The sequence below is a fragment of the Saccopteryx leptura genome, chromosome 5 (genome assembly GCF_036850995.1).
Source record: "Saccopteryx leptura isolate mSacLep1 chromosome 5, mSacLep1_pri_phased_curated, whole genome shotgun sequence".
NCBI classification, from domain to species: domain Eukaryota; kingdom Metazoa; phylum Chordata; class Mammalia; order Chiroptera; family Emballonuridae; genus Saccopteryx; species Saccopteryx leptura.
In genome coordinates, this window is record NC_089507.1 from 210,449 (window position 1) to 279,772 (window position 69,324).

The 69,324-nt window shown below is 58.6% G+C and overlaps 2 protein-coding genes across 4 annotated transcripts in view; both read right to left on the reverse strand.

The window, feature by feature from the left end:
• Window positions 1-1,227: 1,227 nt before the first annotated feature.
• Window positions 1,228-29,263, reverse strand: CPLX1 (complexin 1). The gene is made up of 4 exons (XM_066385254.1): window positions 29,126-29,263; window positions 27,694-27,796; window positions 8,876-9,051; window positions 1,228-3,124 (listed from the first exon to the last, which is right to left on the reverse strand). The coding sequence occupies exons 2-4, from the start codon at window positions 27,722-27,724 to the stop codon at window positions 2,927-2,929; spliced, it is 405 nt and encodes a 134-aa protein (XP_066241351.1). The 5' UTR covers window positions 27,725-27,796; window positions 29,126-29,263; the 3' UTR covers window positions 1,228-2,926.
• A 9,310-nt stretch (window positions 29,264-38,573) lies between these two features.
• Window positions 38,574-69,324, reverse strand: part of GAK (cyclin G associated kinase) — a 59,929-nt gene continuing 29,178 nt past the window's right edge. For all 3 annotated transcript variants that reach the window (XM_066385340.1, XM_066385339.1, XM_066385341.1), the window contains 17 exons: window positions 64,394-64,443; window positions 63,688-63,836; window positions 62,787-62,909; window positions 61,766-61,899; window positions 58,668-58,862; window positions 58,191-58,308; window positions 57,798-57,877; window positions 51,683-51,876; window positions 50,842-50,988; window positions 50,207-50,656; window positions 49,652-49,825; window positions 49,133-49,243; window positions 47,683-47,799; window positions 41,833-42,057; window positions 41,018-41,166; window positions 40,011-40,187; window positions 38,574-39,071 (listed from right to left, as the gene is read on the reverse strand). In XM_066385340.1, coding sequence (XP_066241437.1) covers window positions 38,970-39,071; window positions 40,011-40,187; window positions 41,018-41,166; window positions 41,833-42,057; window positions 47,683-47,799; window positions 49,133-49,243; window positions 49,652-49,825; window positions 50,207-50,656; window positions 50,842-50,988; window positions 51,683-51,876; window positions 57,798-57,877; window positions 58,191-58,308; window positions 58,668-58,862; window positions 61,766-61,899; window positions 62,787-62,909; window positions 63,688-63,836; window positions 64,394-64,443 — 2,695 coding nt within the window. In that variant the 3' untranslated portion in view covers window positions 38,574-38,969. The remainder of the gene's footprint in view (window positions 39,072-40,010; window positions 40,188-41,017; window positions 41,167-41,832; window positions 42,058-47,682; window positions 47,800-49,132; window positions 49,244-49,651; window positions 49,826-50,206; window positions 50,657-50,841; window positions 50,989-51,682; window positions 51,877-57,797; window positions 57,878-58,190; window positions 58,309-58,667; window positions 58,863-61,765; window positions 61,900-62,786; window positions 62,910-63,687; window positions 63,837-64,393; window positions 64,444-69,324) is intronic.

The window sequence follows — 69,324 nt, forward strand, 5'->3', positions numbered from 1 at the left end:
CACAGGGCCGGGCTCAGTGAACATGGAGTGAGTGGGTGCTTTTCTCTGGAGCCCTTGGGACCCAGCACCTGAGGGATCTGCCCACCAGTCAGTCACTGAGGAGGACTGGCCAAGGATGAGGGAAGGTGCTCCAGGTCACCTGACACATCCAAGTCGCTACTCAGGATCAAGACGGGTCCAGGCTGAGCTTGGGTGGAGGGGAGGTAGAATGGTGGTTGCCCTTCTAAAAACAGCCATTCTGGGGGCAGCCTGCCGAGCCCCAAGCACAGAGTTGGCTGTGAAGACTCAGAGTTTTAGATCCAGGGAAGGAGGGTGGACAGCTGCTTCCTCAGCAGGTGCAGGGTGCACTGGACTGCTCAGTGCTAGTTGGGGCCTTGGGGCCGGGAGCCAACTGCCCACAACCTCCCCCACACCCCAGGCAGCAGGAGGAGGATGGGAAAGGCTCCCCACCAAGGGGTACAGCTAGGTGGGAAGGGGTGCAAGGGGCAAGGGTGGGGACCACTGTGGTCTTTTTACTTGCTGAGACTGGTCAGGCTTTGCCAGCTGCTCCCTGTGCATTCCCAGCTGGCAGATGAGGAAAATCACAGGTGACCCAGATCTGCCACCACCCTAGAGAAAGGTGCCCCCAGGAGTGAAGTCAAACAGGTCTCTCTGGGGATGGGAGTAGATACAGCACCTTGCAGTGAGCTTTGGGCAGAGGAGGGATGTAAGCAGGGTCCTCAAGAGAGACTCTCTGGGCTAGGTTGGGGTGGCCAAGGCCAAGCAGGTCCCATGAGCACCTCAAACAACCTCAGCCCGGATGGACAGAGGATTCTGTGGGATTTGGGAGCCAGAATTGCAGTGGGGCACAGAGGTCTCTGGGTACACAGGACAGACAACAGGCAGGACCCTCAGGGCCACACAATGGGCCCCAGGGCCTGGAGTAGCTGTGGGAAAGGAAAAGATCTACCAAGGGTCAAGCAGGTGGTGGGCAGGGGATGGTGGCAGTGGTGGAGAGTTGAGGGTGGTTGAGGGAGCCAGTCTGCATTTTAGAGGGAGATCTCTCGGGCTGGAACTGCCTTAGCAAAAGGGTCAGAGGGGTGGATCTGAAACAGGGTGTTGTGGTGGGGAGGCTCTGCTGCTGTCCCAGCGAGGGCAAAGTGCTTCCTATGTGGGGGTGAGGGTCCAACCCACCTGCCGTTGCCGCCCAGGAGGAATCAGGACTCTGGAGAGAATGTCCACACGGTATGAAATCACTGTGTTGTTTATTGGCTGTGATTCCATCCGGAGAGAACACACGCGACGCCCCCCACATGCTGGAGGAGGCGCAGGCGGAAGGACAGACAGACGGACAACATCCAAGGTCTACGCTAAGCTCGGCTGCTCCGGGCGCCCCATGCGCTGGGAATGAGATGCGGGGGTTTCTACAAGACAACGCCCTGTCTGCTCGGAGCTGGCTTTTTAAAGTGTGAAAACAGGCATTTTAAAAAAAACGTGGAACCGGGAAGAGCCAGGGGACACAGGGCGTTAGCGCGTCCTTAACAGACGGCTAGTTAGTATTGCAGTCTATTGTTATGGCTTCTCTAAACAGCAATGTAGGGCCACGCCCCTGGCCCGCAACACGTGGACACAATGAATTTCTGACGTGGACATAAAGGATAAAGGGTCCGGGGCCAGACCAAGGGCTTTCTATCCAGATAAACTCCCCAAATACACTAGACCTCATTTACCTGAGATTCAACACATTGTGATGCAAATTAAACAAGGATGGAGGACGAAGGAGAGTTGCAGGAGGCCCAGACGTCAGTATTTCTGTCAAACCCGCCAGGCTATGTGCTAGGACACCCGGCCGCACCCCCACCCCACCCAGCGGAGAGGCCTGCCCCAGGCGAGGCCACCGCCATCCTGCGGAAGGGATGGGTGAGGGCAGAGACACACACCTCCAGTTGCACAGCACTGTAGAAGGGGCTCGGGGTCTCCTCCCCAGCTCTGCTGGAAGGTGGCTGTTACAGGGTGAGTGTAAGGCCCACCCCAGAACAACCCCTGAAAAGAAGAGGTGACACCAGGAAGGGGGATGGGAGGGAGGCCTCGGCTGTGCCCAGACTCGGAGGGTGCGCGAGTTATTAGGGTCTGTGAGGGACTCTGCCACTCTCGGGTGTAAGAATTTCCCTCACAATCGTATTGCTTTGTTTCCCTTAGTTTAGAAAAGGGCCATGGCATTTCATAAGCAGAAGAGCCTTCTAGAGGAGCGGGCCAAGGGAGAGGGAGGGACAGACAGATGGACAGACAGACAGACGGGCTCAGACGAGGAAGGTTGGCAGCCAGCGGACAAATGTCAATGCGGGAGGAAGGGCTTGAAAGTCCAGGCTGATCCAGACGGGGAGGGGCTTCCCACCCCTGACCCAGGGAGGGGCCCCAGGCACCAGCTGCTACCTCTCCCTGTTCCCTCCACCCTCCCCTCTATGGCTGTGCTCCTGAGTTTGGGCCCAGACAAGCGCGCAACACGCAGGGATCACGTAAGGAGGGGTGGTCGGGGGACTCCCCTTTCGGTGGCCAGGCCACAGGCGCTGCTGGGTGGGCGGGGAAGGAAGGGAGCAGTAAGGGGGTTCCAGGCTCTGGGGGAGGGCCCAACCCACCCGCGGCCAGAGGAGCCCAGGAGCTGGTCCCGAGCCTCCAGCACAGACCGCAGGGGCCCTGGGGGTCGGCGCCCCTCCCACGTGGCAGCAGTGATGGCAGTGCGGGGGAGGGGTGGGAAGTGGGCGGAGGCTCCCGAGGTGTGAGGGGCGTGGGGCAGAGAATCTTGGGACTATGGCTTATATTGGCGCTGGGGCTGCACTCAGCTCCCGACATCTCTTTGGGGCCTCCGTGGAGGGCATGGGCAGGGGATGGGCGAGGGGTGGCCGGATGGGGGCTACGGACTCGGCGGGCTGCTGTCCGGCGCCAGGCGTTACTTCTTGAACATGTCCTGCAGCGGCCCGGGCAGGTACTTGATGACAGTGTCCAGGATGCTCTCGTCCTCCTCCTCAGGCTCGTCGCCGCAGCCTGGCGGGATGGCCTTCTTGGGTCGCGTCAGGCTGCCCTCGGAGTTGGCCTCCATGGCGGCCTGGGCCTCGGCCTCGCGCTCCTCCTTCTTCTTAATGCCGTACTGTGGGGACAGGGTGGGGTCAACGGTCTCCCACCCAGTTCACAGGGCCTGGAGGGTGGGACCCTCGCTGTGCCACAGAAATTGGGCGAGGCCTTGAGGGACAGGGCCTGTGGCTAAGGGAGGCCCCACCAAAGGCCACCAGGACCCTGGAAGGAAGAAGTCCCTACCCAAGAGGGTGCCTGAAGGGGCAGGGTGACCCCATGAAGGACTCAAGCTAAGCTGGGAGCCATGCCCAGTGGGGAGCTGCAGGAGGTGAGCAGGGGGAGGGGTGTCTATCTATGTGGGGGGCAATGCCTTGACCCCAACCCCTGCCCTTCTCCCTGGAGGTCCCCCCTTGGAGAAGCTGTGCTGTCCTTCACCTTGCCTGGGCTGTGTTACAGGAGCAGTGGGAGGAGCCGGCAGTGGTGGAGATAACCCATTGCTCCTGTCTGGCTGACCCCACACAGCCCAGGTCCTTGATCTGGAGCAGGCAGTCACTCCCACATGCCTGGCTACACTTCCCTGGATGTGGCCATGACCCCAGCCCCTGGCACACCCCTCAGCATACTCCATGAGCAGCTTGTGGAGGAGCATGCCCAGTGGTCACTTCTAGGTGGACAAATGGGACCCCACCTGGGTGTGCCCTCAGGCAACACTGTGGGCACAATGGAGCCCCACACTTCTGGTTTCCTGTGTCTCTGCCTTACCCCCTTACCCGTCTCCCCTTTGTAGTGGGTTGAATGGGGTCCCTCCATGCTACCTGAAACCTCAGAATGTGACCTTAGTGGGAAATAGAGTCTTTGCAGATGCAATTAAGGTAAGGACAGAAACAGAATAACCTTGGACCCTAAATCCAGTAATAGTTCCCCTGCAAGACAAAGACATAGAGGAGAAAGCTATATGAAAACAGAGGGAGATGAGGAGTGAGGCTGCCACAAGCCAGACACCAAGGACGGCCAGAAGCCACCAGAAACCGGCAAAGACAGGGAAGGGTTCTCTCCTACGAGTTCCAGAGGGAGAACAGCCCCACCTTCAGGCCTCCACCACTGACAGGACAGATTTCTAGATGTCTATACCCCCTGCCAGACCCATGAACACCCTCCTCTCCCTCAAAAGCACTGATGCAGGTGAGCCCCTGGTCACATTGAGGCCACAAGACCACAGAAGGACCTCCTGCCTTAGGGCTGGGGTGAACCAGGCAGGTCCAAAGTGGCCTCCTGGCTTTGAGGGGCTAGTCATCCATCCCATGGTCCAAACTCAGGACCCACCCAGGCTGGGGGGAGGGGCACCCCCTGTCACATTCTGAAGTTCACAGGAGCAGAAGCTATAACAGGGTCAAGTGGGGATAATGGGGAGGGCGTGTGGGTGTCAGTGACTGTCAGTTACCGACAGGCTCCGTGGCGCTGCTGAGGGGCACACAGTGGCCTGGGTGAAGAGGGCTTCTGCACAGGTAGAAGTGACCCCCCAACTGCTCACTCATCTCTCCTCATCAGCTCCTCCCCCAAAATCTGGTTCTCCAAGGCTGTTTTCTGCTTCAGATTGGAGGGCTGACTCCCACTCCTGACCTCCCTCAGCACCCCTGACCTCTCCTGAGGCTGCATGCGAGTGGCTTCAAGCATGGAGGAGGCAAGGGTCACCTTCAACAGAGGTCCAAGAAGAAGCAGCCATGCTCTTGACCCAACTGTGACCAGAGCACAGTCAGGGGCACCTGCAGGCCATAAGGAGAGGGACGAAGGTTGTCTACGCTTCTTCAGCAGGGTTCCTGAGCAGCCCAAAGCCTGCTCTGCACCCTGAACCTGAGGGTCTCAACAAGGGACAGTGAGGGCACCCTGAGAAAGCCCAGAGCATCGGGCACACTGCCCAGAGGGCCCTCCCTACTGAGCACCAATGTCAGGTTAGCCTAGGGCAGAGCTCAACAAGCTGGCCAGACAGCAGGCACTCCCCTGGGATAGGAGCAAAGAACATGGGGCCCTTTTTTGGGTCACTGCCCTGGCACAGCCTCACTGCTGACAGCCACGGCCCCTGGTCACAGAAGGGAGGGAGGGACATGCAGTTTGGAGTCCTGTGGGGCAAGAGTATGGGCCAGGGAGAGCGATGCCACCAGAAACTAGGTCAGACCAGAGCACTTCCATCCAGCCAGGGGCAGGGAGCCCAACAACCTCCTTCCCCCGCAGGACGGGCTGTGCACGTGGTGGGAACATGTGTGTGCCAGGGTGGCGCAAGAGCTTCTGCTGCCCAAAGCCGTGACCCACTCACAGCAAAGGTGAAGATGCTCAGGGGAACACGCGGTCCTGGCAGAAAGCCGGGAGTGACACTGGGAACACGTGTATAAAGTGAGAACATGCACATGGCTAAGCAGAGGAACTCCCTGACCAGGGGAACGAGTTTAGGGGTTGGGGAGGTACCCTGTCTGCAAGCAGTGTCAGGTGTCCTCCCCTTTGGGGTCCAAGAAGGATACCCTAGCCCAGTAACTGCAGAATCTCAAAGGCCACTCACGCTGGATTTGACCTGGGTGTCATGATTACTCTGCAGGGATGGGGTTGTTGAGCTGGGGTCCACCTCAGAGCCCGGCTCTACTGTGGTCTGGTTGAGAGCCAGTTTGAGGCTTCCTGCCTTAGAGCCCAGGCGTCCATCAACCCCTGTTGGCCAGAGACACTGACCACTGAGGCGCTTGGAGCCCTGACCCACACTGTGGCTGGGAGGGAGCTCAAGGTGCCCAGTGCCCCCAGGCAAGGCAACACTGCTCATTAGCAGTGAGAACCTGTAATATGACCAAACAAGTAATAATCGGCAACGCCACCCACACGTGTTATCAGCACAAACCTCAAATGAACCCTGAGTGATTTCAGCGGCCGTTGGGGGCCAGGGTCTGGAACCCTCTAGTTCGGGGCGCACGGAGGGCTGTGGTCTGACTCAAAACTGCGGAATAGATCGTGACCACTGAAAAGCCCAAACCTGCTGGGGCGTATGCAAATCTGGAGGTGGGTATGCTAACCAGAAGGCAGGTATGTAAATCAGGACGGACGGAAACCAGGCGGCCCGTATGCAAATGACGCGCAAGTGGGCCAATCTCCCCTCCCACCTGGGCCCGCTCACGCGTCGGGAGGAGGAGGCGCTGCCCACCCGGCAGCTTCCGCTTCCCTCCTGTGGGGTGGCGTGGGGGGCTGGACGCCCCAGAGGACGGGTGACCCCAGCCCGCCCCTCAGTCCCCATCTGACGGGGGCCCTAGACTGGGCTGCTCAGCACCCGCTTCTCTGACCAGCTCCCACGAGTCCTGGGGGTGCGGAGTCCACGGCACCCAGAGGGGGCTGCGGGAAGTCGGGTCTGGCGCCAGGGGCCAGCGAGGGCCATCAGGGAGAGTCACACCTGGAGAGCAGGGGGGGCTGGGGGCGGCTACCTGACCACACCTAGGTGCAGAAGGGCTCTGAGGAGAAAGGTGCGGACTTGGCGGGGCAGGGCCTGGGAGCTGGGTCGCTGGGTCGCTGGGTCGCTGGGCGAGTACAGGTCCCGAGGGCGGGGCCAGGCACAACCCTCTGGCCACCAGGGGGCGCCCTGCCCTTACCGGTCAAGGGGCAGCCTCTCCTCCCACTCGGAGGGCCTGGGTCTCGGCGGGCACCTCTCTGCTGACCTGAACGCTCCTTGGAGGAGGAGGTGGACCAGATTCTGGAGGCGGCAGTGGTGAGGTGGGGTACACCTGGGGCTCCAGCATCCAGAACCTGTTCGACCGTCCCTCAGCTGCCTATATCCGACCCAGGAGTGGGGTTGGGCTCCGTTTCTGTCTTTTTCTCTATCTCTCTCTCTGTCCTCTGACCACACCCCCACACACCCTGCCCCTCCCCGGGTCCCTGCCAATCCATGGTCATCCCCGGGCACAGCCTCACTGGGGTCTGCCTGATGGCGTACGTTTTCTAGTTCTTCCTCCAACAGCTCCCGACTGTAGCAGAGCCCTCCAGGGGGTTGGGGGACTTGTGAGCTGTTGTCAACAACAAAATGGACTTGAGTTTGTTGCAAGTCCCCAGGAAAGGAATCCAGTGACCCACAGTGGGACATCTGGGTGTGAGGCACCCAGACCCCATCTATGTGGAGCCCTTGTGGGCTGAGAGGCCTGTAGGTGCCCCGTGTACTGCCCTGCTCCTGAGGTCTGGCTCCCGTGTCAGGCGCATGGAGCCGGCCCCTCCCTGGGCACACTGAGGCAGGACGCAGCAGGCTTTCCTGCCTTGCACTCCCGGCATCTCAACTGGTCCACGCACCACACAGATCCCCTAGGGAAGCCTCACCGGCCTCCACCCAGCCCCTACCTGAACGTTTCATCTGCCTCTTTCAGAGCCCAGAGCTGGGGGCATCGGGGTTGGGGGCAGGAAGGAAACAAGCCAGGCAGGGTCCCCATACTGAATCTCCCACCAGAGTGCCTGGACCCAGCAACTCGGCTGAGAGTGCCTTTGGCAGAGGAAGCCCAGCCTGGCGAGGGGCCAGCGGAGGTGGGAAGGCGCCCCAGATGGACTTCGGGAGGCCATGTGGTTCAGGGACAAGTGGGCTCACTTCTCATGCCGTCCAGGCCCCCACAGGAGAGCCGCCTGGCCCACCCTAGAGGAGCCAGGAGCAAGCCCCATGGCCACTGGGTGGAGAAGGAAGGACAGGCAGTGGACTCTCCCCTGGGGCACTGCCCACCAGCCAATGCACTGGGTGTGCACCTCACTGCTGGCTCAGCCTCCACGCCCACCTGCTCTCTCTCTGTGTCTCAGCTCTTCCATGTAACAGCACAATACTCTCACTGCCCCAACGCACAGGGGAGGGTGCCCAGATGATTCCGGAAAAGGCCGTGGCTACCAGCTCGTAGCCAGACCTCACAGACCACAGGCCTGCTGGCCCCACACCCTGTGAACAGCAGAAGGTAGGAGGCCCGGGAGAGGGGTCAAGAGCTTCCCTGTGGGCCTCTTCTGGAGCTGCTGTGGGTGAGCCCTGGGGAACAGCTGCTCTTGCAAAAACAGCCACTGCATTCACAGCGCCTGGGAGCCCCCCGCCCATGAGGACAGGACTGGCCCCACTGTCAGAGCAGGAAGGACTTGGGGCTCCACAGTGCACTGAAATCCCCAGTGAGGCTGTGTGGCAGATGTGGTCATCTGGGGTACAGTGACCTCATTTGTCCTGCACCCCCCACAGGACTACCTCCTAAAGCTTTTTTTTTTTTTTTTTTTTTGTATTTTTCTGAAGCTGGAAACTGGGAGAGACAGTCAGACAGACTCCTGCATGCGCCCGACCGGGATCCACCCGGCACGCCCACCAGGGGGTGATGCTCTGCCCACCAGGGGGCGTCGCTCTGTTGCGACCAGAGCCACTCTAGCACCTGGGGCAGAGGCCAAGGAGCCATCCCCAGCGCCCGGGCCATCTTTGCTCCAATGGAGCCTCGCTGCGGGAGGGGAAGAGAGAGACAGAGAGGAAGGAGAGGGGGAGGGGTGGAGAAGCAGATGGGCGCTTCTCCTGTGTGCCCTGGCCGGGAATCGAACCCGGGTCCCCCGCACGCCAGGCTGACGCTCTACCGCTGAGCCAACCGGCCAGGGCCCTCCTAAAGCTCTTAAGTGAACAATCGAAAGAGGCCCACGGGGCCCACACAGGCAGCCACCCTCTGCCCAGGGCCGGGTCCCCAGCACCCAAGCTGGGCCTGCAACCCCCGTGGGGAAGTTCCTGGGTCAGAGTCTGGGGGCTGTCTTCCCAATGGGGACTCCCCAACCGCGGGGCCCGGCTGTCCCCACGCCGTCCTGGCCCCGCCCTCACCTTGTCTCGGATGCCCTGCCGCATGGCCTCCCGCTCCGCCTCCATCTTGGCGTACTTGGCCTTGCGCTCCTCCTCCTCCTGCCGCAGGGCCTCCTGGCGCTCCTCCTCCTTCTTGGCCGCATCTGGGTCCTTCTCTTCGTCGCCCCCGAGCATCTTCCCCATGTCTTTGGTGGCCCCTGGGGACAGACATGCGAGTGAGTCTGGGCAGCGCCAACCCTGAGACGGCCCCGCCCGGACAGAAGACGTCCCGGCGCTAACACAGGTCCTGGCACCGCCCGTCCCCAGAGGGAAGCGTGGGCTTGGGTGTGAGCGTGGGGGGAGGTGCGGGCGCACGGGCAGTCTGTAAGGGAGCGGGATCACATGTGTGTGCGACTGTGCCGTGCTGGTGTGTGTACGTGTGTGTGTGTGCGACTGTGCCGTGCTGGTGTGTGTGTGTGTGTGTGTGTGTGTGTGTGCGCGACTGTGCCGTGCTGGTGTGTATACGTGTGTGTGTGTGTGCGCGACTGTGCCGTGCTGGTGTGTGTACGTGTGTGTGTGTGCGACTGTGCCGTGCTGGTGTGTGTGTGTGTGTGTTTGTGTGTGTGTGTGTGCGACTGTGCCGTGCTGGTGTGTGTGTGTGCGACTGTGCCGTGCTGGTGTGTGTACGCGTGTGTGTGTGTGTGTACGTGTGTGTGTGTGTGTGTGTGCTGGCACATCCCTGTGAGCCCCTGAAGTGGGTTGGGGTACGTCTTCTCTGGGTCCTGTGTCCAGACGAGGCTCAGCCTCCAGAAGTTGTTGGAGTGGCTGAATAGTGGGCCAGTGGACTGAGGGGCAGGACCGTGAAGGCTCGGTGCGCAGTTTTCTCATGCGCTCCTGATTCACAGGCAACAACCAACACGTCCCCAGACACCCCCTGAGACTGGGCTCACAGGACAGAGCCCTGTAATCACAGCTGTGGGTCGTGCCAGGCGCCACAGGGAGCCCTGGCCCTTTGGTGGCTCCAGGGAGCAGAGTGGCCCAATGCATCACTGCATGGGTGTAGGAGAATGGCTGGGAATTAGACTGTGGTCCTGAGACAAGTCTTTGGTGCAGACTTTGGAACGCCAAGTCCTGCCGGGGGCAGACGCTGCCCCTGGAAGCACTGATAAGATTGTTTAAAGGAAGCGGTTGATCCCTATGGCCTTGTCCCTACATACCTGAAAGACATGAGTTAATGACCCTTCTCTGCACCTGAACCCAGGCTCTGCTAATTTGTCTGATGAGCAAAGAGATCAATAAATACGATGAGGCTGCAGAGATCTGGGCTCTAGAGGCTGGGGGTCCCCTGTGTCCCTCTTTTTTGTACGTTGTGTCTTTTTTTTTTTTTTTTTTTTGCATTTTTCTGAAGCTGGAAACAGGGAGAGACAGTCAGACAGACTCCCGCATGTGCCTGACTGGGATCCACCCGGCATGCCCACCATGGGGCGATGCTCTGCCCACCAGGGGGTGATGCTCTGCCCATCCTGGGCGTCACCATGTTGCGACCAGAGCCACTCTAGCGCCTGAGGCACAGGCCACAGAGCCATCCCCAGCGCCCGGGCCATCTTTGCTCCAGTGGAGCCTTGGCTGCTGGAGGGGAAGAGAGAGACAGAGAGGAAGGCGCGGCGGAGGGGTGGAGAAGCAAATGGGCGCTTCTCCTGTGTGCCCTGGCCGGAATCGAACCCGGGTCCTCCACACGCTAGGCCGACGCTCTACCGCTGAGCCAACCGGCCAGGGCCTGTACGTTGTGTCTTGTGTGTTTTTCTTAAGTCCTGCAGCACCTTCCTCTCGTGCACACCCGTTCTGAGCTGGTCGTGGCACATGGGCATCTGAGGGGTGGCAGAGGGGCAGCAATACAGGTCAGCACTCAGCCTGCAGCCGCCAGTCCCTCGGAGCAACCCCCACACAGAGACACACTGCCTGGAGAGCCCCCCACACAGAGACACACTGCCTGGAGAGCCCCCCACACAGAGACACACTGCCTGGAGAGCCCCCCACACAGAGACACACTGACAGGAGAGCCCCCCACACAGAGACACACTGCCTGGAGAGCCCCCCACACAGAGACACACTGCCTGGAGAGCCCCCCACACAGAGACACACTGCCAGGAGAGCCCCCCACACAGACACACACTGCCAGGAGAGCCCCCCACAGAGACACACTGCCTGGAGAGCCCCCCACACAGAGACACACTGCCAGGAGAGCCCCCCACACAGAGACACACTGCCTGGAGAGCCCCCCACCACACTGCCTGGAGAGCCCCCCACACAGAGACACACTGCCAGGAGAGCCCCCCACACAGAGACACACTGCCTGGAGAGCCCCCCACACAGAGACACACTGCCAGGAGAGCCCCCCACACAGAGACACACTGCCTGGAGAGCCCCCCACACAGACACACTGCCAGGAGAGCCCCCCACAGAGACACACTGCCAGGAGAGCCCCCCACACAGAGATACACTGCCTGGAGAGCCCCCCACAGAGACACACTGCCAGGAGAGCCCCCCACAGAGACACACTGCCTGGAGAGCCCCCCACACAGAGACACACTGCCTGGAGAGCCCCCCACACAGAGACACACTGCCAGGAGAGCCCCCCACACAGAGACACACTGCCTGGAGAGCCCCCCACACAGAGACACACTGCCAGGAGAGCCCCCCACAGAGACACACACTGCCAGGAGAGCCCCCCACCACACTGCCTTGGGACCAGCCGTGTTCCTGAGGGCACCCATATTGCTCCCAGTGACGGCCCTGCCTTTGCACAGGGGTGCCCTCAGTCTCTTCTTCTCCTTCCTCTGATTCCTCATGACCCCTCATGAGCACTGCCCAAGGCTAGCTGAGCACATGCCTCAGGAATAAACCGTGAGGTGGAAATGCACGAGAATCCCCTAACCACGTCTGTGTGGATAGATGCTAACACAACATCTCCAGCCTGACCAGGTGGTGGTGCAGTGGATAGAGCATCAGACTGGGATGCAGAGGACCCAGATTCAAGACCCTGAGGTCGCCAGCTTGAGCACGGGCTCATCTGGTTTGAGCAAAGCTCACCAGCTTGGACCTAAGTTCGCTGGCTCCAGCAAGGGGTTACTTGGTCTGCTGAAGGCCCGCGGTCAAGGCACATATGAGAAATCAATCAATGAACAACTAAGGTGTCGCAATGAAGAACTGATGTTTCTCATCTCTCTCCCTTCCTGTCTGTCCCTACTTGTCCCTCTCTCTGACTCTCTCTGTCTCTGCCACAAAAAATAAAACAAACAAAAAAACATCTCCCGATGTGGCCGTCCCCACCCTGGCTTTGAGGCCCAGCCCTGCCCCCTTCCGTCTGGACTCAGCAGCTCCATGTCCTTGACACTCTTGGGAGTGCTATGCTGCTCTAACTTTGCAGAGGTCTGTGCAGGACTGAACCTGGACGGATTCCCCTTTCCTGCACGTCTGGGTGCCAAATGCTGCCTTTGCCAGTTACTCGGGAGTGACCCCCTGGTGTGGGCGCAGGTAATGCGGGGACCTGGTTTGGAAACAAGCACTTTCTGGCTGAGCTCTGGGCTGACAACGAGGTGCCCAGAGGCTGGGCCATGCTGATCCCACACGGGCTTTCCTGACTGCCGGAAACTTCTGTAGGTCATGAGGTGTGGGGAGGTCCAGGTGGCGTGAGCACAGGGAGAGCCTGCACTAGGTGCTTCCTGACAGCGCAGACCCAGACAGACCGGGAGCCTCGGGGCCAGCGTTCAGCCACATCTGCAAAATTTTGCAAAGCAGATTTGGGGCCAATGACTCAAGGGAAATTGGGTCATAGAGTCTCTTAAACACTCTTCCCACAGTTCCCCTGATAACTAGGCCAGAGCCCGTCTGCCGCCTGGTGCTGCAGTCCTCTCTGGCGGGTGTGTGGGAGAGGCAGGAACACACCCCCACAATCCAGGCAGCCACTGCACCCTTCCCAACCTCCCTGGCCGGTTGGCCACCCCCAGCTGGGGGACTGCTTTTATGTACATTTTTCTCACTGTTAGAAATAAGCTAATTCACACTAAAGTGAGAGTGACCAATTTATTTTACTTCCCCGTTGAAAGCACAGACTCCCTGAAGTGGATGGAGGTGAACTAGTCTCATCCACATCTCTATCCTGAGCGGGAAAGGTAGTGGCTGGGTGGGGGCTGGCGTGCCACCCTAACTTGGTGGGCTGGGTCCCTAGACCTGCCCCTCTAATGTATTAACAAGGGCTGCAGGGCTAGCAATCACAACAGGCATTTATTGAGCACCAACTGTGTGCTGAGCTCTGCTACACCAGGTGCCAGCCTTGGGGACTTGCCAAGGGCCTTCTGGATCTGAGTGCCCGGGTTCCCCGTCCCTACTTGAGCTCTGGACGGTCCACTTGGCCAGAGGGGTCAGGGGAGGTCCACCAGCCCAGCAGATGGCAGCGCAGCTGTGGGAAACTGGGCAACCTCTCCTGGGCCAGGGGTGATAAGAAAACTGAGTAACCTGCAAGTGGTTCTGCCTGGGGCCCCAGACCTGGACACTGCACCCCAAGTGTTTGATTGCAGGAGGTGGTGGAGTCGGCAGGGGTCCTGCGCTGGCCTCCCTCGTGGATGCAGGGAAGGGGTTTAGTTGGAGTGACCACACCCCTGGTTCTCCTGCGACTCAGCTTCCAGGGTGACAGGTGAGAACCGGGGCGCAGTGCCTCCCACCTCTTCCCTCCACAGTTGGATAAACCTCCAGGGTGCAACCCCAGGAGCCTCCGGTCATGCAGAAAAACACCAAGGTCTAGAGAGCCACTCACCAACGTCCGCAGCACCTGCCGCAGCAGATGGGTCCTGCCCGTGGCCCCAGCCTGTCCTGCTCTGGCTGCCACCCACCCCAGGGCCCTCCCTCACTGCCTGGCTAATAGCACATCAGCCCCACCTTTGCAGGAGATGGGACCTGGGCTGGGCGGGGTCAGCGGCTCCGGTGTGTTCCCTGGAGCTGTTCCCCAGGACAGGGGAACAGGTCCTCCTGGGACACCACAGGTACACCAGTCACTCCAGGGCTCAAAACACAGAACTCCGTGCTTGCTACATAATTAAAATGACGTACGTTTAAGTAATACAAAACCACTTTGGATTTTCGGAAGAATCGCACAGGCTGTTTGGGGGCTCCTGCACACTTGATCAGCCCCCCTGTTGTTAACCACAGGCCACTCTGCAGAGCTAAGGTGACAGATGCTGCCACCTCCTACCAGAGGGCAATGCCATGAACCAACCACAGACTAATTGGATGTCACCACTTTCCACTAATGTCCTTTTTCTGTTCCAGGGTCGAGTCCAGGACACAGTCCAGTTGCATTTTGATCAAAGTCAATTTTTCAAGAGAGAAAAATATTTTAAATCTGAAATGAAACTATGGGGGGAAAATGATAAAATGTAATGAAAAACTAAAAAAAAAATACCTAAAACAAATAAAGACCCTTGTTATGCTTGTGGGCAGGGAGACCCCATTAATGGAAGGGTGTGCGTCTCCCCAAACCGAGGGATGGGTAAGTGCCATCACAAGCTAAATCCCGAGTTAGACACACCAGGAAGGTTGTGAACCCACTAGCTGGTCCAGACCCAGGAGAACACACAGTGTGGCTGGTGTCGTTCAGGGGGGGAAGGCAGGAAGAGGGGTCGGAGTGGAGACACACAGACCAGGACTCGAACATGGGATCAGAGATAGGACTGGGCCTGGAAGACTGGAAAAGGAGCCATGGTCCCCTCAATGGGGCTGGGATAACCAAGCTCCTTGTGGGGACGCAGGAAACTGGACTCCTACGTAGCACAACAAACTCTCCTTGTTACAGATCGGAAAACGAGCCCAGCACAAAAACGTCCCAAGCAAAAACGGCTCGTGTCACCCTCTGTCCCATCGCCCAGCTCCGTGTTCACCCACCCTTCCCCGAGCCAGCGCTGTCTGCTTGCTCTCTTTGTCACGGTCAGTCTCTGCCAAAAGACAGCACACTCAGGACAAGGGACTGGGACCAGGCCTAGACAGTGCCTAGTACGTAGTAGGTGCTCAACAAATATTGGGAGAATAATGAATTGAAACATTTAAGAGACAGGCACCAGGCTCTCAGCCACAAAGGAAACCTTAACCAACCTACAGCGAACACCGTGTAGTCCGTGGGGAAATACTAAACACTCTTCTCGTAGCTCAGTAACAACCCAGCGGCGCCCCGCCCTCGCTGCCTGGGGGGGGGGCGGGGAGGATAGCCGTTGAACTACAGCAGCCAGAGAAGAGGCCGGGAGACTGATGAGGGAGAAGCACAGTGTCTTTACTAACCAACACCATGGTCCTCTGGGCAGAAAATCTGAAGGCATCTGCAAGACTACTAGAACCAGTAAGCGAGTGGAGCAAGGTCACAAGAGACAAGATGAGCGGACACCCAACAAATGGAATATGAAATTCAAAAACAATGTCCACCAACAAGGACAAGACAAAACATCTATAACTATATTCTTAATAGGTGTGCAGGCTTCACCTAAAACTACAGTCATTGAGAGAAACTCATAATATTGACCTTTCTTTGTTTTTTTTTATTTTGTATTTTTTTCTTTCATTTATTCATTTTGGAGAAAGGAGAGAAAGAGAGAGAGAGAGAGAGAAGGGAGAGGGGAGGAGCAGGAAGCATCAACTCCCACATGTGCCCTGACCAGATAAGCCCAGGGTTTCGAACTGGCAATCTCAGCATTCCAGGTTGATGCTTTATCCACTGCGCCACCACAGGTCAAGCAAGGGAAATTAAAGACCTAAACCAGCAGGGAGCTATCCCGTGTTCATAGACTCAGTACTGCTATGACATAAGCTTCCTCTGGCTTGATCTACAGAGCCAATGAAATCCCAACCAAAATGCTAATAGGCTCTTTTGAACAATTTTACCAGCTGATTCTAAAACTTATATGGGAAAAAAAAAAAGAATTCTTGAGAAGGAGGATGACTCTGGAGGACTCTCACTACTCAATGTCCGGACAGTGTGGTGTTGACAAGAGAACAGACATGTGGAACAGAACAGAGCCCAGAGACAGACCCACTCATATAGGGTCCTTTGATTTCTATACCAACCTGCAAAGAGAATTCCTAAGGAACAGCTACTCTTTCCACAAGTGACACTGAGACCTTTAGATATCCCTGTGCAATCAGGTAAGTTTCTGCCCTTCCCTCACACCGTACACAGAGCTCGATCACAGACCACGCAATGGTCATCAGACTGGAGATGTTTGTAACAGGATGATGTGTAGGCTAGGACATCTGGGGAAGAGGTCCTCTCACAGTTATGTGGAAAGGTGAATGGTCACAGCCATTTGGGAAAGTAATTTGAATTTCTTATGGAATCCACCCACCCTTCAAGCCACCACCTGCCCAGAGGTCTGTCCCATTAAAACAAATGTTCCTCGCTTGACCAGGCGGTGGCGCAGTGGATAGAGTGTCGGACTGGGATGCGGAGGACCCAGGTTCGAGACCCCGAGGTCATCAGCTTGAGCGCGGGCTCATCTGGTTTGAGCCAAGCTCACCAGCTTGGACCCAAGGTCGCTGGCTCGAGCAAGGGGTCACTTGGTCTACTGAAGGCCCATGGTCAAGGCACATATGAGAAAGCAATCAATGAACAACAAAGGTGTTGCAACGAAAAACTGATGATTGATGCTTCTCATCTCTCTCTGCTCCTGTCTGTCTGTCCCTATCTATCCCTCTCTGACTCTCTCTCTGACCCTGTAAAAAAAAAACAACAACACACACACACACACAAATGTTCCTCCCTGTAGGCACACGAGTCCACAGACGCTTACCCAACCTGTCTGTTTCGGTTGTGGCCCTAACAAATGACTGGAGATGAGATGACATCTTAGGCACACAGCCACCGTACCCACGTCAGGGACTCCCAGGTGGCCATGAGCGCAAGGGACTGCTGTGCACTGTGGGAGCCAGGTGCAGACACGTGTATTCCACAGATGCCATTTTGGAAAGCAAGGAGAATAAAACCCTCTGTGTGAATATACCTACGTTTCTATGGTTCTCTAAAAATAGAAAAGAGGTTGGCGGGTTACACACCAGGCTCATACCAAACCTACATTTCTTTTTCGAATGCTCCTGGAATGTTTACAAATGTCAGTCCACACCACAGTGACATGCCACTTCACACTCATTAGGGTGGCTATTATAAAACAGTAACAGAGAAACAAAACACAGAAAACAACACATGCGGGGGAGGAGGTGGGTGGGAATGCAAAATCAGGCAGCCCCTGTGGAGAAGTGTGCTGTTCCTCCAAAAATTATACACAGAATTAGCATATGACCCAGCATTGCTGCCCTCGGGCACACACCCAGAGCCATTGAAAGGAGGGGCTTTGGAAGAGTCGGAAGCAGATATATGCACACCCGGGTTCACAGCAGCGAAAAGGTGGGAGCAAGTGCCCACGGATGGATGGATGGATGGATGGATGGATGGATGGATGGACACAATGTGGTCCATCCACACAGCGGGATATCCTTCAGCCTTAAACAGGAAGGGGAGTCTGACACCTGCTACAACATGGCCGAGCCTTGAAAATCCAGCTATAAAAAAAGCAAACAAAGCCTGACCAGGTGGTGGCGCAGTGGATGGAGCGTCGAACTGGGATGCAGAAGGACCCAGGTTCGAGACCCCGAGGTCGCCAGCTTGAGTGTGGGCTCATCTGGCTTGAGCAAAGAGCTCACCAGCTTGGACCCAAGGTCGCTGGCTCCAGCAGGGGGTTACTCGGTCTGCTGAAGGCCCACGGTCAAGGCACATGTGAGAAAGCAATCAATGAACAACTAAGAAGTCGCAACGCGCAACGAGAAACTGATGATTGATGCTTCTCATCTCTCTCCGTTCCTGTCTGTCCCTGTCTATCTCTGCCTCTGTAAAAAAACAAAAAACAAAAAAAAACAACAACAACAAAAAAAAGCAAACAAAGCCTGACCTGTGGTGGCGCAGTGGATAAAGCATCAACCTGGAAATGCTGAGGTCGCTGGTTCGAAACCCTGGGCTTGCCTGGTCAAGGCACATGTGGGAGTTGGTGCATCCAGTTCCTCCCCCCTTCTCTCTCTCTGTCTCTCTCTCTCTCTCTCTCCTCTCTAAAAATGAATAAATAAAATAAAATTAAAAAAAAAAAAAAAAGCAAACACTGTACGATTCCACGTGCATGAGGTCCCTAGCAGAGTCCAACCTACAGAGACAGGAAGTAGACGGTGGTGCCAGGGGGTAGGGGAGGGGGATGAGGAGTGTTTTATGGGGACAGAGTCTCAGTTTGGGAAGATGAGAAAGTTCTGCCCAACTTCTGGAGATGCCTGCACAACAGTGTGAATGTGCCTAATGCCACTGAACTGGACACTTAAGAATGGTTGAGGTGGTAAGTTTTGTGTGTTGTGGGGTTTTTTTTTGTTTGTTTGTTTGTTTGCATTTTTCCGAAGCTGAAAACGAGGAGGCAGTCAGATAGACTCCCGCATGCGCCCGACCGGGATCCACCCGGCATGCCCACCAGGGGGCAATGCTCTGCCCATCTGGGGCGTCGCTCTGTCACAACCAAAGCCATTCTAGTGCCTGAGGCAGAGGCCACAGAGCCATCCTCAGCGCCCGGGCCAACTTTGCTCCAATGGAGCCTCGGCTGCGGGAAGGGAAGAGAGAGACAGAGAGGAAGGAGAGGGGGAGGGGAGGAGAAGCAGATGGGCGCCTCTCCTGTGTGCCCTGGCCGGGAATTGAACCTGGGACTCCTGCACGCCAGGCTGACGCTCTACCGCTGAGCCAACCGGCCAGGGCCTATGTTTTTTTTTTTATCACCATAAAAGAAAGAGAAGCATGAACACCAGGCTGCTGAGACAGCCTCAACACGTTGTCACAGTCGGAACAGAACCACGTCTCTGACGGCAACGGGACAGTGAAGAGCCTGACAAGTGGCAGGACTCCGCCCTGGTCCTTCTGAGTGTGAAACCTCTCCAACGGTAAGTGAGCGAGAACGTGAGGCAAACCACAGTGGTGATGTCTGGGACCCGGAGACCCGCGGCCTCCACGGGCAGAGCCTTGGGGCGGCGCCCGGCAGAGTCCAGTCTCCGAGTCCACGGGACACACGCGTGCTCACCCACGCCGGGAGCGGAGGGAGGTGTGGGCGGCTCGCTGCTCGGGAGGCCACGGGGTCAGGTGCCCGGCTCAATCCTGAGACTGCGGAAAGGGCGGCCGGCTCGGGGCCAGGATGGAAGGACAGCAGAAAACTAGGAAACACGTGTTCAGAAATGGCCACTGGCTGAAAGGACATTACAGTGATCAGGGAATAGATTGACCACACTATCCTAATACATTTGAAAACTGGAATGGAGTGGATTTTTAAAGAATGTCAAAAACTGAGAACGGGCCCTGGCCGCTTAGCTCGGTCGGTTAGGAGCATCACCCCGAAACAACAAGGCTACAGGTTGGGTCCCCGGTGGGGGCACACACAGGAAGCAACCCACAAGTGCACGGCTGAGTGGAACAACAAATGCTTCCCTTCCCCCTCCCCTTTCTCTCCCTTCTTCTCTCTGTCTCTCTACAAATCAATCAATCAATCAAAAAAGTAGTAATTAAGCCCTTGCCAGATAGCCCGGTTGGTTGGTTGGAGCATCGTTCTAGAGCATGGCAGTTGCTGCTGGTTCAATTCCCCAGTCAGGGCACAAACAGGAGCAGCTCAGTGTTCCTGTCTCTCTCTCCCTGCTTCTCTCAAATAAATAAATAAATAAGCAAATAAAGCAATGAGTGATGAAAGCGGGCGAAGTTTAACATAAGGCAGTATCTGCATTTTCTGTATCAGGTTTTGTTTTCAGAGAAAGAGAGAGAGAGAGAGAGCACGCAAGGGACAGACAGGAAGGGAGAGAGATGAGAAGCATCAATTCTTCATTGCGGCTCCTTAGTTGTTCATTGATTGCTTTGACAGGGAGGGCAGGGGCCTCCAGCTGAGCCAGTGACCTTGGACTCAAGCCTGCGACCATGGGGTCATGTCTCTGACCCCACACTCAAGCCTGGAACCTCAGGGTTTTGAACCTGGGTCCTCAGTGTCCCAGGCTGATGTGGCACCCACTGTGCCTCAACTTGGTCCGGCTCTTTATCACTCTTTTATACTTTCTTTAGTATGTCAATTCCTTACAATGAACATTTACTATTTTAATGATGGAGAAATCCACTGTCACGTTTTTAAAAATGTGTATAAATGTCTCTAATAAAACTGAATGCAAAGATAGAAACACTTTTTATGTATGAAGAACGCAGACCACAGCACCAGTCCTCCGGACCTAGGTCACAATGACAGAAGATGGGAGTGACTGTGGGCAGAGCCCCTGGGAAGGCACAGGCCCCGGCTGGGAACGCACAGCGTCGTCCTTGACTGTGACAATTAGAGCTTAAGTAATGTTTTAAAAGGGCATCTCAGTTCCAAAACACTGCGGAAGGTTTTTAAAAAGCAAAGTTCGTCCATATATTAAGAGAAAATACGTGAAACAGCAAGGAAGCATTTTCAAAGCAAAAGCTGGGATGACACAGGTGAGAGCGGATGTGCTCACCGCAGCAGGAACATCCTCGGTGAAGCAGTCCCTTCCCCAGACCCCCACCCCACTGGAGGCTGTGCACTGCCCCCCTCCTGCCCTGTAACGGGGCGGGGGGGGGCTCGGTGGGACTCCCCTCTCCATCCTGGGCCAAAGAACAAACTAGGTCCCAAGGAGAAGTAAAGCCTGCCACACACCACAGGGCACCACCGCCCTGGGGCCCCACCACCCTGGGACCCGGCTTCTGACTTGCTCATCTACTCCTGCACCCTGCTGCTGGCCAAGGTCAGAAAAACAAGCAAGGATGACTTGGTTCAAATAAATTTGCTTTTGCACCATCCTTGCTGCACAGACGAAGGCCTTCCCTCCAGTGTGTGGGAGGCCCCCCAAGGCCCTGCTTCAGGACGCTGAGCAGGGTCGGGCCTCAGGGAAGCCACCACCCCAGCCTGCACTGAATGCGCTCTCCTGGTTTCCCTGCGAAGCCTCTGTTGCTTTTATAACCACTCGGAAGTGCCAGGTACACCTCTTCTCTTCCCACCAATTCCCTTTGTGGTTTTTGCAAAGCTTGATTAGTTGTCTGGGAATTTTCCTCCAGCTGTGAACCAAGTCCCCTCCCCTTGGCCTCTGTGACATCACATGCTCTGTGCCTGCGGGGGTGGGGGACCTGGGGTCCCGGCCTTGGCACCTGGCTGCTGTCCCTGCCTGCGCGCAGAGCATCTGGACTTGGCTTTCGGGAGAGGACAAGCAGAGACAGAGGCGAGATAAAAGCGCCAATTAGTGAACCCAAACAGAGCCAAGCGCAGCGACAGATGGCGCGGCCGCCCTGCTTCCAGGAGAGTTGTAATCCTTGTCATCTGTCCCTCCATTCAGCCTCGCTGCCACTCACTCGGCCATCCTTTCCCGGTTGACAGCCTCGGGCACCTCTCTGCTGAGGGAAACAAGGACCAGCGCTGGGAGGTGGGGCTGGGAGGAGGACCTGACCCTACTGACCCCCGTCCTGCACCTCCTGGCCCCTGGGCAACCTGAGCAGGAGGTGCTGCTGTCCCCCGAGGGTCTGGCAAGCAGAAGCCCCTCCTAAGCCTCCCCCTGCCCTCCTCGCAGACTCCCCCGGGGGCCACAGCTGGACTGGCAGACGGAGCAACTGAGTGGGACAGAGATGCTGGGAGTAGTGGGTGGTGTTACAGGTGAGGGGCGCTCAGTGAGTCACAGGTCTCTTCCGTGTTGTCTCCAGGTGACAGGGAGCCCAGGGGCAGGACACTTGACCGAGGATAGGGTGGCTCTCTCACTTCGTGGACCAGGCCTGTAGCCTGTTTCTAGGGAACGTTTTCCTTCTGAGGTAAAGCAAAGCGTGGGGTGGACCCGGTGACCTAGACTAGAGCACCTTTCTGTTTCCCCGGGTTCCCCTCTGGCCACACGCACACAGCACTGTCCTTACTTTCCCGGGAGACCCGAGCCCTGTGCCTTCCGGCCAGTCCTTAGGCCGCCAGAGGCCTGGGGTGCATGCCGTGAACGGCACCAGCTGACAGCAAGACTCAGCACGCAGGGCTGATGTTTCCACCAGGACCAGGTGTTCCCACAGAAATGACAGGAGCTGCCGTTAGTGCCCGAGGAGCAGACAAGGGCACCACCATTCCCATCAGAGCTGGTCCGGCCCCTGCCTGACCCCACGAGTGCTCAGCTGCCTGGGTCTCAGTCCTCAGTCCGCACCAGCACCCAGAACTCACATCCTGAGCCCTCCACGGGGCCCCGAGCAGAGTCCTGGACACTAGAGTGTCCACTCCATCTGCCTGGACACTGGAGGCGAGCCCATGGGACGAAAGGGGACCTGTGGGGTGAGATGGGGGCTTCTACCTCTGCCAGGATGCTCCCCTCTACGAAGGGGAAGCCTGAGTTCTTGACAGACCTCCACAGGGGTGAGGGGAACCCGTTCTCCCCTGACCAGGAGGTGAGAAAGGAGAGCAGCACTGGAAAAGGGTGGTCTGTGTGAAGCCTGAACACAGGCCAGCCGGGAGGAGGGTGGGGAGAGACCCCAGCCGGAGCGCCCCCCGTGCAGGCAGACTTGGGGTGCTCTGAGTGAGAATCTCAGAAGGGCCTGTGCTCCTCCCCAGCCCTCCTGACCTGATCCGTTCTGCCCTGGGTTTGGCTTCGTGAGGCCAGATCAGGGTTTGCCTACCCTTTCTGCTACCCTTTCTGCTCATTCTGAATGAAGGAAGCTGTCCTTGACACCCTGCTCCGTTTAATGTCCCAGCAGTCAATGAAGGATGTCTCCGGGCCTGGCGAGCGGCCTCTGATGTCAGCAACACAGAGGATGTTAGAATGAATGCTTTAATCCCAGCCAGAATTTCTGGTCAACCCACACGGCATAAATAAATGACCTTATCAGTTGGTGTGTGTTACGTCCACTGTAGCCCCATGCTGGACACTGACGCCCCAGGTGCAGCCTAACTGACCAGGAACACCTGCCCTCGAGCGAGGGGCTGCCCTTCACGGTTTTTTTTTTTTTGGGGGGGGGGATGTCTCTCTAAAGTGTCTTTCTGCTCAGGAAGCTGGGGTTAGGAAATGTCCCCCAAGCCCCATGAAATGAGCTGGGCTTTCTTGACCCCACGTGGTATCTGGGGGCTCATAACGAACCAGTGTTGGTATTTGTCATCAAGTATTTGCCACCACCTGAGGAAGGGTGAGCAGAGGAAGCAGGACGCACCCCAGCCTCCAGGAGCTCATGGTCTGGGGACCTGGCATCCGAAAATCAAGATTTCCCAAGTTGATGGGAGCCACAGACACACTGAGCCCAACACCCGGCCACCCCGTGTTTGGGGGGGTGATGTGGCCCCCTTGGGCTTCACTTTCCCAGACCCGTCTTGCCCAGGGCACATAAATGGAAGCTCTCTGCGAGATCCCACAAACACACCAGCGGAACAGCTAAGGGCTTGTCCCTCCTCCCTCCCCTTCTCCCTGAACGTGGATGAGATGCCGGGACAGCAGCGGCCGCTTTGCCACCGGGAGGAGCAAGCCGGGCGTGAAAGTTCTGCAGCGACGGCAGTGGCACGCAAGCCAAAGGCACAGGCAGTGGCACGCAAGCCAAAGGCACAGGCAGTGGCACGCAAGCCAAAGGCACAGGCAGTGGCACGCAAGCCACAGGCACATCCCTGAGGGCACCGCGGAGCGGCTCGGCCACCGCCCAACACCTCACACAGAAGAGAAACAAAACTCTAGCCAGGCCACTCTGTCTGGTTCTCCACGATTTCAGTCAAAAGCATCGTCCCCAGCGCAGAACTCCAGTGCTTCCCCTCGAGACCCGCTCCTTCTGCAGCCCAGCTCAGTCCTCGCCCCCTCCACTCTCCCAGACGCCAGAGGCCCAGCCTCGCCTGGCCAGTGTCCCCGTGGGGCAGCTCCAGGCCTAGGGGACATGCTTGATAAAGACAGCTAACCCCAGACAGACATGAAGGAGAGCCAGCGGGACCACCCTGCCCTCGAACCTGAGCTTGGGACGGGATGGGACGCCTGGCCTTGCCTTTGTGTAGGGTACCAGGGCGGACTCTGGGACCTCTTGATCTGAGGTCCTAGGGGGGAAGGTGAGGGAAGGTCTGACCTGCAAAGACCTCAGGAGCCCCAGTGCTGAGTCCATGGGCAACTGCAAACACACAGGTCTCCTCCAGGATCACAGAGCCAGCTGAAGAAGGGACCCCCAGGGTGCCCTGTAGGTGGGGGAGGTGCTGGCCCGGAGCGGGCTTCCAGCTCACAGAGGGAAGACTCCCCTACCCCAGCCCCAAAGACCTATGGGATCCCCGAAGTGGCCAGGACACATCTGGGGACCCCAGAGGGATCTGGCTGAGAGTCCACCACCCACAGGGCATAGAGGTTCCCTGGGGCTGTGCCCATGAAACACTTCTCCTCCTTCCATGGAGGGCCTGGGGTCAGTGGTGCTGCCTCCTCCCACACACCGCAGCCTCATCGGTGGGTCCAGCTCAGATGGAGGCTGTTTATACTCTCAAGCCCCAGAAGCCCCAATGCCCTCCTCCTCCCTGAAATAGAACGCCCCCAGCCAAGCCCAGACCAGCCTCTCCACCTCCAGGGTGGCCCCGGGCCAATTCCCCACAGGACACGGTCCACACTGACCAAGCAGCTCCTGGACGTGCCCAGGGGTTCTGTATCCTTCTCCTTCCAACCTCCCGCTGCCTTCTGTGGCCGTCCCAGCCCCCGAGGCCCCTGGCCCTTTGGGTGTGCGATGCCCCAGTCTCGTCTGCTTGTCTGTGGAGCCCAGCTTGGACGTCCCCTCCTCCCCTTCCTCTGCACAGTCCCCAAAGGCCTGGCCATGTTCTGGACACAAAACGTGTCACACGAAGGCAGAAGACAGAACAGCCAGCCACGCACCAGGTCTTTTGAGCCGAAATAGACACGCTGTGCCTGCTTTAGCCTGATGAGCCTCAACCCGGCCACATTAACCTGACAACTGCCCACGCTCTGGCCCAGGGGTAAATATAGCTCCAGGGCCCTGTGCCACTTCCTGGCCTTGAGTGAAAACAGTTTCTTCAGATTATACCCTTGCGGACCCGAGACCCTCAGATCCAGCAGCCTGGCCCCAGCCCCTGGCCCCCGTTCAAGGCCGCCGTGAGCAGACAGGCCTCGGTCCCCCACGCCACCGCGCGGACTCGGCGTCAGCGTGACCTTTTATCCAGGACTGATCCTGGAAAATTTAAACGTGGGCTTGTTCTCTTGGTCAAAAGTTGGCCAACAGCTGGACACTGTCCTTGATGATTTGGCCCCAAGAGGATTCTCCTGCCAGCCTTGTGCCCAAGGTGCCCTGGCCTTGGGGCAGACCCCAGCAGAGCCGTGTCCGGGGTCATGTTTTCTAAGTTGGAAGGAACCAAGGGAGCCCTGACAGCTCACAGAGAACTCGGGCCCCGAGAGCAGATGCTCCCACAGGCCGTGTCTGGTCCCTCTCAGGCTGCGCTGTAGAGACAGCCGTCATGTGAGGCCTCCCATGTCCACTCCAGGGACTCAGAGGCCGGACTGTCTAGGCCTAGCCGGCCGTCTCAGGGAGAGGAGCCCTGGCAGACACCTGTCCCTTCTGCTGAACTGCAGCTGCCCACCAGCTCTTGGTGAAGCAGCCGGGCACCACGCTTCTGAGTGAGGTCACCAGTCAGTGCCACTGGCCTTGCTGGGGTGTGATGGGCCAGGACAGTCGATGGGCTAGCACTTGAGTCCCCTGGTCACCTCCCCCGGCCACGCCAGAGGTGTCAGAGGTGTGAAGACACCACAGACTGAGGGCACACGCCTCGTCCCAAGCCCTGCATATCCGGGACCAGTTCCCTTCCGTTCCAGGGTGCCTGGGTCCCAGAGAGGACAAGGCCCAGCAGGACCAGCTCTGCACGGTCCCCTTTCCTTAGGATCCTGTGGGTCCCCCTCTGTCTGAAGCAGGGTTGCCCACCAGAGAGTCACCCCTGCCGCCTCTGTTCCTGAGACACAGGGTCAGGGCAGCAGAAAGGTGCAGGGAAGTGTACCCCCGGGACAGGACTTGCCCAGGGCAGCTCAGGAAGGCCCTCCCGGGCTCCCTCCTACTGCAAGTCTCCCCAAGTTCCTGATGCATCTGCGTCTGTCTGTCTCTCTCTGTGTCCACATTCTCCCAACTCCTGTCCCGTTTCCTGGAAACCCTCTGCCTGCACACCAGACACCCTGTCTTTTCCATGATGTTGTCCCCGGCCCTCCTGCTCCGAGATGCTACCTGGCCCAGCTACCGTCCCTGCCTGGCTCCCAGAAGCCTCAGTCGTCTGTCTTGTGTCTAGCTCCCTCCCTCTCTGTCTCACACGTCCTGGGGCATTTCTGTCTCTTTTTTTGTTTTTTTTGTTTTTTTCTTCCCTTGGGCGGCATCTTCTCTCACCAACGCCATCCTGTCCTTATTTCTCTGGGTTCACCGCTCTCTAGACAGTTTCCCAGGTCCACCCTGCAGGTTCCTCTGTGTCTGGGACTCCAATCTGTCTCTCTTGGAATACTTCCAGTGTCTGTCTGTCCCTCTGTCTCCCTGCCACCCACGCTCATCCTGGGGAGTGCTGGTGAGGGCGAGGAAGCACTAGACAGAAAGGTCTCACCTGGAGGTCAGGGGCAGGCTCTATCCCCAGGAGCACTGGGGCAGTAAATGTCGGGGGGGCGTAACGCAGCCTGGGACACCCCGGGAGTCACCCCCTTGCAGCTCCTACCTTCTCGAGAAGCCGCCCCACCGCCACTGTGGAAGAAACTTTAGGCTGATGCTAAACGAAGGGAGTGCAGGCTGGCAATTACCCAGCTAATTTCAGCCGTGTAGACAGCCAAATCAGATATTTCAGTTTTCCTACAAGCCCACCTCAGGGCCTAAATTAGCCGCCTAATTAATTATCTGTAACAGCCTGGGGCTGGCTGGGTGGAACATGGATCCCTCCCAGTGCCAGGATGTACTTGTCCCTGAATCATGTCCCGGTGATGTAATTATTATAATTAGATTCAACCTGCAGCCTATCCTTGACCACAGAATCTTAGGGAATGTGGCCCGGGGCCAGGCCCAAATGTCTGTTCACACAGCTTCTCCAGGAGACAAGCCCACACGCGGGGCTCCTGTCCGGGTGCAGGGGCAGCAGTCCCTCTGTGCGGCCCTCCATTCATGGCAGCAGTGCCCACCTGACACAGCAGCCGCACCAAGAGGGTGGCCTTGCCACGTAATGCCTGACAAACACCAGGCTGTCAATGGCACCAGGTCAGGGTGTGGCCAAGGAGGATGCCTGTTCCGGCGGTCAGGCCCTGACTGGCCCTGGCTACCATCACAGGAGCTGCAGGTCCAGGGAGCACAGGGCAGGCCCCATAGCCTGGGCTAATCAATGCTCTGCCCAGTGCACCTGTGCCAGTATGGACCTTGGCCCACTCTCCACCCACCTCCTGGGCCAGGGTCTCTGACCACAAGGATGGTCTTGAGCCAGGTACACACAGGATTCCCTTTTAATAAGAGTCAGCGGGATTGGAAAGAAACATAAGAGGTCCCACTGCCCCCATGGACGGATCGGGCTCACAGCTGCCTGGGGCATGTCTCTTGTCCCTTTGATTAGCCAGTCCTGAGCCCTGTTACCCTGATCTTAGGTCCAACTCCTGTGGCAATGCGGGGCCACTGACTGCCAACAGGACTGTCCTCTGGTGCCCCTGAAACCCACCCTGGGGTGTCTCCACAAGACTGAGTAGGGTGCTGCTCACTCAACCTGTGACCCCCACATCACCCTGGCCACCGAGTGCGCAGCTGGTGACCAGCTGGGCGCATCGTGCCCCCAGCCCCTTACCTCCCAGGGCCTGCTTCATCACGAACTCCATGACGATGGCTTGGATTCCTCAGCAGCTCCTCAGAGGGTATGAACTCACATGCAGTGTGGCCAATTCCTGGGCCTGGAAGAAAGGAGGTGGTCACAGGCCACCCCAATCCCGCATGCGAGGGTTCCTCCTCATCCGGCCCTCCCTCCCCCAAGAGTGCATCTGGGGTCTGAGAGAGCATCGTCCCCTGGACTCTGGCATCAGGAGGGGGCACTTGGGAAGGCTCCTGTGGACGGGGCTTCCACTCCACACTCTGGCCCGGGAAGGTAGATCCCAAGACCCCTGCTGGATCTGCAAAGTGCTATCACCCAGTCCCTGGGGTTTCTGAAGCAGGGATGGGGGTGCTCATAACTTAGGGAGGGGCGCAGCTCAGAGAAGCCAGCCTGCAAGAAGCAGGGGCAGGCCCAGGGGCATTTGAAGGTGACTGGCTCTGTTGCCTCCCTGGTGGGTTCTGGGCCATGGGGTGGGGGTAGGGGGTAGGGCCCACTTAAAAAACAGGGTTAGGGTGGGTGGGGTCTGAGTGGGTGCCCCTTCAGAGAGGTCCTTGTGGTTGCTGATGGAGGAGTGTTGGGAAACCAGACTCCATCCAGGGGAGATTCAGTGCCCACTGCCACCTACCCACTGCAAACACTGAGGTGGGAGAGTCAGTAGAGGGCTCAGCCTTGGGGCCTGACCACCTCTCCACCTGCGTCTGCATGGGTGGGGCGCTCCTGGGTCCCCGCAGGGGGCACTCTGGTAGGGAGGTGCTTCCTGTAAAACCTGTATTTGCCTGAGTAGGGTCTCTCGTGGCAGGGAAACCCGGGTCCCTGCCGCGCCCCTATTTTGTGATGTTTCCCCCTAGCCTTCCTCTGAAGGAGACCCGCGCGTGTGCGGGCTGGGCAGGGGAGGTGGCCCGAATGCCCTCTTCCCGCAAAGCGCTGGCGCGCAGGAGAGCCTTTGCCGCAAAGCAGATTCTCCTTCAAACTTCTCCCCTGGCTCCTGGGGGAGAGGGAACCGCAGGGCCCAGCGGCAGAGAGGTCGGGGTGCCGCTGGAGTTCCCCCAGGGCCACGGCTCGGCGGGCTTCCGTCACCGCACTCCTTTGGCTTTGCGGCGGGCGAATTGCCGGGCTCTGCGGAGCGGCCCTCGGGCGGGAGCGCGCCGGGAGAGGAAAAGAAGGATGCAGAGGACGAGGGAGGACAAGGGGAGACGCGAGAGGCAGGAGACTCGGAGGAGCCAGAAAGACGGGGCGGGGGGTGGGGGGAGGGCTTCAGCACCGCGGCGGCGGACAGCGCCTCCCGGGCCGAGCGCGCCCGGCTGGGCCGGGGATGTGCCGCGCGCGCAGACCGGCAGCGGAGGTCAGAGAGGGGCAGCCGGGGCCGGGCGGCCGGGCCGGGGAGGGGGCTGCACACGGGGGCGCCGGTTACCTTCCCGGGGCCGGGACGCGGGCGGGCAGGCGGGCGTTCAGCGGCGGAGCGCGCTCGGGGCGGCCGGGTCCATGGGGCGCCCCAGGAACTGCGGCGGCGGCTGAAGGGCACAGCGAGGAGGGCGCGTCACATGGAGGCGCTCCCCGCCCCCCGCCCGCGTCCGAGCGTGACGACGAGGGCGGGGCCGCAGCGGCTCCACCGCGCCTGCGGGGGAGGGGGCGGGAGTCGCGGAGCCGCGCCCCCATCTCGCTCCAAAACCCGCACCCTCCCGGCCGGACCCCGGAGTGATCCCGCGGGTCAAGCCCTCCGAGCCAGTGCGCCCGGACTCCCAGATACTGTGCCCTCATCCGAGCCCCTCGGTGTGGCCACCCACTCCCCACGGGCCCCGCACCCCTCTCCTCGGGGTTCTGTGAGCGCGTGCCGGACAGACACGCGCCAACCCCCGTGGAAAAAGTCCTTCTCGGGCCGGAGCGGGAAGGGTCTGGGGTTGGGGGTCGTCGCGCCCTCCCCGAACCGCTCTGCCCGAGAGCGCGCACGGGAAGGAGTGCTCGGGCGCGGGAGGTGACAGTGGCCCCGACCCGGCTGAGTGACCCCGACCCCGCCACTCTTGGGCCTCTTCCCACCGCTGGGCTGGCGACTCCTGAGCCCTCCTCCCCGATCTAGCGGAGAGAGACCCGTAGACCGGCCCGGACCCATTTTTCAGTGACATAGAGTCGTAGACAGAAACCTCAGTCCTCAAGAGGTGGCCGGCCCTCCGCGGGGAGGGAGCGTGAAGGTCACTGTAGACCGGCCGCTCCGCCCCCGCGGTCCCCGTAGCCCAGCCTCCGCCGCCCCCTCCTCTAGGCCTCCCAGATTGCCTCTGCGGAGGAGCTGCACTGCGGGGACACAGGGTCGTCGCAAGGTCGCAGCTTGGCCTCCTGCCCGCCGCCCCTCCTGGGGGTCGGGAGACCCAGGCCCGGCAGTCCGGCGTGCAGGCATTGTGGGGGGCGGTGGTGTGCTGAGGGGAGTGCCTGGCTTGCCGGGTCTGTCTCGGAACCGCCTGGGGCCCGCTGCCTGGTGGGTGGGTAGACACCCCTGCTGGCCGCTGCATGAACTTGTCACGTCCTCCCAGGCTGAGTCATCAAGAGTAGCTGGATTTGGGGTGGAAGGGAGTGGATTCTGGAGCTGCCCCTACCCCTGACCCCCACCCAGGAATGACCACTCCTCACGTCCCTCCCTTCCCTCTGTCCCCGCTGGACCCTCAGCTGGAGCTCAGGACCACGTTGCTTGTTTCTCCCAGTCTGTTTGGCACCTGGGCCCCAGCTCCCACTGCTGCTGACAGACACACCCAGGCCCCACCATGGCCAGCAGTGGACAGACAGGAGGGGAGGAGACAGGTGGAGGGGCACTTCCTGCTAAGTCACCAGTTGGATTAGTGTGGGCCCCAGTGGCCCTGGGGAAGGCCCATGTTCCAGGACAGACAGCTGCAGGCTTCCAGGACCACGGAAGCTGGTCTCAGCACCATCCGCTCTCCTGCTGACCGGTGCAGGGCAGGGGCTGCCCAGACGGGTGGGCCTGCAGACAGGACATAAGGCTCCCGCCAGGGCTGCAGGGAGCCCCTGATGCTGGCCGGCCCCGGCCACCCCCTGAGAACGAGCAGCACATTTCTGTTTCATTTCCTCGTGAGAGGTGGGTTGACTGGCCTTGTGCTGGTCTGCGGACAGGTGCTCGTGCAGTGGTCACCCGTTTCTAGGTGTGTGAGGATCCCCAGCTCAGGGTCTGCTCAGCCTCGTCCTTCTGGTGACCTTACCAGATCACCTGAGGGATGACCCACAGCTGACATCCTGCTGGCAACCCCATGGAGGACCCCAGAGATGACCCCAGGTGAGCTCACAGTGGGCCCCACAACCAATGGCCCCAGCTGCCCTCCCAAGCCACCTGCAGAAGAGATATCTTGCTGACCTCAGAGCATCAGGTTGGGCAGGTGCAGCCTGCAGTGTGTCAGGAAAGGGCAGGCCCATCAGGACAGAGAGGTGGGGGTCAGTGTCTATGGACCGACTGAGTCCACACACACCCCTGAGCCAGGGGCTCACGTGGCAGGGGTAGGCTCATGGGTGCTGCCCCCTCTCCAGGTCTCTACCTCCATCTGTGTCTCTTTCTCCTTCCCTCCTTCTCCCTGTTGGGTCACCCTCAGAGGTCAGCTGTGTGGTCACCATCTCTCACCCCCTGTCTCTCTCTGTTGTGACTCTTACCCTTGTGACACACAGTGGCTTCTCAGTTCACATTTGCCCAGGCCCTGAGCTAGGACCAGGACTCAGACCCTCCAAGGAGGAAATACACCAGGTTGGTGACAGTTGGGTTAGAGTGGCTGGTGCTGTTGGGGGGGGGGAGGGTAGGAAGTCCAGGCAGCTGGGAAGCTGGGAAGGACTGGAGGGTAGGCAGGTAAGCTAGCCCGCTGGGCCACACCTGGTGGGCCCTGGGGCCCTGTGAGTACCTGCAACAGGAGCTGGGTGGGTCCTGGTGAAGTCCTCAGACCTGCAGCAAGCTGAGACCTGTCGGAGCTGAGTGGTAAATTTGTTAAGAAAGGCGGAGCTGAGGGGGGCGTGGTAAGCAGGCAGAGATCCAGGAGGTGGCTCACAAGGCATCTGTGGCCTCTGTTCGGGATGGTACTGGGCTGGAGGAGTCTGACACTGGGGGGATGGGGAGGGAGATGCCAGGAGCTGGATGAGGGGGAGGGGGTCCCGAACAAGAAGTCAGCTCAGCGCCCGGCTTGCTCTGCAAGGCACTGCCCTCCAAAAACCAGCCAGGAAGCCCCGACCCAGACAAGCAGGACTGTGCTGAAGGAGGTGTGGTGCTATGGTCGTGGCCTCCTGCCCTCTGCAAGTCCCCTTGGTGTCCCCCCCACGGTCACTCCAGATGACAGAGAGCAGTGGCTGCCACCCTGCCTCTCTGAAAGCCCCTGCTGGGCACCCCTCTGCTCCTTTGCAGAGGCGTGGCTGGGGCCAGCTGTCCACCTGTCCCTTGGCATTCCCCTGCCTGGCGTGGGGGTGGGCAGGGGGCTGCAGGCTCTGAGGAGGGCCTGGGGAGGGCTCTTGGCACACCCAGGGCTCTCCTGGAAACTTCAGATGCAAATTTAATAATTTAACAAGCTGAGTGACTCAGTGCCCAGCACGGGCTCTACCGCATTGCTGTTTTCTGCTGGAGTTCATTATTACTTAAAAGGCACTAACAGAAGCAAAGTGAGCAGCTGAGAAACCCATCGGAGCTGGGGCAGGACCCCCGAGGGCTTCCCTGAGCCATGGACCCTCCCCTGCCACCATGGGGACAGAGTCCAGCCTCCAGGGGTCAGCACTCAGGAGCTCTCCAGTAACCTAGGAGCTCAGCTGAGGGTGGTGCCCCGAGCCTGTGGTACCCAGCTTGATCCTCAGACCCCTTCTAGCCCTGGGGCACTGAGACGGCTGTTCGGTCATGTACCCTTTTCCCCACTGTCCATTTCTTTTTTTTCTCTCTCTCTCGTTTTTCTGAAGCTGGAAACGGGGAGAGACAGTCAGACAGACTCCTGCATGCGCCCGACTGGGATCCACCTGGCACGCCCACCAGGGGGCGACGCTCTGCCCACCAGGGGGCGATGCTCTGCCCCTCTGGGGCGTCGCTCTGTTGCGACCAGAGCCACTCCAGCGCCCAGGGCAGAGGCCAGGAGCCATCCCCAGTGCCCGGGCCACCCCTGCTCCTTGGCTGCGGGAGAGGAAGAGAGAGACAGAGAGCAAAGCGCGGCGGAGGGGTGGAGAAGCAGATGGGCACTTCTCCTGTGTGCCCTGGCCGGGAATCGAACCTGGGTCCTCCGCACGCTAGGCCGACGCTCTACCGCTGAGCCAACCGGCCAGGGCCCCCACTGTCCATTTCTACAGAGACCCCTGCCTGTCCAGGCTCAGTCTCCAGTCCCAGAGACAAGAGAGACCCCTCAGTCCTTAAACAGAAACTCCGAGGACCCCATCCTGAGAAGCTAATCCAGGCTCTGGGCTCCGGTCACAGTGGTGGCTCCCACTGCTCTGCCCAGCAGCCTCAGGCCCAGAGGCCCAGACCCCTGACAGTGTCACCCTCCTCCACAGAGGGGCCCAACCCCCGTCCTGCTCTCAGCCCACACCTGTCTCCTGGCTCCGGGCCAGCCCACGCCCACACCAGTTTCTCGTCATTCACACAGCTCTGTGGGGCAGGATCCGGTGGGGACCCGGAAAGCACAGATCTCTGAGATGCTCACAGGAGGGGTGCAGGGTCTGATCAGGGTGGTTGTGAGGCTTCCTAGGGGCCTGTGGCTCCCGTGCCACCCCCATCAAACCCCCCTTTGGCGGCTGCCTCTGTGCTCCCAGATAAAGACAGCAGTCCACATGGGCCTGAAAATAGAATTCAGCTTCTCAGGGCTGCCTGCAGCGGGGGCACAGCAGCACCTGGGACAGCCCTGGGTGCAGAAGGGTCCTCAGTCGTGGACTGGGGGCGTTGGGATGATGAGGGAGGAAAGCCAGTGGGTCCCGCCCCCTCACTGCAGACCCAGAGCCTGGCAGGCTGGACCCAGGTGCTAGTGCCTTCTATATGGGGGTCTCCTCCACAGCTGCCAGCAAGGTGGACCTGAAACAGGAGGTACATCCAAGCTGAGAAGATGCCCTGAGGTATCTTTAGGCTTGGAGACCTCTGGTCACACCTGCTGGAGTTTGGTGGTGACCCAAGCCAGTGCCAGCCCTGGGGTTGTGGGCCCCTACCTCGGGGATGGGTGGTCATGTCCTCTGTTAGGTGAGCCCCACATGAACTCTCTGAGCTGCAGAACAGGTATTCCTGCTCAGTGAGGGCCCCCCACCCCCAGGCACTTCTGCCTCCTCTCCACCCTCCCACTCATCGGCTCTGCCCTCACGCCAGTCCCTCAGTTACGGTGCCTGCCGCAGCCCACCCTCAGCCTGGGATCTTTAACACGCAACAGTCCTCACCCCTGAGTGAGCGTCTCTGCCTCTCAGAGCCCAGGCTCAGCCCCGGGACACAGGGTGGCTCAGCCCCGGGACACAGGGTGGCTCAGCCCCGGGACGCAGGGTGGCTCAGCCCCGGGACACAGATGGCTCAGCCCCGGGACACAGGGTGGCTCAGCCCCGGGACGCAGGGTGGCCGCTGTGAAGAGGGTGAGTGAACTTCTCTGCCTCTCAGAGCCCAGGCTCAGCCCCGGGATGCAGGATGGCTCAGCCCCGGGACACAGGGTGGCCGCTGTGAAGAGGGACAGGAGTTGGGCTGGTGGGATGACCGTGGAGGGTCTGGGGCCCCGGGGCACACACAGGGCTGCCTGCTGCTTTCACCTACAGGTGTGAGCTGTACAGGAGGGGCGCTCCCTGAGCCCCGTCTCCCCAAGGCTGGCCCAGAGGTGGCTGCAGGGCACCCGGCGGTAAACCTCCCTCATGTGCGTCAGGCCTGGACTCCTCCAGCCTGTGACCCTGGCCCAGCAGGGGCTGAGCTGGCCCTTGGGGGTGGGGTTTCAGGGTGAAGAAGACCCTCCCAGAAATGACAGCCACCAGGAGTGAGTTCCCTCCCTCTCCCCCTCCTCCCGTTGTCTCCCTCTCTGTCTGATCACCAGCAGGCCGGCCCGTGTGGGTCTGCAGGCGTTTCAGGCCCAGGAGAAGCCTGTCTGTGGGGAAGGGGGCACAATCCTCCACTGGGCCTTCCTTGCATCCTAGGTCTTGACTGTGTCCTGGTCATGCTTATGCCCAGGGAGCATGGTGGCCCTGGTCACAGAGGGTCTGGGAACACAGTTCCTCAGGGCTGTCCCTCAGGCTCAGCCATGGGTGTAGCCCAAGGCCCCAGGGTGGGCTGCAGGGACAGCTCTGGTGCCACGTTCGGTGAGCAGCCACTCTGCGGACCTCAGGCTCTGCCGTCGGGCTCTCTTCCCACGGCCACTGGCTAGTGTGGGGCTTCCGCTTGGGCTGGGGGTGGACCGGGCTCCGCCGTCGGGCCCTCTTCCCACGGCCACTGGCTAGTGTGGGGGCTTCCGCTTGGGCTGGGGGTGGACCAGGAGGAGCGGAGCCCTTGGAACGACCCACCGTCTGGGCCCCACACCCACCGAGGGGGAAGCAGAGGCTGAAGCAGAGGGTCTCAGGAACCTCGGAAGCGCCTCACTGCCCTGGTGTCCTCTGTCCACCCAGAGGCAGGAGCGGTCCAACTCTGCCCGCTGCTGACACAGGTGTGTCCTGGTGTGTTCTGGGCACCCCGGGTGGGGGCTTTGAGGAAGGCAGGACAAGCTGTGTCCTCAGAAAGCTTGTTTTAGAAGGAGACACAAACACAGACACAAACACAGACTGCAGGACGTGCCACCCGGAGAGCCACAACCCAGTGACATGACAAAGAACAGAATCTTTGTTAGTGGGGTCACCCAGACAAGTCCCAGGGAACCAGGAGGCATAGCCACCCAAGCCAGGGTCCAGAGGTGAGAACAGAGAAGTCCAGAGTCCAGCGAGGGGGGCAGGTCCCGGAGTGGCTGTCCCCAGGCCGGGTACACAGCACAGAGGTGCCTGTGGGTCCACACAGCCCGACTGGTGCTGAGTGAGAACGGTGTGGCCTAGACAGACAAGACCTGAGCCAAGGACGTTTGAGCAGATAGGCCCAGGTGTTCGCGTCCTGGGTGGTCAGGGTCTCACGCACACCCAGGCCCGTAGGGGGCACACCCTCCCTAGGAGGCTGGGTCAAGTGGAGACTTCATCCTGGAGGGGAAGATTTTAGGAATCACATCATAATCAGTCTTGATGCAGAAAAATCAAAATGGAAATAAAAATGAAAGATATTGCAAACCTCAGGAAGCAGGCACCACCCAGAGAGGAACCAGGTAATTACTGACTAGAGCGGTCAGCCTCAGTACCTCGGGAGGGAGGGTTAAGAAATGGCCTTCTGGTGGGGGGGACTGGGGTGACCACACAGGAAGGAGGGCAAAGGCGCACTGACCGCGGGGTCCTGTGTGGGAGGCAACGGGGGGCCTGCCTTGACCTGGGTCATGCCACGGACAACGCTTGGTCCCAGCTAATAGAAGGGTCCGCAGCCTTCGGGCCAGCTCTGGGCCTGGAATCCTGGCCTGCAGCCTGTCCAGGGTCTGGCTGAGGGTCTGGAACCCGTTCCTCCCCTTTCTAAGCATCATGAGCCCAGCCCTCTCACTTTCCTACCTGTCCTGGCGGCCTGGGTCTGGAAAGATGACCCAACCCAGGCCCTGTGCCGACCCCAGGTGACCAGCGGATGCAATCCACGGTCAGGTGCTCTTTGTGAGAAGGACCTCCACCAGCACAGAGCCCCACCCATGTCTGTCCCTCTCCCCAGCCTCCTCTCAATCTGCCTGCCCCCCACTCACCACTGTGTCAGGGCCGTGGGGCTCCTCTCGCCGAGGGGATCCCTCTCCTCTTTCTCCCTAATGCCCCTCCCCACCCCACGTGCTCCGGCGAGGGCCCCCAAGGGCCTTCTCAACCTTTGCTCTGCTCTGGTTGGAGCAGGTCTATAAATGGACAGGTAGGGGAAACAGATGTACAGATGGGGGCAGGGTGGACAAACAAGTGAAAAAGAGGCAGACCAGAAAGTCTGGGGCTCACCCTGTGGGTGCACATCGTTGGGAGGACTGGAGCGTGTGCTCGGCCAGAGAGGGGACCAGCCCAGCTCAAAGGCCTGTGCAGCCCAGGTGCGGCTGGCTGCGACAGGCTCAGGGCACCAATACCCACAGGGCAGAGTCCCCTGGTCAGGAAAGGCTCTGCTTATGGCTGGAGGTCGGTCTGAGGTCCTCTCTGCTCACCCCTCCCTCCAAGGACAGAGGCCAGTCATCCCTCTCTTGGGTCATTGGTGCACTTGGCCTGCACAACCAGACCGCTCCCCTTGAGCTCTCAGGAGCCGCCATCTGCCCTAGGAAAACCCTGGTTCCTGTCACTAGCATCTGTGCAATAAAAAGTAAAACAAACTTGACACACTTTATATTGCCAATGAGCAAAGCCATCAACAAATAATCCTAAACAGAATAATAAATAAAAACAAACCTGTTGGCCCTGGCCGGTTGGCTCAGCAGTAGAGCATCAGCCTGGCGTGCAGAAGTCCCGGGTTCAATTCCCGGCCAGGGCACACAGGAGAAGCGCCCATCTGCTTCTCCACCCCTCCCCCTCTCCTTCCTCTCTGTCTCTCTCTTCCCCTCCCACAGCCAAGGCTCCATTGGAGCACAGATGGCCCGAGCTCTGAGGATGGCTCTGTGGCCTCTGCCTCAGGCGCTAGAATGGCTCTGGATGCAACAGAGCGATGCGCCAGAGGGGCAGAACATCGCCCCCTGGTGGGCATGCCGGGTGGATCCCGGTCGGGCGTGTGCAGGAGTCTGACTGCCACCCCGTTTCCAGCTTCAGAAAAATGAAAAAAAAAAACCAAAAAAAACCAAAACCTTGTTAGTCACAAGTGAGAACCAGTTACATCAACTGTAGACCCGAGGTTCTCAGGGTGTCCACATAGCTGGGCAGCGCCTCTGGACACCTCTGGGGGCTCCACTGAGCCTCCCCATGGGTCCTGCTATGTCTGGCCAGGAAGGGCCTGGCACAGGGCAGCTGCAGAGACCTGACCGCACAGAACGGGCGCCCTCACTGCTCTGGGTCTCCCCTTCCCCAGGTGAGCTACCGGGCAGCACGACTTCCTTCTGAGGAGACACGGTCCAGGAGGGGCTCTGGCCTGAGCCTGGGCCCACAGTGTGAGGGCTGCACACAGGCCAGCTGGATGCCAGGCGCCTTGGTGGTAACAAACACTAGACGTGTGCATGTGTGAATCTGTGTGTACATCCTGGCTACACCCTCCGGAGGCCAGAGTCCCCCCCCAGAACTGCCACACGTGGCGGGAGAGGATGCGCTGTGGCACCGAGGTTCAGCCAGCCAGCCAGCCGTTGCCACTGCGATGGGCAGGCCCAGACTGGACCATACAGTGGCTCCTGGCAGTGGACCAAGTACGTGGGGGTGGGGCTCAGAGCAAGGCCCCTCTGGGGTCTGCCCACAGCCACGGGTTCCAGGCTGGCTCTAATGATGTGACACAGGGCTCCTCTGGGGCCAAGCAGTCCCAAGCCTGTGGTCCTAGGCTGGGGGTGGGGGTGTCTTCCAGGACTGTCCATAGACCTGGGGCCAGAGGCAGACACAAGGCCCTGACAGTCACTGCAGGGACTACAGGGATGGGATGAGGTCCTGGTGGTCTCTGGAAGGACCAGAGCCAGCCCAGTCTGTCTGGGCAGTGACCACCGTGTGCCAGTACCTATGGCCATGGCCATAGAAGGGGACCCAAAGCCACAGCATGTCTGCTCAGCACACACACTGCCCGCTGCCCTCCCTGGGAGCCTGAGGAAGCTCAAACAGAGTGACAAGGGCCCCGCCTGCAGCACATGGGTCCCTGCACATCCCAGGGCCAGAGCCTGACAGAGCCCAACAACAGCAGGAGAGCCGCAGAGACGAGCTTCATCAGAAAATAGTTTAATTATGTATAGGAGCCTCCAGGCTGATCACACCTGGGGACACGGGGACGTCATGAGCCGGACCAGGAGAGGACGCGGACCGTACACCCTGCCCTGAGGAGACGGGCTCTCCAGGACGCGGCCACTGGACAAACAGATCACAAACTGGGACGCTTGTGGGAGGAGCGTGAATCAACACTTTCCTTTGGGAAAAAGAAAAAACCAAGAGGCTTTGGAATGCTCTCTTCCTGCCGGCTGCAGGGGCTCTGGACCTTCCGAGGGCAGCAGGTGGGCCACTGGGGTGCAGTGCGTCAGCCCACACCGCCACAGCCCTGGAGGAGGCTCTCGTAGTCAAGCCCGGCACCTTCTAGCTCCACGTGCAGCTGTGACCACGAGGGCTCAGAAGAGGGGCCGGGCGCCCTGGCTCTCGAACTCAGACCAGGCGTCGCTCAGCTCCATGAAGATCAGCCTGGCCTGCTGCTCGTAGGGCTGCCCTGTGGCCTGTGGGACGAGCAGAAGGGCTTCCTCATGAGATGGGTTCCTCTGCTCCCGGGACCCCGGCCGGCACTCACCTCCCCAGGGGGACCCTGCCTGGCGCTCACCTCCCCGGGGGGACCCTGCCTGGTGCTCACCTCCCCCGGGGGGACCCCGGCCGGCACTCACCTCCCCAGGGGGACCCTGCCTGGTGCTCACTTCCCCGGGGGGACCCTGCCTGGCGCTCACCTCCCCGGGGGGACCCTGCCTGGTGCTCACCTCCTTGGGGGACCCTGCCTGGCGCTCACCTCCCCGGGGGGACCCTGCCTGGTGCTCACCTCCCCGGGAGGACCCCGACCGGCGCTCACCTCCCCGGGGGACCCCGGCCGGCACTCACCTCCCTGGGGGGACCCTGCCTGGTGCTCACCTCCCCGGGAGGACCCCAACCGGCGCTCACCTCCCCGGGGGACCCCGGCCGGCGCTCACCTCCCCCGGGGGGACCCTGCCTGGCGCTCACCTCCCCGGGGGGACCCTGCCTGGTGCTCACCTCCCTGGGGGACCCTGCCTGGTGCTCACCTCCCCGGGAGGACCCCGACCGGCGCTCACCTCCCCGGGGGACCCCGGCCGGCACTCACCTCCCTGGGGGACCCTGCCTGGTGCTCACCTCCCCGGGGGGGACCCCGGCCAGCACTCACCTCCCCGGGGGACCCTGCCTGGTGCTCACCTCCCCGGGGGGGACCCCGGCCAGCACTCACCTCCCCGGGGGGACCCTGCCTGGTGCTCACCTCCCCGGGGGGACCCTGCCTGGTGCTCACCTCCCCCGGGGGGACCCTGGCCAGTGCTCACCTCCCCCGGTGGACCCTGCCTGGTGCTCACTTCCCCGGGGGGACCCTGCCTGGTGCTCACCTCCCCGGGGGGACCCTGCCTGGCGCTCACCTCCCCGGGGGGACCCTGGCCAGTGCTCACCTTGTCGGGGTGGACCACCAGCACAGCCCGGCGATACTGCTTTTTCACCTGCTCGGGCGTCACGAGGTCAGCCATGCCCACGGGTGTCCAGCGGCTCTCGCCGTCCCACAGCACTGTGTGCAGCGTGGACAGCAGAGCACGGATGTTCCTCTCCTTGCCCTCGGTCCAGTCCAGGAGCTGCAGGAGACAGAAGTGCTGCAGAGCAGAGTCCTGGCCACAGCCCCCACCGGCCATCACCGCGGCTCCACAGCCGTCCATCATGGGGAGCAAGGCTGCACCATGAGACACGAGGCCACTGCCGAACTTCCTGCCCTGACCCCAGGCACGGTCACCCACTGTCCCACTTCCTGCCCTGACCCCAGGCACGGTCACCACCGCTCCCCCAGCCTGGACAGATACCACACAGGACCAGACAGCACAAGGAGCTTGGTGACCCTTGTCAGTGGGAACTCACAGATGACCGCCTGTGGCCTTGCCCTACATGTCCCAGGGCTCCAGCACCCAGCGGGGATGCCAGGCGGAGCTCCTGGGTGGCCTGTGCACCTGCATCACCACTGGCCTTGCAGTGAAAACCCCTCGGTGATGCTGGGCTCACATGCCAACCTAGTCAGAGAGGCCAGTGTGCCGGGCGCAGCAGATGTCACCCCCACTGCCCCCAGCTGTTCTTGTGCGGGCCAGGTGGCCTCAAGGACACTTGCCCTGACCAAGGTTACATGTGGTTAGATCTCCAGAGGAGTGACACTTAATAACAATGAAAATGCAAAAGCCTCCCCTCCTCAGCCTAACAGTGACAGAGCCACCATGGAGACGGTGCTGGTGGGGACGAGTTGTATCCACCGCACAACTCTCAAAACGGCAAGTGTGTCTCAGTGGAAGACATCGCACAAACCCTCTCAAGTGAGAATCAGGGGCCCTGAGGCAGGCACCAGGAGGCCCTCAGGCCCCCAGCAGCCATGTCCTCCCGGGGTCAAGCAGGTGGACCAGGGAGCACCAGCTGCACAGCGCACCTTCAGCTTCAGTGGGTCCGTGTCCCTCGCCTGGTCCTGTCTCCTCATCTCAGCGATGGTCCTCGGCCCCTTCCTGTCAGCTTTGGAGGAGAAGCCTTGATTGGACAGCAGGTCTTCAAAATCGTTCTCAGACACCCGGGGCTTTTGAACTAGAGAAGGACAAAGACAGAGAGTCAGCGAGGCACCCAGGGCCCATGCTGATCCATCCTCAGCCCACCCAGGGCGCCATTTCCAGTTAGACGAAAGGAGATGGACAGCTGAGAGAAGTGGACAACACCCAGCAGGACTCCCTGAGCCGCAGTGCTCCTAAGCAAGCGTCTGTCTGCTGCCTGGGCCGACATGGGGTGCGCCATCTCCATGACGACACTGCAGCTAGGCCTGGGCCGACATGGGGTGCGCCATCTCCGTGACGACACTGCAGCTAGGCCTGGGCCGACATGGGGTGCGCCATCTCTATGACGACACTGCAGCTAGGCCTGGGCCGACATGGGGTGCGCCATCTCCATGACGACACTGCAGCTAGGCCTGGGCCGACATGGGGTGCGCCATCTCCGTGACGACACTGCAGCTAGGCCTGGGCCGACATGGGAGGCGCCATCTCCGTGACGACACTGCAGCTGGGCCTGGGCTGACTGTCCCACTGCCCAGGCAGTGGAGGAGGCCCCCATTCCCGGACGGCGTGGGCCTGGCCACCTGGACAGTGCCCACGGGGACGAGAGGGACACCCACCCAGACGTGGCTCCTGCAGGGAGAGGTGTGGGTCTCCCCGAGAAGCTCCCCAGGAGACCATCGCACACGGGAGGAGGACGACTCACCAAAGCTGGGAGCACGGACACCCCGCTCCTCTCGGCCGCCAATCACACTGAAGTTCGCTGCGTAGTTAGGCCTTGGCTGGGCACAGGTTTTGGGGGACGGCTTTGTCTGGGGGGCCCATGGGGCACCCTGGGCTGAGGATCGACTTGTCTGCCAGGAGCTGCCGGCCTTGGAACTGAGGGCTGCTTTGGGTCCAAAACCCCCAGGAGTAAATCCACCGGGCGAGCCTGGGGAGAAAGCCATGAGGGGTGAACAGCGTGTGACAACCGGCTGGTCCCATGAAGGCGCTGCAGACGGTGTCTCACTTGCAGGAAAACAGGCACTTGCAAAACGAATGCTCGTGGTCGGACACCAGGACCGGGCAGCCACCGAAGTGGCCCTCCTAGTTGGGCGATGGTGGAGACAATCGCAGGGGTTGGGGGACAGTGCGGAGGGTCACGGGTCAGTGAGGGTGAGCGTGGGCACCACCTCACGTGCTCTCGGAATGCAGGGCTGGCCCTTTAACTTTTATTTTGAAACAAACTCACAAGGAAGCTGGTGCACCAGAGCCCAGAACACAGAACCCCAAGCCCAGATCACTCACCGCACAGGCAACTGGCCTCGTGACATGAAGGCTCCTGCCAGCTGCTACAGGTGTGTGCACACACGTGTGTACATACTGCTGTGTGTGTGCATGAGTGCATATTTGTGTAGGCATGTGTGTGCTACCATGTGTGCAGTGCTGTGTCACTTTACCACACACACATTTGTGTGAACATGGGCTCAAGGCACCCATCTGTCCTCTACCTCTGAGCCACTTCCAGAATGCTCTAGAAACAGACCTAACAGCAGGTAACCTCTGTGATGCACTCAGGGTTGCTCCTTCCATTGCTGAGCAGCATTTTCCGTGGGGACCCTGTGTCCACGCAGCCAGCAACCCAGTTTGGGGCAATTACAAACAAAGCTGCTGTGGACACTTCCTCTCTCTGGATGAGTGGTAGCCACATGTTTACTTGCATAAACACTGACCATTTCCAGAGTGGCCACTGAGATTCATGTTCCTGCATGCCAGCTGCTCATGAGAAATCGTCTCCCACCCTCGGTGGCACTTGGGGTTGGCACTACTGCTATAACCACCCAAGGGCTGGCTGCCACCAAGGCCTCCCTGGCACGTGCCTGCCGGTGAGTGACGCCGCCATCTTCCCAGAGGCTGGTCAGCACTGAGTGGCCTGTGCTAGGCATCTCGTCCGGGCTCACCTACGCTCTACTGAATGGCTCCTTGTCCTCAGGGGCAGCAGGTCCTCCCGCGATGCTGGCTTTGACAAGGCTGATGGAGACGCCGGACGCAGGAGCTCCATCCCCGTTCACATCCACGAGCCCGGGCACAACTGCGTCTGTTGTGTGTCATCTCACCTAAAGCCGCAGAGCCCAGCGAGGACACTGAGGACTCCCTGTATTGACATGTCCTAGATGTGAGTCCCACGTGTCCTCAAAGTATTTGTGCCTGATCTGTAGCTTGTCTTTTCATCCTTTTGAGTCTAGCACAGTAGAGGATTTAGTTTTGATAAAGTCCATTTGTCAATATTTTTCTGTTATAGACCATGACACTCAAATCTAGCACTTGGTCCCAGAGATTGTATCCTATGTTTTCTTCTACAGGCTTCTTGGTTCCCCATCACACACTAAGATCTATGGCCAGGCCTGACCAGGCGGTGGTGCAGTGGATGGAGCATCAGACTGGGATGCAGAAGGACCCAGGTTCGAGACCCTGAGGTCTCCAGCTTGAACGCGGGCTCATCTGGCTAGAGCAAAAAGCTCGCCAGCTTGTGTTCAGGGTCGCTGGCTCGAGCAAGAGGTTCCTCGGTCTGCTGAGGCCCCCCAGTCAAGGCACATATGAGAAAGCAATCAATGAACAACTAAGGTGTTGCAACGAGAAACTGATGATTGATGCTTCTCATCTCTCTTCGTTCCTGTCTGTCCCTATCTATCCCACTCTCTGACTCTCTCTGTTCCTGTAAAAATAATTAATTAAAAAAAAAAAAAAAAATTTAGGGCCCTGGCCGGTTGGCTCAGCGGTAGAGCGTCGGCCTAGCGTGCGGAGGACCCGGGTTCGATTCCCGGCCAGGGCACACAGGAGAAGCGCCCATTTGCTTCTCCACCCCTCCGCCGCGCTTTCCTCTCTGTCTCTCTCTTCCCCTCCCGCAGCCGAGGCTCCATTGGAGCAAAGATGGCCCGGGCGCTGGGGATGGCTCTGTGGCCTCTGCCTCAGGTGCTAGAGTAGCTCTGGTCGCAACATGGCGACGCCCAGGATGGGCAGAGCATCGCCCCCTGGTGGGCAGAGCGTCGCCCCCTGGTGGGCGTGCCGGGTGGATCCCGGTCGGGCGCATGCGGGAGTCTGTCTGACTGTCTCTCCCTGTTTCCAGCTTCAGAAAAATGAAAAAAAAAAGAAAAAAAAAAATCCATGGCCAGTTCTGAGTCCCCTGCTGTGTGAGCTGTGGAGCGCAGTGTGAGGCTGCTGTATCTATGGGCAGATGTCCAATGTTCCAGCAGCCACGCAGGTGGTGCCAGCACCTCGTCAGGACGAACCCGTCCCTCTCCTCTGTTCCCCGGATCTGTGGGTGTCCTCCTGCCCACATCACACAGTCCTGATTCGGAGGCTACAGGGGAGCCCGGGGCCAGGCACTGACTCCTCCCACATCACCCGGCCATCATGCAATGTTCCAGCCATTCCAGTTCCCCTAACTTTCCAAATAAACTTTTCAGTGAGCTGGTCTGTGTCCACAGAAATCCTTCCTAGATTCTGGTGGAAACTGTGCTAACTCCACAGATCGGGAGACCTCACAGCTTCAGCACGCGGGCCTCCAGTCCAGGGATGTGGTTTTTCTCTGGTTGTTTTCATAACGTTTGGTCGTGCAGTTTCACCATATACGCGTCCTTAGCCACACTTGGGTTTCTTCTCTCCTAGCGGCTGTAAATGGCACTGTTTTAATCTGGGGTTCCTAGTGCACACCACTAGGCAGGAGACACAGCTGAGGTCTGTCTGTGGACTCAGTCTGTGGACCCGGGTGGCCTCTGGAGACCCCTCGAGGTCTGCCACACACACGAGCGCGCCCCCTGCAGCACAGTGCTGTCTTCCCTCACGCGTGAGGACCCTACTCCCTTCCTTGCCTTTGTGCGAACGGGACTGCAGGGAGGAGGGGAGACCACGGTCCAGCCTGGACTCTGCCCTCAGCACGCAGTCTTCCTCCACCAAATGTGAGGCTGGTGCAGGGTTCTGTCGACACTCGTTATCAACATAGCGAAGTTCACCTCTCGTTACTAGCTGAGTGTGCTTATCATTAACAGGAGCTGACCTCTGCCAAGTGCTTTTCTGCACTGCTGCCGAGACCAGTGATGTGGTGATTCTGGCAACTGGTCTGGGGACCCGGAGCCAGCGCTGCACTCCTATGTGTGCTGCAGTTCTCGTTAGGTGTTGGGGAATTCTACTCGCCAAACTCTGATGTGCATGTTCCTAGGAACACTGCGCTGTAGTTTGCTTTTCTGGCCCGTCTGCCTGGGTCTGGGAGCAGGGTAATTCAAGCACCACAAAACCAACTGCAAACATCCCCGCCTCTCCCCACTTCTTAGAAGAGAGTGCGTGGAGCTGGCGTGAGTTCTCTAAACGTTTGGTAGAGTCCCCCAATGAAACTACCTGGGACGGAAACCTCCTTTTTGGGAGGTTTTTTAAAAACTACAAATTAATCTTCTTGATAGTTACAGACCTATGCAAACGATCTAGGTCACGTGGGGACGTCCGTCGTCACATTCACGAGCCCTGTTCTGCTTCCCTCCCCGTCACAAACGGCCAACAAGCCTGTGGGGATGACCCCATGTCACTTCTGATATTGGCAGCTGTCACATTTATCAATCTTTTCAAAGAATCACCTTCTTGTTTAATTAGTTTTATTGTTTTTGTTTCCTATTTCACTGGTTTTGACTCTTCACTATTTCCTTTCTTCTGTTTGCTCTGAATTTTATTTGCTTTACTCTTCAGGTATCTTGACTTGAGAGCTCCAATACTGATGAGACATTTCCTCTTTTCCAAAGTAGCCTTTAACGAACCCCCCTTCGCACTGCGTCAGCCGAGCACCTCAGGTTTCCCTGCTCCATGTTCCCACATTCACTCAGTTCACTGTCACCTCCCTGACCTCCGAGGTAGCCTGTGTGTTCTGTAAGTGCCGTTTCCAGAGGCTGAAGGTTCTCCAGTTCCCACGTTCTCTCAGTTCACCGTCACCTCCCTGACCTCCGAGGTAGCCTGTGGGTTCTGTAAGTGCCATTTCCAGAGGCTGAAGGTTCCCTGTTCCATGTTCTCTCAGTTCACTGTCACCTCCCTGACCTCCCGAGGTCGTCTGTGTGTTCTGTAAGTGCCGTTTCCAGAGGCTGAAGGTTCTCCAGTTCCCACGTTCTCTCAGTTCACTGTCACCTCCCTGACCTCCCGAGGTCGTCTGTGTGTTCTGTAAGTGCCGTTTCCAGAGGCTGAAGGTTCTCCAGTTCCCGTGCTCCGCTTCCAGCTGGGTCTCACGTGGTCAGAGCAGGATGGTCTGTGTGGCTCAGTCCTCTCAGGTGTGCTGGGTCTGTCTGATGTCCAGGACACAGGCTCTCCTGGTGGAGGTCCCACACATGCAGGAGGTCACGGCTCCTTGGCAGTCGGTGCAGAGCCTCGCGAGGGTGACAGACGACTCCTGGTGGCCGACAACGCCCCTAGCCTTGCTCTTGCTTGCTGACTGTCCGAGTGCTTGATCCATACTTGGTGAAGAGGGATGTGGAGGTCTCCAATAGAGTCTGAGTTTGTCTATCTTTCCTTTCTGTTCCATCAGCTTTATTCAGAGTTCTGTTTTCCCAGGGGCTGTGACAGAGCCCTGGGTCACAGTGCGGACCTGAGAAATGGGCTCCATTTCAAGAACAGACAGCTCAGACCCCGACGAGTCCTGTCCCGACAGGATTCAGAGCCCACAGCCCAGGCAGCCGCCAGGAGGCTCCGGTGGTCCCACCCCGCACTCAGATGGTCTAGGACAGAGACCACGCTGGGAAGGAAACCCAAAGACAAACACAGACTTCCCAAATGCCTGAAACATTGCGACCTGAAACACTAGAAACACATTTAGGAAACCGACCGTGCAAATAATGAAAACCTCTCAGGACTCAGTAAGACAGCTAGCAGCAGGAGCCCTCGACACCACGTGAGAAGCAGAGTGGACACAGCCCAGCAGACCAGCCACAGCATGAGTGGGGAGCGAGGGGCAGCATGGAGGCAGAGCCAGGCCGGGAGGGCAGGAGAGACAGCAGGGCCCTCCCCATGCTGAGGGACCACGCTTCCCACCCAAGGCTCACAGGGCTGCAGCGGGAAGAGATGCCATCTGAGAGCCAGATGCCTGTTTCCCAGAACCAGCGTTCTGAGAAGACATATTTCCAGCCTGGGGTTCCACATGCTGCCCAGCTGATAAGGGAGGAGATGCTCTCAGACACTCATGTCTCTGAGCAGTCATGGCCACACGACTCTGGGAGGCAGAGGGACCCGGGGACTCGTGTCCCAGGGCGCTAGGTCAGCTCCAGGAGACTGGAGGCCAACAGGGCAGGCACGATCCCAGGTCTCCCGTGCTGAGACCAGCTCCTCACGACATCCCTGTGAGGGCCAAGCCTCGGCACTGGTCCGGCACCTGCTCACATCAACAAGCCCCTGCGACAGGAGCAGACACTGCTCCCTGGGCCTGGGTGGACGAAGGTGAAGGTCCTGTCCAGGGCACCTGAGTCTGGGAGCAGGCCAGGAGACAGACGGACTAGGCCCCTCTGCGCAGGCCTGGCTCCACACACACCCAGCACGTCCTGCACGTTACCTTGGAGGCTGGAACTGAGGTTGCCGAGGTCTGCAAACGGGTCTAGGCCCTGAGACTTGGTCCGGCTGGCCGAGGAGCCAGGAGGTGCCAGCTGGCCTCCAGCAGAGAGGAAGGGGCCTGGAAAAGGACAGAGGGTGTTCAAACCAGTGCCCACGAGGTGGGATGCAGCTCTGCTCTCTGGCCTGAAGCTCCTGAGAGTCTTGCTCGGCTCTGAGTCACGGGGCCCAGCCCAGGACACAGCCGCACAGGTACCCGGAGCGGCCTCCACTGTTTCTTTGGAAGATGCCCTAATGAATACAGGGCCTAAAAACATCCACGTTGTCCTGACTTTGTGACAGCATCCTTGCAACCTCCTTAAAGTGCAAATGAGCTTTGTAATACCCTTTGTGATAATCAATCTGAGAATATTCTAAGTAGCAGACACTGAAATATCTGAGTAAATGATTATACAGCCACTTGACGGATTATTGTCGTTACTACAAATGATGGCTACTCACATATAAAAGACACTCTTATAAATTTATAGGCAGAAAGCAAACTTCCTATGCAAAAAAAATAAATAAATAAAGAACGTAAAACAATTCTTAAAAGAAATACTAATAACTAAAAAGACACAAAATGGTAAACCTGTTACAGTAATGTGATGGAAACCAGAACAGCTGACAGCCTATCAGACTGGGAGAATGTCTTTGGTTATCGTCACTCCTGGGCAATTCCATTACTACAAGGTCCTAGAGAGACATGTCACATGATCGCCTCTGATAGCAACTCACAGCAGAGACCTCCCAACAAGACAAATGCCCACAAAGTGGAGCACTGGACCTTCGTGTCCCCAAGGACAGGGCCTGGCCCTGGGACAGTCTGCAGTCTCCCAAGGGCTCCTTCAGGTACACAGAAGCCACAGGACATGAGAAAACACTAACACACGTTCTGGGTGAAGATTTCGGCCCTGGACGGTCTCCCAGGGGAGGAGGAAGGGACCCGGGCCCACCGACTGCGGGTGGGGCAGGCCGGACGGGCTAGAGGCCCCCCCAAGCTGGATGAGCTGACCATGTATTGGTGGGCGCTGCATCCCACCAGCACTCCAATCCTTTTTGGGGTGGTGGAGTTCCACTGCGGTGAAACAGAGGCACCAGGCACAGCGGGCACCCGGCAGGGGAGCCACCAGCACTCCAATCCTTTTTGGGGGTGGTGGAGTTCCACTGCGGTGAAACAGAGGCACCAGACACAGCGGGCACCCGGCAGGGGAGCCACCAGCACTCCAATCCTTTTTGGGGTGGTGGAGTTCCACTGCGGTGAAACAGAGGCACCAGACACAGCGGGCACCCGGCAGGGGAGCCACCAGCACTCCAATCCTTTTTGGGGTGGTGGAGTTCCACTGCGGTGAAACAGAGGCACCAGGCACAGCGGGCACCCGGCAGGGGAGCCAGCCTTCAGAGGGCAGTCGTACCTTCTGTGGCCGGTGTGGGGGCCGGTGCCTCCGCCCAGGTATCCCATCCTCCCAGCAGGTCTGGGTGGCTGGCTGAGGCCGTCATCTTGCTGGGCTCTGCTGAGACATCCCCTGGAAGAGAGCAGCACCATTCGGTGTGTCCCCTGGTGGAGGATGGGCCACAGCCTTCGTACAGCCTCCTGCAGGCCCCGAGCAGACAGGGAAGGCACAAGCCCCACACCCCCACGTAGGAACAGCTGGCTGGGCTCCCAGGTGGGGACTGTGCTGAGTGTTGAGCTCAGGACACCTCACAGGTCACTGAACTGACCACGGGGACAAGGGTGAGCAAGTGGAGAAGCTCCCAGCGCAGTGTGGCCCTCACTCAAGCTACACACAGCACCCCTAGAACCTTCTACACACCCCTGGAAACAGCATGAGGGGACACCAGCCTTCATGTCCTCTTCCAGGGGAGGACGGGCAGCATGCCTGCTCTGCTGGGGACCACAGCAGTGACCCCTGCCCACCTCTCAGCCCACTCACCCAGCTGCAGGAAGTCAGTGCTGCAGGCCGGAGGCGGGGCGCTGTGGGTGGAGGGGAAGGACGCGGACGGGGCGGCCACAGAGTCCGAATTGAGAAATTCACCAAAAAGGGCAGGCTTAGAGCAGGGCTGGGTGTCTGGATCAGATGTCAGCAGGAGAGGGTCAAACGGGTCGGCTGCAGAAAGATACCCAAGGAGCAGGCCGAAGTGAGGCACGTGTGGGCACAGCAGGGGCACCAACCAGCACCCAGAGCACCAGGCGCCAATGGGCTGCGGGGGCCCAGACAGTGAGACAACCCCGTGGCCCGCGATCACACCGAGACCAAGCTCCAGGGCCCTGGCCTCAGGCCCCACAGAGACCCAGCCCCACAGGGAAGGAAGGGCCGGTCACTCCTGGACAGGAGCTCAGGGTGGGCGGTGGAACCAGACCAGCAGCACAGCCTCCTGCTGGCTGGTCCTGGGCTGCTGACCCCACCCGCTCGTTCTCAAGCACCAGGTCGTCGGGCCTCTGAGATCTAGAGAGGCCAACCACGGACACCTCGTCTGGTCACACGTACCGGCCACAGCGGGCCCGCCTGTGGTGGTGGCTGGACTTGTGAAGAGCAGGGGCGTCTCTCCACTGAGGAGGTCACCTGAGGGACCCTCCGGGGCGGCCTCAGGCGCCCCCAGGAGGCAGCTGAGCAGGTCAGCATTGCTGGGGGGGGCCCCAGGGGCCTGTGCAGGGGGCACGGGTGCTGCCTCGGAGTGCAGCCCCAGGAGGTCCACGCTGTCCTCCGGCCGCCCGGGTTCCTGCGGTGCGGCTGGTGTGTCCGTATCAAAAATCAGCTCCTGCTCCTGTGGCCGCACTGCCGGGCCAGGAGCGCCCTCGTCAGCCGTGTCCCTGCTCTCCGCAGACAGCGTCGCCACCTCCTCGTCGGACGGCTCGCTCTCTGCCGCGTCCTCAGCCGGGGCAGGGGGAGTCTCCTGGGCGGAGTTACTGTCCGGGCCTGACTCCGAGTCCTTCTCCTCTGAAAAGAAACAGCACACTGACAGGGCTGAGGTCACCCCAGCAGGACCACAGTGGGACCGCGGGAGAGACCCCGCAGAAGCCCCGGGAACAGGGCCTGAGGACAAGCTGAGCACAGCACAAGCACGCAGGACGCAGGGGACGCTCACAGGGGCGCAGGCACCGGGAGCACCCCACAGCGCCTACCGTGCCAGTCCAGCGTGTGGAAGAAGTGGTTGGTGTCCGTGCTGCTGCTCTGCGGTGACTCCGACTCCAGGGGCTCCGGGTCTGGAGCTGCCGTCTCGGCGTCATACTGAGCGGTCGAGCCTGGCTGCCTGGGGAGCTCCGGCTTCCCTGCGGGACAGGGGGCGTCAGGTGACCCCCAGGACGCCACCACCGCTGCAGCAGCCGCCCAGCTCCACACGCCGAGACGCTGTGCGGCACCCACGGAGGCTCCAGTCCAGGATCGATCCCGACACAGGCTCAGACGCTGCCCTGGTCACGCATGCACGAAAGCGCACGTGTGCACACACATGCACATGCTTACACAGCACTCCACAGCGCACACGCACTTTCCAGGAGTACTTAGCTGTCTTCACATAAGAAAATGGAAAGAAGGCAAACCAAGAACAGGAAGAAATCTGGACGGCTGGCAGACGGGCTCCCATCCCACCAGCCAGCGCACTGTCCTAGCTATGTCTGGGAGCTGCTCTGAAATAAGAAGACGAGACAGCTGAGCTGAGGGAGGGAGGGAGGCCAGGAGGAAAGCTCCGGTGTGCTGTGGCCTCGTGGAGCTCTGCTGGTCCAGAATAAAGTCTCGACTACTGCAGTTACACAGAAGCGGACGCACATCCAGAAAACAAGCCTCTCCGGTTCGGCCAGTGACCAGCTCTGGCCCTCTCAGGGGTCCCCTGCCTGTGACAAGCGCTGTGGGCAGACCCGGCAGGGGCAAAGACTCCAGTCCACAGGCGGAAGCCGAGTCCCTGCGCCCACACGCAGCTGAGCCCTGCGAGCTGCCCCCTGTGCCGAGGGAGAACACAGACCTTACCAAACTTAGACAGGATGTCCTGCTGCTCCTCCCGGCTGGAGAAGAGGATTTTGGGGTTCAGCCCCCTTATGCTTGTGCTCTCCCAGGGCGGAGCCTCCCGGCTGGGCCTGTCTCTAGGCTCCACCTCCACCTCCAGGTTTACTTGGAACAAGTCCGGGTATTTCTCCTGAATGTCACATGCGTCCAGGTCATACCTGCAGTGGGAGGCCAGACCCCAGTCAGGAGGGTCATGACGGGCGTCACAGGCCACCTGAGTCCACCAGAAAACAAGTACACCCAGGGCTGTGTGCTCTCCGGGCAGCCCGCCCTCTGCACCTCACTGTGGTGTACAAGCTGCTGCTGGCACAGGGTCTGTACATCGGGCACGTGCACCCTCAGAGCAGCACCCGGCTTGTCAGGCGAGCACTGGGCCTGCCCGCACCCCTCGGACACGGGGTTCTGGTAAGGCTGCCTGAGATATCAAATGTATTTCCATTACAGAGATGCCGTCACCATGGTGAAACTTCCCAACAGTTAACAGATGCCCATGAGACCAAGACCCTGCCATCGCCTGCAGGATGGGTAGCACAGTGCCCCGCTCGCTGGGGGCCAGGGAGGCAGCACCCACTGCCCTGCTGGGAGGAAAGGGGACAAGGCAAGAAGAAGCCAAAGACTCTGGCCTCTAAGCATGCCGAGGCACAGGTGGGGGACGGCTGTGGCCAGCGGGACCTGGCAGAGGTGACGTCAGCTGCCTTGTCACTGACTTCCTCATTCCTGCTCTGCGTCTCATCAGGGAACTCAACATTTTCTCACATCCACCCCAAGGTTGCCTCGGACATGCTCACAGCCACTCGACCAGCCAGCCCCTGGCCGGGCAGCGGCTCTGGGCAGGTTATCAACACTGGCCAGCACCTTGCACATCACTGCCTGTCACAGCAGTGAAACAACAGAAGGAAACACAGAAGATGCCCCAGATCCCTGAACCCGAGGATCCTCGGCAGTCCATGCAGCACCCATCCACAAACGACAACTGCTGGCACAGGAGGACTGCAGAGACACCGCACGTGGGGTCAGTGTGGGCGCTAAAGCCACAGCAGACCCTCAGCGACGTGCGTGACTTGACGTGTAACATGCGCCATCAGGCACCACCACCTGTGCCCCGGGAGGAGGGCAGGCAGGTGACTGCCCGTGTCACACGCCCTTCTCAGGCTGCAGCGTCCCCTCTGTCCACTCACTCCCGGCCCAGAGGCACCACAGCCTTCCTTCCTTTCCAGGCCAGCCACCCACGGGAAGACAACGACCCAGGTGACCCTCAGCCAGGCAGGAGCAGCTGAAGCAGGGACAAGCAGTGAGCCAGGCAGCGATGCTGTCAAAGCAGGAGTCCAGCTCCAGCGAGGACCAGGGAAGAAGGCCTGGACCCCCTTCCCCAAAGAGGGGACGCTAGGACACCAGAGAGGAGGGAGCCAGGCGGAGCCCACGCAAAGGAGCACATGACCGCTGCAGGCTCAGACCCAGGCACCGTCCCCACCTCCCCACCTCCCCACCCCCGCGGGCCCCAGGAGGCTGCCCTGGGCCCGGGCCTGCCTGCTCACCCAGCAGCTGGTGAGGGCACAATGAGGGTCTGTGAGCAGGGATGCAGCCACGGGCCCTGGATTTCCAAGGGCACAGGGCCCAGGCCCCTCTGGGCACCTGACAAGCTTGGCTAGAAAACAGAGCTGCTGACCTGGGTCACAGACTGCAGCCCTTCCCACCTCAGTGACCGTCACAGAAGGCCTCATGGAGGGAGGGCCCAGGTGGGCTTATCTGACAGAACAGCCCAGTAATGTTGTTCCAAATTCCTCTCAGTCTTGTTTCAGCTGCATCTGCCAAAAGAATCCTGTCCACGGATACGCACACAATGCCCTGCATCAGGCAGACAACTCACAACTGCCTCCTTAACTGATAACCCCCACCCTGGAGGCGTGGCACACACAGCAATGCACAGACCTGAGGGCACACCAATTCCTGGACCTGTGTGACCAGTGCATTCACAAGTCTTCCCAGCACCCAGGTCTCTGTGCCCCCCAGGCCGACCCTCCCCCAAGGCAGCCACTTCCTGGCTGTCATGACCGCACGTGACCACGCGCAGGGCCGGAGTTGATAAAATGGGACCATGTGACCAGCGTCCCTCTGCCCAGGCTGTCTGTGCGCACTGCTCCCACTGCCGCCTGCATGTGCGTGCCCACAGCTATTCCCCACGGGCAAGGTACGGCCGCCAGGTACAGCTGGAGACTGCAGCCGCCATCACCATCATGTGCTGGACAGCTGCCGAGAGTAGAACAGTTCTCATCACAGCAAGAGCACCTGTCACCACGTGTGGGACCCACTGTGACCATTTCACAGTGTAGACGCACACAACACACTGCAGACCTGACCCAGATGTGCCCAGGAAGAGTCATGCTGCTAGGAACATTCTTGTCTGTGTGTACTTTTGGTCCCAAGCACTCACTTCTTGGGGACACACCTGGGCCCACCTGACTGCGTCCCCACCACACTGACCAGCAGCTCAGCCCTCACTGGTATCTAGAAGTGACTGTCTTCCACTTCAGCCACTCCTGTCAAAGGACACAGTGGCTTTGTGTCTCCCCGACGACTAACGGTAGTGAGCATCTCCACAAACTCTCCACCTTCTCTTTTCAATCTGGAATGCTTCATGGTCACTGGACGTGTCTTTCGTCTAAATACCTACTGCAGATGTCTTTTGTTTGTCTGGAAACATCTTTAGTTGACTTTCCTTTTTGAAGGATATTTTCACTGGAGATAGAATTCCAAATTGGCAATTTTTTCTTCAGTATTTTTAAAAGATGTCTTCAGATGACACTGGGCTTCATCACTTCACGTAAAAGGCAGCTGTTAGTCTCGTTACTGAGTCCCCCTCCCTCTCCATCAGGGGGCTTTGGAGTTTTTATCTTTGGTTTTCAGCCATTTAACGATGGTATGCTTAAGTAGGGGGCTCTTTCCTTTCACAAAAATCCTCTTTATAAAGAGCTTTTGAGTCTATGGCTCAATATCTTCCAGCAGTTTGAAAAGTTCTTAGCCAATAATTTTACTAATGTTACCTGCTGCCTTCTTTCCTGTCCTGTGACCCCAAACGCCAGCAGACAGACCTTGCTTCAGTCTCCCAGACGCCTCTCAGGACCCTTTCCATAGCGTCCACCCCTGTGCGGATTCTGGAGACGCCTGTGTTCTGTGGTCTACTGAACAATCTCAGTTGTGAGCTTTCTGGTTCTAGAATGTGGGCCTGCACCTCTCACACAGCCCAGGTCTCCAACGAAAACCCCACCTTCCTATTTCCTGGCCACGTTCCTCAGTTGCTCAAAGGCGTCAACCACCTACAGTGTCGCCTCACCAGTGCACCTTCACCTGCTTTTTCCTCTTCGTCTTCCACATCCGGCATTTTTTTTTTGGTATTTTCTGAAGTTGGAAACAGGGAGGCAGTCAGACAGACTCCCGCATGTGCCCGACCGGGATCCACCCAGCATGCCCACCAGGGGGCGATGCTCTGCCCATCTGGGGTGTTGCTCTGTTGCAACCAGAGCCATTCTAGCGCCTGGCAGAAGCCACAGAGCCATCGTCAGCGCCCGGGCAATCGCTGCTCCAATGGAGCCTTGGCTGCAGGAGGGGGAGAGAGACAGAGAGGAAGGAGAGGGGGAGGGGTGGAGAAGCAGATGGGCGCTTCTCCTGTGTGCCCTGGCTGGGAATTGAACCCGGGACTTCCACACGCTGGACTGACACTGAAAACAAATGTTTTAAATATATGTTTGGTGGTTAAAAACTATCAAGGCTCTGGGAGTTATCTTCCTCCAAAAAAGGAAAAAAAACAGATGTGTTAAAAGTTGTGACCTTGCTGGGTTTTGTAGTGTCTTTTTTGTATCAGAACTCCACAAGTTTTTCAAGTGCCAGAAAGAGGCACTGCAAAGACAGGAAGTAGAAAGACATGAGAGTCACAACACTCAGACACACGAGACATACACCTTGGTCTCCTGGTGCCGGTGCCACCGTTCCTGAGCCTTCACCACGGGCAGGCCCTGTGTGGCACCTACATGAGTGCACTGAGCCCACCAGGACCTGGGGTCAGAGCTCAGTCTGCCTGCGACCTTGAAGGTCAGAGTTCAGTCTGCCTGTGATCTTGAAGGTCAGGGTTCAGTCTGCCTGTGATCTTGAAGGTCAGAGTTCAGTCTGCCTGCGATCTTGAAGGTCAGAGTTCAGTCTGCCTGCGACCTTGAAGGTCAGAGCTCAGTCTGCCTGGGACCTTGAAGGTCAGAGCTCAGTCTGCCTGCGACCTTGAAGGTCAGAGCTCAGTCTGCCTGTGACCTTGAAGGTCAGAGCTCAGTCTGCCTGCGACCTTGAAGGTCAGAGTTCAGTCTGCCTGCGACCTTGAAGGTCAGAGCTCAGTCTGCCTGCGACCTTGAAGGTCAGAGTTCAGTCTGCCTGCGACCTTGAAGGTCAGAGCTCAGTCTGCCTGGGATCTTGAAGGTCAGAGTTCAGTCTGCCTGTGATCTTAAAGGTCAGAGTTCAGTCTGCCTGTGACCTTGAAGGTCAGAGCTCAGTCTGCCTGGTACCTGAAGGGTCAGAGCTCAGCTCCCCCAGGTCCCTGGGTTGGTCCTAACACTCTCTGTCACTGCGTAGGACGTGGGCGTGTGGCAAGCGCAGGCCCCGGGGGCTGTAGCAGCTGTCCCTGGGGCTTCCCACACGACCCTCTCTTGCTCCTGAAACACACCTGCACTTGGGTTTCTCACAGCATGGGGTGTGCATGTGATAAGCAAAAGGGCACACGAGGTGGACCGAGGTCCCGAGCGTGGCTGTGGGTCCAGCTGTCCTGAGCCAGCGTCCTGGCATCTCCGTCTAAATCGTACGCTGAATGAGACACCTGCTGCTTCCAAGAGCCAGGTGCATGTTGCTGGCCCCAAACGTTTGTTGTTGTAACAAGTTACGTGTCTGCAGAATACGGTCAACTAAAACGTGCCAGCACGGCGAGAGGCTTATTTCCCTCTGGTAGTTAATCACATTCACCACCTCCTGTCCCGCTGTCCAGCCATGTCCAGTCTGCAAGCAGCTAAATCCTACCACAAAGTCACGGTGCACAGTGGCAACCACCACCGTCCTCCCAAGGACGGTGTCCTGGAAACCAAACACCTTCAGATCTGGGTACAGGCTTGGACTGAAGTCCAACCAGGCAACAGGCCATGCAAGAAACTTCCATGTCAACTGTGCTGTACTGGTCTGTACAAGGTGCACATGGCTGGTGGGTGTCTGCCCCCCACCCCTCCGGTCCCCTCCCATAGTGTGATGCTGTGGGTGTCCCTGTGAGGAAGGTCAGTAAGAAGCTAGGAAAGTTCTTTAACAAGTAGGATGAGGAAATTGAGACAGTTGAATAAATGGCTGAGCAAGTAACAGCCAGCTAATGAATCACAAGACCCCACCCTCCCTAACCAAAGATACTTAGGAGCAGATGGATGAAACCAGGAAAATAAATAACAAAAAACCCATCAGTCAGACAAACCCAAGACAGGTGGAGCTGACCAAAGAAGAATGCCAAACCCCACGATACACTCCTGGTGACGCATCAGCATACTGAAAGACAATAGCTGAAAAGCTGATGAATACTGTGAGAACTCCCCTAAAATCCCACCTATAAGAGACCAGATAAAAACCCTCGAGACAAAGGGCCAGCACAGGCTCTCCCTTGAGCACGCCCACACTCCCCCTCCTCGGGGTGTATTTCGCCTTCTTTCTCCCGAGCATGGCGGGACCAGCAGCCAGGGAGCAGCGGGCAGCGGAACTCCTCCCGGGCTCACCTGGGGCCCTGTCCCCTGGGGCCCTGTTGCTGTGACTCTTCCCTGGGCCAGAGCAGCTCTGCCTCAGCTCGGTCCTGTTCCTACAATTTTGCTTCTTCTAATCCCTTCATCTGTGACCACCCCAGTCCTTAGTAAAATCACTCTCAGTCACTAGGATGCCTTTCTTAAAACCTTTCCTGCACGAAGTCAAGGACGTGCACGTCCCAAACTGCGCTGGGCAGACCTGTCTTGGCCCAGCCCCTCCCAGTGACACCTGCACTCGCCCCTCCTGCCCCCTCCCGTGCATGACACCAACACACTTTGCAAACTTGACAGTGGTCGCATTCCGAGGCACGAATCCCGTGTGGAACTGGACCTGAAACATCTTCATGGACGCCATCTGCAGAGAGAGCACACGGGGAGCATGGATGCCATCTGCAGAGAGAGCACACGGGCAGCCCCAGCTGGGAGGTGACACCAGACCTCGTTCCAATCAGACACTTTCAGGTGCTGCAGGTGCAGGGATGGTGGCATGGCACCCTTTCTGACAAGGAGCTCCTCGGGGTCCCAACACCCCGTGCAGATGGCAGTGCCACAATGTGGGGGGGCCTTGTGTCCCAGGCCAGACCCTCTGCCCTGTGCTTTGGGGTCACCCCGGGAGGAGAGTTCAGGGCTCATGCAGCCTACGGGGCCTGGGTCACCAGCCTGCTCACCTTGGCCTGCAACCTTCCTCCCAGTGTGGACCTCGCGTGGTAGATTACAATGAGCACGTCCCCTTGGACTGTTGTGCCCAGGGGGATGACTGCTTTGCCGTCCTCGATTTTAAAATCCCTAAGGACAGAAAGATGGGAAGGGCTCCGTGAGATGCAAACAGCACATGATGAAGTGTCAGCTGTGAGCCCTCCGGAAGCACCATGGCTTCAGCCGACACTCGTGCTGGTCTGACTACAAACCACCTCAGGCGGGCGCTGCAGGGGATGACTGCTAAGAGGCCACCCCTCAGCAGGACACTGTGGAGAGCTCCGCAGCTGCCGCCACCAGGCCCGGGGCCAGCAGCGAAACCCGGCCACCGCTCGTCGCAGGCCCGAGGCTCCGCGCAGGCTTCCCAGCCATGTCACCCTCTGTTTCTGAGAAGAACCAGAACGACTCACTGGGCAGCCCTGACCGACGGCCCTGCACTCGGCGCTCACCGCATCTTGTCGTACTCCTGGGATGTGGTGGCCACTCGCTCGTCCCCCACGTAGACCTCGCAGAAGGGCCTGCAGCCACTCCTCTGCTTGTTGAACAGCGGCACGGGTGTCATGACGACGGCCCGCACCAGGATCGGCTTGCTGTGGGGGGTGATGGGCTCTTCCGCCACCATGTCACACATGTACTCGATGTACCTGCAGGGGACAGGAAAGGGGACAAAGCACATCACGTGTGTGGTCTGTGCACGGCCACACGCCATCACACACATGCTCTGTGCAGTCCACAGCCATGTCGCGCATGCTCTGTGGCGTCCACGTGCCACACCACCTGTGAGCTCTGCACTCCACACGCCATGGCTCAGGCATGCTGGGTCCCTGGAGCTCCAGGCAGCACACGAGATCTTTCTTGATCAAATGTAAGTGTGTTTAATGCTATCAACTGCCCCTGAAGCAAGATTCTAGTTCCATCTCCCAAATGTGATGTTATAATTTTCATTCAGTTCAAAATATTTTTGTATTTCCCTCCTGACTTCCTCTTTGAGTCATGAGTTATTTAGAAGTAGATTAGTTAATTATGAAACACTCAGGGATTTTCCAGCTATCTTTCTGTTACCAGCTTCTACTTGAATTCTATTACAGCCCACGACCATGCTTTGTGTGGTTTCTATTCTTTTAAATCAGCTGTGGTTTTGTGGCCCCAAGTATGTTTCTTACTGAGCGTCCCACGTGCCTTGAAAGGATACGTCCTCCCGCTGCTGAGGGAGCTCTGCCGACGTCGGTGGGGCCGCCAGGAGGGCTGGGCTCACTCTCGCGCCTGCCGCCCTCCCAGGAGCGCCGAGTCCGCACTGCCCTCGGCTGCGTCTTCCTCTCAGCCCCAGCGCTTCTGCTCCGGGGCCCCCAAGTGCCCTCCCACGAGCTGCTTCTCGGCCTCCTGTGCTCCTGTGGCGCGTCTCCACAGTGCCCACCCTCTGGGGCTCACTCTGGGGTGTCTATCCCTTCCTCTGGTATCCTCCCATGTGTGACCCTCTCCTTGATGGGGTGACTTGCTTCTGACCAACAGAAAGGAGGCTGTTGCCGCTCTGCCTCGCCAGCAGACTTGCCCCTGAGCTCTCACCAGCCCTCAGCGGAGCTGGACGCCAGGACCTGAACCACAGCCGAGACCGATCTGGACGCAGGACCTGAACCACAGCCGAGACCGATCTGGACGCAGGACCTGAACCACAGCCGAGACCGATCCAGGGCGAGGGCGAGGGCGAGGCACTGTCCCGGGAGCCCGTGGGCACGTGGCCCAGCCGCCCGACGGCAGGCCACAGAAGCAGGGTGGGAGTCTCGGCAGTTTCATGGCTGGGCGTAGCCTCCCCTGACCCTGTCCTGAGTGCAGACGGTCAGCGCTGGGCCCGCAGTCCACCTGCGTGCACTGTCCCCCGGATGACTGCCATGCCGGCTGACCCCCTTAGCCCCTGCTCTCTGCTCAGTGGCTCCGCATTCTCCTCCTCGGCTTCTCTTGGGTTAACTGAGCATGCCTGATGCTCTCTTCTGTTTCCTCCGCTGATTACTAAGCCTGCACTGGAAATCATTACTGGCTGCCTGGGTTTCTGACAGGAGCCTTTCTGCAAATCGCTGCAATCTGTCCCTTTCCCAACTCTGATGTGGCACCAGCATTGAGAACCGGGAGCATGCAGGTGGGCTATGTCTGCTGTGTGTAATACTGAGCTTCTGATGGCTGGTGCTGTCATCAACGTGGAAATTCTCTGCGCCTGCTGCTGGAGTGTCTGGTGACACTGCCTAAGAGGGGGTGACGGGGTGGCCGCCCAGCCCCTTCCAGACTCTCTGCACGCTCCCTCCTCAGGACAAGCCTGGGAGACAGCCTTCACCAACACCCATGTTGTCACAGCCCGCACGTCCACCTGACTCTTCCTCGTAGCCGTGCCTCTGTCCAAGGCCTACGGCTCACCTTCCCCATCAGTGTCTCAACACGCGACTTGGCTCTGGTACGCCTCCTGCCAGGAACTCTGGGTCTCCCGCCTGTCCCCCAAGGAGCCACACACCGACACCCTCTCTGACCTGTTCTGTCAGCGCCCAGCAGGGCCTCAAACAGGACGGACTCTGGATCTCTGCAGCCACCGCTGTGCACTTGCTGACCACTCCCTGGCCCTTCCCTCAGGGACTCAGCTTAGATCCGCTGGCCACCTGCTCTGACGACTGACTGCTCTTCAACCAGGTGAGAGAGTCATCCATTTGAAGCTGCTCCCACTGTTCTTAAGCAGTTAGGTGAAATAACGCTCTCCCAGGGCCAGGCGCCCATCACCCCTGACAAGCTTCCCCTGGCCCTGACCCCAACTGAGCACCTGCCCAGCAGGACCCTCTGCCAGAAGGCACAATTCAGGGACCCTTGATATACTTGGAACTCGGGAACAAAACTGCTTTTAGATCAACACATTAAAAGGGTCAGCGGTCCTCACTTTGCTTGGTGCCTGGCCCACTTTCTAGCCTTCCTGCAGTAGTGACAGAGGACACAGCTCACGGCTGACTCTCTGGGTGGCCAAGGGATGGGACACTGCATCACACACAGCTCCCAGGCACCGAGATGGCCCCACAGCCCCTACCCACCCCCATCCACTGTCCCCAGGCTGTGTGACCATGGAGGGCGGAAGGAAGAACATGGAATGACTTCTGGCTGGTTTGGACATCCTTGCTTCTCTTCCTGCAATGCCCACCCACCCAAAACATACATGTATACAGTGATGGTGATCAGAGGCGCTGCCTCTTATCACCCAGTGAGCCAGGAAGTGGCCATGCCCGGCTCAGACACAGGCCTTGTGGGCACACCTACTGCAAGAGCTGGTGCCCAGGAACCAGACAGATGCATTGCCCGCCAGCTCAGGGGCCCAGGAGGGCTGAGACTCGGCCCACCCTGACAGACTGGCCGGGTTTCTGTCTGCACAGAAGGGACGTGGATGGTGGCACGGAAACACATTTACCAGGCCAGAGTTCAACCCACACCACACCACCCTCACCCCCTCACGGAACCCTTCCCGCCCCCCTAGCCCATGCTACAGTCGACCCGGGGACACCACGTCCCAGGACACACGCGGTACCTTTTGTGGGACGGCCAAATGCCGGGCGGGCAGCGCTTCATGCTGAACATGTACACGGCGGCCTCGGCGGTGCTGAAGAGCCGGCAGAAGCACAGGAAAGAGCAGACGGCCACGGCGGACGCGGCCCTCCCGTCCTAGGACAGACAGCACAGGACAGCGCATGTGGGCGGGTCCTAGTCAGCTGCCTCTTGGGGGACAGACAGCAGGGCCCGCCATCTGGGCTGGGAGCACGTTCTGAACTTACAGAAACGGACCTGATGGAGAACCCAGTCCAAAAAGAAAAAGGCTCCTTCACAAAAAGCACCAGATGGCCAGCATCTCCTGGACACGGTTATGCTCGCCCCTGACTGAACCCTCTTCACCGTCACTCCTGGTGTGACCAACACTAGTACAGCAGCACCAACCCCTGAATGCACTCTCAGCAAGGGCCCCACGGGGTGATGCCCTCACCCTCGTTGTGCAGAGGGGGTAAGGGGGGTGCCCCTCCACAGTAAGGAAGGACCGAGAAGGAGTGCACAGGGCAGTGGCCTCAGCACCCGGTGGTCAGCCCTGCGGCTGCTGCCTCCCAGGCAGACAAGGGAATGCCGCGTGGGGACACTGCATGGCCCATTAAAAGTAGCGGGGACCACCTGTGTGGGCACTCTCCCAAGGAGCAGGTGACACTGGGACCCAGGTGTGCGCATACAGAGCACAGGGCTTCACTGCCTAGCGAGATGGAGCCCTGTTGAAACACGCAGACCTGGGTCACCGTTGCTCCTCCAGGCCTGGCCAGGGGTCCAGACGCCGGCTCAGAGCCCCACAGCCCGATTCTTAGGCAGCAACAAGCTGCCGGTGCTCAGCGGGAACAAACAGCCTCAGCTCAGCCCAGGACACTCAGCCACCCTGCCCCCTCCCACACCATCACTCCCTGATGCCCTGGGTTCCCTTCTGTCCTGCCCCCATGGCCATTCGGGGACCCTCCCTGGTGTCCATTCTCTCTGCCCAGCTATGAGGCGCAAGGCAAGGTCGAGACCTCACTCACCATGCAATGCAGCACGCAGACGTTCTTCTGGTCCTGCCGCAGCCACCAGTGCATGTCTCTGCAGACGCTGTACAGACTGCGGAGGCTCGGGGCCCTGCGGGCTGCCCAGCCACACGCAGACACCTGCGGGCACAGGGGGGGCTCAGCCACACTCAGGGACGGACTCCCCCCACAAGTGCCCGCCCCGGCTTGCGTGCTCCTGACAGGACTTGTGCCAGGTGAATGCAGCCTTTGTAAGAACTGGGGTCAGCTCTCTTCCATGTTTGGGCTAGCTCTAAAAAACATCTCTGTCTAACAGGTTCCAGTAACAAGGAAACCATGTTGCCTGACCAATGCTAGCACAGTGGATAGAGCATCGACCTAGGATGCTGAGGACCCGGGTTCAAAACCCCAGCAGTTGCTGGCTTGAGCACAGGATAATTAACATGACCCCAAGGTCAACAGCTTGAGCCCAAGGTCGTTGGCTTGCACAAGGGGACACTGACTTGGCTTGGGCCCCACCTGGTCAAGGCACATATGGGAAGCAATCAATAAACAACGAAAGTGCCGTAACTACAAGCTGATGCTTCTCATCTTTCCTCTCTCTCTCCCTTCCAATCTCTCCAAAAAGAAAAAAGAAAGAACAAACAGACGAACACTGTGTGGCCTCAGGCTCCCCAAGGTGAGAAGCAGGAGGCTCTGCTGCTGCTGCAATCACCAGTTCAATCTTCTCATCAGTGTCCTTGAGATGACCCCTGGCATGTCATCACAGCCCCCCCATCACAGCCCCCCCATCACAGCCCCAGAGCCAGGGGCTCCACTCACTGCCTGGGAAGGTCAAAGGTCAGCCAGTGCCACATGAAGGCTGAGGACAGGGCCTGAAACAACTGCACAGATGCGGGAGCAGAGCCTGGCCACTCACCCGGTTGTGAAACCTGGAGGGCCGGTACGTCCTCGGGGACAAGTTGTAGACAGCATAATGTCCCGGGTGCTTGGAGTCCAGAAACAACCGCACGTCTTCTATGTTGTTTTTGATGGCTGACTCCACACCTTCTGCCGGGAACGACATCACTGAAAGAGAGCAGCCTACGTCAGCCCTCTGGGGGGCTGGGGACAGCCAGGCCCCTGCTTCTCACCTCCCGCGACTGGTGACCAATTAGTACAGAGGGTGCTGAGAGGGGTGCAGTACAGGAACCCCCCCCCACCCAACTGCCCCTCCGCATTCACAGAAGACCCTCTGGGATCTCAAGACGTGCACCTGGGATATTAGGTTCAGCTGAGATCCGATGCACAACACGGTCTCCAAGTCTCTGGACCCTGGAGACACAAGTTTACATGTGCATGGCCTCGCATCACTCCCCTCCTGGCCTCAGAGCTCCGGGGGGAGGCGCAGGGCCAACACTGGCCCCGTCCACTGCAGGGCCCAGAGGCACCCTGTACACAGGGACAGAGGCACCACAAATCTTGGCCTGTGAGTGGCTGCCCAAGACGTGCCCTTTCCTTCCCCAGCAGCCACGCCCTCCTGCCCCCCAAACGGCAGCAAGGGGTGCGCAGGAGGCCAGCACCCCAGGACTGTCTCCACTCAGGAGAGTCGGGAGTGCACCTGGGGTTCAAGCCCGAAGACGCACCTGCGATTCTTGACGTGATGTAAGATATGTCCAAGTCTCCCTTCGCGTAACTGCAATACAAGAGCACCTGGTTATCACAGGAAGTTTCTGCAACTAAGTCACAAAAGTTCAAAGTAGAACAAGTGCTGGAGAGGCCCCTGAGGGGGGAAGGGCGTCTCACCATTTAGGCTGCAGCTCATGGGGACAGTGTATGAGCATGTGTGTGCATGTACACTCACATGGTATGTATGTGGTTCACCACAAGTGAATGCAGTACCCAGTACTTGTGTGAGCACATGCATGCATGTGTGTGACGTTGATGTCTACCTGAGAGGTGTGTGAGAAGTGACAAATTGCAAGGCTGGAGAGGCACGGACCTAGCACAGGACTTGAAGTCTTAGTGCTGTTCTCCCCTAATGGGTGTGACAGCAGAAAATGGTTCTGAAGAGAGACAGCAAGAAAAGTGGCGACAGCCTTTTGAACCAGTATATCACCATGTCTGGCGGTCAAAAAACAATGACAAGGTACACCAAATGGCACAAAACAATCTGAAGAGAGTCAGCATCAAAATTAGACATGGCAGGGATGTTGAAATGATCAGACAGGGAACTTAAAGCTACTCTGATCAGTAAGCTAATGGACAAACTAGACAGCATGCACGAGCAGACAGCTGATGTGGGCAGAAATGGAAATCCTAAGAAAGAACAACAAAAAAGGCTAGAGACAAAAACTGCTGCAGAAACGAAGAATGCCTTTGACGGGCTCACCGACGGGGCACGGCTGAGGAACAATCTCTGAACTACAGGACAGGTCAACTAAATGCTCAAGAACGAAGACTGCAAAACCCAGAGCAGGCCCTCCAGTGGCTGCGGGACAACTGCAGGAGGAGGAACACACAGAGCGGCGCCAGAGGAGAGAAAAGGAGCAGGAGAAATAGGTGAGATGATAACAGAATTTTCCCCAAATCACCTCAGACACCACTCCACGGATCCAGGAAGCCTGGAGAACAGCAAGCAGGACAAATGCTAGGAAAACTAGGCCCAGGAGTATGGTACGACGTCTGCAGGAAATCAAAGGTAAAGATGAGACTCTGAAAGAAGCCAGGGGCGGGGCATACGGGTGGGACAGCACACACAAGAAGCTAAGAATTATACCGACTCTGCTTCAGAAACCAAGTTATACCCACATTACAAAAAAAACCACCACCACAGAACTCTGGGCCCTGTGAAATTATCCTCCAAAGTGAAAAGAGTATTTTTCTCAGACCAACAGAAACAGAAGTCATTTATTGTCCGTAGTCCTGCTTTGCAAGAAATGTTACAAGTGTTTTAGAGAGGGGACAAAGAACACAGGTCAGAAACTCAGATCCACATAAAGAACAAAAAGCATCAAAGAAAGAATAAGTAAATATAATTATCTAGTATGTTTGTTCAAAACAGTGAGGGCAACGGTGAGCCTGTGCTTATGAACATGTGTTCTGTGTGCATACATGTGCTTCTATGTGGTGAACACAGGGATGACAAGGGGATGAAGCGAAATGGGCCACTGTGGCATTGTGACGCACCCCACTCCCGACACCCACCAAGCGACACAGTGTTACTGACCGTGGACTTGGACTGGCTGTGAAAGCACACTGGGTCGCCACAGGGCAACCGTGAAAGGAAGCAAAAGGAAGAGGTATTACACGCTAAGAACGGCAGAAACGAAATCACACAAAACACTCAACTCAAACCACAAAAGACAGAGAAAGAGTGGAAGATGAAACAGGGACAAAGAAGAAAAGCAGCAAAGAGAGATGGTGACAAACACGGCAGATGTGAGCAGTCACACTGTCAGCAGTCTGAACGCACCAGTTCAGGGCCCGACCACACGCCACCCCCAAGCTCCCCCGAGCACCCCCCCGAGGCGGAGCACCGACCCACAGTTCACCTGCCTGGGCGCGCTCCCTCTCTGCTCCTTTCCGCAGCTCACTGTGCTATTCCCTTGTGAGTTATACAGTTTGAACCTATTTATTCCCAATCAGTACTGTATTGTTTTGTTAAGGAAATGTATGTGTTTTTGAATAAACATAAAGAACTTCGATTTTAAATAAGTGACATGTATTAATCATTTCCTCCATGGCTTGTATATTTTCTGCCTCAGTTAAGAAATCTGGTCTCCGGTGTTACAGAAACATCCCTTTATCATTTATTAACTTTTCCTTAAAAACACTCCTGTGAATCAGACCTTTTAACTCATCAGAATTTGTATATTTCGCTGCTGTTAGATCTAGAAGCCGGGAATCCGGTTTTCTTTCTCCACATGGAGACCCATGGCCTCAGCCCCTTCACTCGCGAGCCCACTGCTCCCCTCAGAACTGCTGCTTCACCCGGTTCCCACCTGTCCCAGGAGTGAGTGTCCTCATCATGGAGACCCATGGCCTCAGCCCCTTCACTCGCGAGCCCACTGCTCCCCTCAGAACTGCTGCTTCACCCGGTTCCCACCTGTCCCAGGAGTGAGTGTCCTCATCAGCCCCCCACACAGCAACGCTCAGCACTGCTGTTGAAAGAAACTGGTACGTGTACAAGAGGGTTCATGCCCCTAATTAGAGTACTGATGGCAATTTTGGGTAGCGCGAATTTTAAGATCAGAATCTGTGAAAACCATGTCAGAGTTTTAATTTGCATGGCAATGATTTACAGATTAACTGAAGAGTAAAAGCATCTCTAAAATTCTCCCCCCCCAAATTTCTCCACTTAATTTAGGTCTACCCTTTATGGCTGTCACTGGACTTAGCCACGCGGGGCAGCCTGAACAGGGAGGCAAGTCCAGCTGCCTCCAGGGGCAACAGGGAGACCTGTGCAGCAGCGGCTTCAGATGCCTGCTCCCCCTGCCCACCCCCCAGAGAGACCAGGCGGCGTGGAGGAGGGCAGGAAAGAAGCCTACAGGCCAGGGACGCTTCCTTGCTGGAGCCTAGAGCCCGCATGGAGACAACTGTCCCTAGTCTGGTCATAAAGTGAATAAAATGTACCCGCCTAAGTAAGCATGCAGGCGACTTGACAAGTTTGTTCTAGAATTCATCGGAAGGACAGTTGAGCAAGAACAGCTGGCATTCTTGGGAGGGCAAAGGAGGAAGACGTGGTCACAGAGAGCAGCCCGCGAGGGTGGCAGGGACGGGCCCGGCTCGGACAGGAAAGCAGAGGAGCTCGGGACAAGGGGACTTGGAGAGCACACTGGGGGGGCACCCAGCCTGCCGTCGTCACAGGGGGGCCGCTCTTCTCAGGGGAAAGCAATGGGAACGGATAAAAACCCCAAGACCCAAAAGGACTAAAGACCCGAATGTACAAGAAAACCATTAAAAATACATTTAAATAATCTGAAGCGTGTGCATGACCGGTCAGGGCACAGTGAACAGAGCTTTGGCCAGGGGTGCTGAGGTCCTAGGTTTGAGATCCCAAGGTTGTCAGCCTGAGTGTGGGAGCATCAACATGAGCCCAAGGTTACTGGCTTGAAGCCCACAGTTGCTGGCTTGAGCAAGGGGTCACTTGCTTGACATGAGCTCCTGGTCAAGGCACATATGAGAAGCAATCATTGCACAACTAAAGTGACACAACTATGAGTTGATGCTTCTCTTCCCTTTCCCTTCCTGTCTTTCTCCAAAAAAAAAAAAATCTGTATTTTATTTATTTATTTATTTAGTATTTTCTGAAGTTGGAAACGGGGAGGTAGTCAGACAGACTCCCACATGCGCCCAACGGGGATCCACCTGGCACGCCCACCAGGGGGTGATGCTCTGCCCATCTGGGGTGTTGCTCTGTTGCATCCAGAGCCATTCTAGCGCCTGAGGCAGAGGCCACAGAGCCATCCTCAGTGCCCGGGCCAACTTTGCTCCAATGGAGCCTTGGCTGTGGGAGGGGAAGAGAGAGACAGAGAGGAAGGAGAGGGGGAGGGGTGGAGAAGCAGATGGGCGCTTCTCCTGTGTGCCCTGGCCGGGGATCAAATCTGGGACTTCTACACGCTGGGTCGACGCTCTACCACTGAGCCAACTGGCCAGGGCCAAAAAACTGTATTTTAAAACATGTCTAACCTATTTAAAATGGGGTATGAAGGGCCTTCTTAAACAGGAAAACAAAAAAAGAACACATAAAGGGAACTATGAATAGATCTGTGCTTTAATTATAATCGAACAGAAAAAGACAAGTAACAGAGACATTGCCGTCTCCACCTTTTCACATAACCCATTAGTGTGTAGAACACATGAAATAAAATCTAACATAAAACCCAACGTGGAAAGAGCCAAGTATGTGCACAGGCCACTCACAGAAGAGAGCTGCCCGTGGCCAGAGCTGCGAGGCCACAAACCAGAGGTTCCTGACCGGGGTGCCCAGAGCTGGGGGAGGCCCGCTTGGCCCCGGCCCGAAAAGACATGCCCAAGCACCCATGGGGCACAGGGGACACAGTGAATACGGTCAGCAGACGCCACATGGTCAAACACACACCAAGTGGGAACCTGGAGGCTGCGTCAAGACCAGGTGTGTTGGCTCTGGGACATGTGCAAGTGGTGCAGACACCCAAGGGCTGTACCTTAGACTGATGAGAGAAACAAGACCACAGACACAGACATCAAGCCAGGGCCAGGCCCTGGCTTCTAGGGCACGGGCCAGCTGAGGGCACCTGTAGCCAGTTATGAGCAGCTGTGGACATGCTGAGGCTGTATCTACATGGACAGGTAGGGCCCTCCTCCAAGGCCAGGCCCCCAGGACTTCTGGGTCCACACACAGCAAAGGAGGCTGCCCAGGGGCCCCAGGGAGTCCCTGTTAACAGTGACTGGAGAAACCGCCACCCCAAGGCCCGAGCTGGGTCCTCCTGTGGCAAGCAGAGCCCTGGGTGGCAGCAGACCACACGGGATGCCATCTGGCCTGCAGGGGAAGCGATACCCCTGCCTTCCTCACCACTGCTGCTGAGCACTCGCG

Excerpts from the sequence above, each read along its gene's own strand:
- CPLX1 (XM_066385254.1), bottom strand. The coding sequence starts at position 27,724 with ATGGAGTTCGTGATGAAGCAGGCCCTGGGAG. Across the intron at positions 9,052-27,693 it reads GATGAAGCAGGCCCTGGGAG|GGGCCACCAAAGACATGGGG; the intron begins GTAAGGGGCTGG and ends GTCTGTCCCCAG. Across the intron at positions 3,125-8,875 it reads GGCAGGGCATCCGAGACAAG|TACGGCATTAAGAAGAAGGA; the intron begins GTGAGGGCGGGG and ends CTGTCCCCACAG.